Below are 72089 nucleotides of genomic sequence, written 5' to 3'. Positions count from 1 at the left end.
GGAGGTAAACCTTTTAAGAATTATGAGAGTTGGTATAAAAATCATGCTTTCGTTTTCAAGCATAATCCATCTGTCAATCTATATTGGTTTATAAACCTCATTAGTGACTTATTTAATTACTGACATCATATAAAGCTGTACTTCGCCTTGCAGTTTATCTAAGGTTATAAAAGCAGACCTAGAGTGTGGTGCTCAGAAACCCTTGATCTCCATGCACCCCCTTCCATTTAATTTGCTTCTTGCTTCCAATCCAAATTAAAGCTTTTATTCCCATGAAGAAGGAAATTGAGTTCTGTGCTTTTAAATTTGTTGGTTCAGCAGTTTTGTTTATCGGAGGTTGTTAAAATTGTCTCCCCTATCCTGTCAGCTGATTTGTAGACTCCAATTTTCTTGAGCCCATTGCTGGAAAACAGCAAGTCAGCAGTATATATTTTACAATTTATTTTACAATTTAAACACAGGAAGCCAAGGTCACTCTCCTATCACATGAACTGCAGAAGCACCAAATATAAAAGCATATTGAGTTGTAAACTGTGGCCTTATGACAACATCAAGACTCAGGATAAACTAGGTCTCCAATGCTGTTGCATCTACAGCCTGTGGTTCACTGTGGAGGCAGGTTCAATCGAAGAATCCATGAGGAAATTGGATTATTATCTGAAAAGGAAGACTATATGCAGGGCTACAGGGGAAAGGCACTAGGTGAATGGCTCCTTCAGAGAGCCAGCGCGCACACACACACCATAGGCCAAATGGCTTCCTTCTATGCTATAACATAACCATTCTTGTGATACAAAATGACATCAGTAATGCTGCATTCTGAACAATATGAACCACCCTAGTAACTGAAATCCACATAAGCAGGTAGAAATAACATTGACATCACTAAGAGACGGCATTTAATCACCTGGACACTAAAATAATTAATTTTCTTGTGTTTAGATGAATATTTAAGTAGGAAAATTATATTTAGTATTTTACCATTTTAAGTTGTATTAAATGGACTTCAACATAAAAAATGATAAATCAATCAGTGCCATAAAATCTTTGATTATATATGCTTTTACTTAATGTGAGTGCAGCATATGCTGTCATATTATTGCATCATTTATGTTGGGAGTAGGAAAATTTATAAACTACCCAGTAATTGTAACGCTGCAATCCTGATTAGTGTGTGCTCTGCCTTTAACAGTTGCGGGATACTTACCTCTTTCAAAGTGGTTGGAAGGTGGTGCCAAGAACAATATATAATTTTTTAAAAAGCCAGCAGCAGATTCGGAGCCTTGCAGATTTGTTCTCTGTAAACATGTTGGTGACTAACGGACAAAAACTCAACAACCCAGTCCCGAACTGACTTCCCAAACAACAATCAAAAGGAAACTACTGGGAAATACTTAGTAGCAGCTACCGGCTGGTTTTGTTTCAATTCTAACCCAGTGTAATGGTGTAGAGGTTGTGCTGAATCAGCCAAACAGATCAAGAATTTAACAGCTTTAACATATTCCCTAAATTTTCAACTTAAAAGTGGCATCTGCAGAAGATAAATAAATATTTACTATAGAGTCTCCCACCTGAGCAATTATTCATCTTTGTACATGTAGAAAGCATGTTCCCTGTGGAAATTGTGAGGCTTCAAGAACTCGATTGCAAGAGAGGCTTAATTTTACTGAGGAACCGGGCCCCTTACCATAAAATTGAGAGAGTTGACCTGTCTGGGGCACAAGTCTGTGAAGGTAGCAGGATAAGTTGAAAAGGCATACGGGATCCTTGATTTTATTAATGAGAGACATAGAGTACAAAAGAAAGAAAGTTATGTTAAACCATCATAAAATAGTGGTTAGGGCCCAACTGGAGTATTGTATTCAGTTCTGGGCACCACACTTAAGAAAAACTGTCGAGAGAGTATAGAGGAGATTTACTAAACTGGTACTGGAGATGTCAGACTTTGGTTATATGGAGAGGACAAGCTGAGGTTGTTCTCCTAAGAGCAGAGAAGGCTAAAGGCAGGTTTGATAAAGTTGTTCAAAATCTTAGTGATAAAGTAAATAGGGAGAAATTCCCAGGCGACAGAAGGACATAGATTTAAGTGAATTGGTAAAAGAACCAGAGACAACATGAGAAAAATATTATGCACTGAGCTATTGTGACCTACAATGCACTGCCTGGTGGAAGAAACTTCAATAATAACTTTCAAAAGGGAGTTGGATAAATATTTGAGAAGGTAAAATTTGCAGGGAATCTATGGGGAAAGAACAGGAGTGTAGGACTGATTGGATAGCTTTTTCATAGGCACAATGGGCATCAGTTTATGGCAAAAGGAAATAGTCTCAGCCCCATCACTTGACATCTCCGAGACCCATCTCCAGATGACTTCCGCTTATATGTTTTTCACTATTAGGACTGCCACCTCAGCAGGTCATGTCTGGGTTAGCTAGTGCTAACTATACAAATGGTATATGGATATTAGTCCGTGATGCTGACACAACCAAAACAGAAGGTTCTATTACAAAAGGAAGGGTTTTTCCAAATGCATTCTCCTCCTCACCTGAAGGTACTGACATTCTCTGGGGTATGAGCCCAAATGTGCTGCTGCCACCTAGCACCTTGCTCAATAACCATTCCTGATGTGAGAGCCTGGACGCCGGCAGGATATTTGACTGTGTGAGCCATCAAGGTTGAGCCGATCCCTGTTCTCATTCAACCTCTGCACGCATAGTTTCCAGCAGGGTCCCTCACTAATGATCGGAAGCATGAAACCCTGCCTGATATCTCTCTTCTTTAGATGCATACATGGAAGAATTAACAAGAATTGTAACAGATGTCTGTTGAATTTGATTTTGATTCTTGCTCAGCACAGGGAGATTTGGGGAAAGTTGACTTTTTCATAGCTCATGGCTTCAAGTATGTAGTTCAGGCTCAGGCGCCTCCTTTGTCTCTGAGTCAGAAGCTTGTTGGTTCAAGTCCCAACCCAGAGGTTCGAGTACTGAGGGACTGCTGCACTGTTGGAGGTGCTTATCTTTTGGATGAGACTTTATACCAAGGGTCTATCTTCCCTGTAGGTGGATGTAAAAGATCCTACAGCACTATTTCGAAGAAGAGCAGGGGAGTTCTCTTCTGGGTTAATATTTATCCCATAACCACTGTCACTAAAAACAGATGCTCTGATCATTTATTGTTTATCTCCTGTTTGGTAGTGCTGAACCAGAGCTAACATTGCACTAAGACAGTTCTGTTCTCTTTTGCAGTTGGGTTTACATCCAGCCATGTTGGTGTCATGTTCCTGACTGAGGTAGCTTTGGGGAAAGAACATTCAATTTTCCAAGATAACTCCAATCTGAAAGCTGCTCCCAAAGGATTTGACAGTGTTATTGCCCGTGGCACAACCGAACCAGGTATCAACATTCCACCCTCTCACGGACACCCAATCAATACATCTTTTTTTTTCCTTTCTTCCCCATCCTCCCCACACCCAATTTTCTCCCTTCCTCATCTTGTCCTTTGGTTGCATCAGCCTCGGGTCCCCCCAGCTGGTCAGTTTGAGTAGACAGTGAGTATTAGCTGTTCGACTACACCTGAATTGAGCCTGGATGTTGTTTGTCTAGGCTCACAACCAATGTAGCATGATTGGGCGATCAGACCAAACTGATGACCTGTCCTCCATCTCCTTCCTGAATCCAAGGATCAATCTAGGTTGAGGCAGATCATGTCTGGAACCTTCTTGGTCTCCATGACTGAACTCAACATTGTATTTAACCACTGTGCTTTTATGAAGACACAAAGCACAGTATTATGTAAACTGCTTTATGCCCAGTAACATACACGGTGGGGTTGGGGGGTGGGGTGGTCATTTTAACTCTGAATCGCCACACAACAAACAGGACGCTAGCAAATTGGCCATTGATTTTATCCCCACCCCACTGTATTTTCCAAGCTATTTTATAGCTACTCCAATATCAACAACAATTTGCATTTATATAGTGTTTTTAAAGTAAATGTCCTAAGGTACTTCACAGGATCATTATCAAACAACATTTGACAAACTGCATAAGGAGATATTAAGTCAGATGACCAAAAGCTTGGTCAAAGAGGTAACTTTTAAGGAGCCTCTTTACAGAAGCAGAGAGTTTTAGGAATGGAATTCCAAAGCTTAGGGCGTTGGCAGCTGGAGTGATTTAAATTGGGCTGTTCAGGAGGCCAGAATGAGAGGAGCACAGATATCCCTGAGAGCTATGGGGCTGGAGGAGGATACAGAGATGGGGAGGAGAGAGATCATGAAGAGATTTGAAAACAAGAAGGAGAATTTTGAAAAATGAGGTGTTGTTTAACCGGGAGCCAGTGTAGTTCAGTGAATACATGTGATGGGTGAACGGGATTTAGTGTGGGTTTAGACACTGGCAACAGAGTTTTGGATGACCTCAAGTTTGCAGAGGTTAGAATGTGGGAGACCAGCCAGGAGTGTGTTGGAATAGTCAAGTCTAGAGGTAACGACAGCATGAATGAAGCAGCAGATGAACTGAGGCAGGGGTGGGTCAGATTGAAGTGGAAGTAGGCGATTTTAATAGCGTGGATATGTGTCGCAAGCACATCTTGGGTCCAAACATGGCATCAATGTTGTGAATAATCTGTTGAACCTTAATTGCCAGGAGAGGAATGGAGTCGGAAGCATGGGAGTGGAATTTGTGGCAAGGCTGGAGACAATGCCTTGAGTTTTCCCAATATTTAACTGGAGGAAATTTCTGCTCATCCAGCAACAGATGTTGGACAAGCAGCCTGGCAAATCGAGGAATGGAGGAGCTAAGAGAGGTGGTGATGAGGTAGAGCTAGGTGACATCAGCAAATATCTGAAAACTATTTTATGCTCCTTTGGTGTATTTTCAGATGTTGTTGCGAGGGGCAACATACAGATGATAAATAGGAGAAGGTCAAGGATAGATCCTTGGAGGTGTGGGAGCAGGAAGAGGAGCCATTGCAAGTGATTCTCTGGCTATAACTGAACAAATAATAGAACCAGGAGAGTGCAGTCCTACCCAGCAGGATGACAGTGGAGAGGTGTTGGAGGAGGATGGTGTGGTCAACCGTGTCAAAGGCTGCAGGCAGGATGAAAAGGATGAGGAGGGAATGTTTACCTTTGTCACAGTCACATAGGATATCATTTGTGACTTTGATTGGAGCCATTTTAATAGCCGGTACTGTGGCAGGGGCAGAAACCTGAATGCAGCGGTTCAAGCATGGAGTGCTGGGAAAGATGGGAACAGATTTAGGGGGTGATAACAGGAAAGGAGGTTGGAGATGGGCAGTAGTTTGCAAGTTCAGAGGAGTTATGGGGTTTTTTTTTGAAAGATTTGAAAGAGACGGAAACAACGCCTGAAGAGAGAGACCGTTAACAATACGGGGGCCACGTAGTGAAGTTGGGTGCTCAGCAGTTTAGTTGGAATAGTATTAAAGAAACAGACAGTGAGTCTTGCAGACAAGAGAGCTCAGATAGGATATATGGGGAGATGAGAGAGAAACTAGAGAAAGATGCTAATTCAGGGCTAGGTGATGGGGTGCATGAGAGGAAGTTTTGCCCAATGGGCTAGTGGAGGGGAGGGATATAGCGGATGCAACTGATTGGCTGATCTTAATCTTGGCGACAAAGAAATCCATGAGCTCCTCACCAATGTTCCCTCTAAGCTGCCCACCTGGGTGTCTGTGCAGTAGCCTTGAATGTAATACACAGTGCAACAAATAGGCTGCATACAATGAAGAAAAATGAGAGGGAATGTTGCTCTTCAAATTTGTTGTTGGAGGTGAGGGTGGAGAAGGAAAGGGAGAGGAGTTTAACATATGAACTTATGAATTAGGAGAAGGAGTAGGCCATTCGGCCCCTCGCCTGCTCTGTTCTTCAATAAGATCATGACTGATCTGATTATGGCCTCAGCTCCACATTCCCGCCTATTCCCGATAACCTTTAATTCTCTTATTAGTCAAGAATCTATCTACCTCTGCCATAAAAATATTCATTAACCCTGCCTCCACCGCTGTCTGAGGAAGAGAGTTCCAAAGATTGCCAATCCTCTGGGGAAAAAATTTCTTCTTAAATATGTCTTAAATTAAATTTATTTTTAAATTGTGTCCCCTGGTTCTAGTCTCTCCCACAAGGGGAGAACATCCTCTCTGCATCCACCCTGGCATTTCCTGACAAAAAATCAAACCTGGCTACTGTATCCCAACTCCAAAGGGAAAATCAGCCTCTACTGTTTCTGTCTTTTCATCATTTAGAAAGTACCTTGTTCTATCCTTTTTTGGTCCAAATTGGCTGATCTCGTATTTGCCTACATCATTTTTGCCCAATTCACTTAATTTATCAATATGTCTTTGTAATTTATGCTTCCAGCTACACTGCTTACCTATCACCTATCTTTGTGTCAGAAGCAAATGGATTTGTATCTTTCTCTCCCATCATCTAAGTCATTAATAAATACAGTGACTAGTTGAGGCCTCAATGCAGATCCTTGTGGGACATCATTGGTCGCATCCTGCCAATTAGAGTACCTGCCCATTATCCTTACTCTCTGCCTACTTCACTCAGCCAATTTTCTAACCAGGGCAACAATTTGCCTTAAATCCGCACAGTGTAGAAGGTTCAGAAGGGAATTGAAAAAGCAAATGAGAGAATCAAAGAGAGAGTATGAGAAGATACTGGTAGCTAATATAAAAGGGAATCCAAAAATCTCTTATCAGCATATAAATAGTAAAAGGCTGGTAAAAGGAGGAGTAGAACTGAGTAGGGACAAAAAAGGGGATTAACGCATGCCAGCAGAGAGTGTGGCTGAGGTATTAAATCAATACCATCTTTACCAAGTAAGAAGATGCTGCCCAGGTCATGGTGAAAGAGGAGAGTAGTTCAGACACTTTATTGGTCTAAAATTGATAAGGAGGTGCTATTGGATAGGCTGACTGTACTTTAAGTTGATAAGGCACCAGGACTGGGTGAGATAAATCCAAGAATAATAAGGGAAGTGAGAGTGGAAATTGCAGAAGTGCTGGTCATAATTTTTCAATCTGCCTCAGATTCAGGAATGGTGCCAGAGGAATGGAGAATTGCAAATGTTACACCCTTGTTCATAAAAGGGTGTAAAGCTAAGCCCAACAACTACAGTTTAACCTTGATGGTGGGGAAACTTCTAGAAACAATGAGTCGGGACAAAATTAATAGTCACTTGAGAAAATGCAGGTTAACTAAGGAAAACCAGCATGGATTTGTTACGGGCAAATCATGTTTAACTAACTTGCTTGAGTTTTTTATTGAGGTAACAGAGTTAATGGGGGTAATGCTGTTGATGTGATGTACACAGACTTTGAAAAGGCATTTGATACAGTGCTGCACAACAGATTGTGAGAAAAATTATAGCTCATGGAATAAAAGGAACCGTAGCAACATGGATACGAAATTGGCTGAATGACAGGAAACAACGAGTAGTGGTGAATGGTTGTTTTTCGGCTTGGAGGAAGGTTTATAGTGGAGTTAGGACCCCTGCTCTTCATGATAATATATTAATGAACTAGACCTTGGTGCAAGGCTGCAGTTTTTGTGGAATATACAAAACTTGGAAGTATTGTGAACTGAGGAGGATAGTGGTAAACTTCAAAAAGACTTAGACAGGTTGGTGGAATGGGCAGACAAGTGGCAGATGAAATTTAATGCAGAGAAATGTAAAGTGATTTGTTTTGGTAAGAAGAACATGGACAGACAGTATAAAATAAAGGGTTCAATTCTAAAGGGGGCACAAATGCTGAGTGACCTGGGTGTTTATGTAATGTACATAAGTCATCAAAGGTGGCAGGACAGGTTGAGAGTGCAATTAATAAAGCATACGAGATCCTGGGCTTTATATACAGGGGCATAAAGTACAAGAGCAAGGATGCTATGTTAAAACTGTATAAAACACTGTTTCAGCCTCAAGTGGAGTATTGTGTCCAGTTTTGGGCACCACACTTTAGGAAGGATGGGAAAGCATTGGAGAGGGTGCAGAAAAGATTCATGAGAATAGTTCCAGGGACAAGCAACTTCAGTCATGGAGAGGTTAGGATTGTTCTCCCTGGTGAAGAGAAGGTTGTGAGGGGATTTGATAATAAATAATTATTTTATAACAGAATTGAGATATTCAAAATCATGAGTCTGGGCAGAGTAGATAGGGAGAAACTGTTCCCATTGGTGGAAGGATCGAGAACCAGAGGGCATAGATTTGAGGCAATTGGCAAAAGAAGCAATAGTGACATGAGGAGAACCATTTTTTATGCAGCGAATGGTTAGGATCTGGAATGTGGTGGAGGCATGTTCAATCAAGAATTTCAAGGGAATTAGATTGTTTTGTGAAAAAGAGGAATGTGCAGAGTTATGGGGGAAATGGTAGGGGAGTGGCACTAGGTGAGTTGCTCTTGCAGAGAGCCAGCACAGACATGATGGCCCGAATAGCCTTCATCCGTGCTGATGCCATTCTACGATTTGATGATTCAGTTCCATGAGCTTCAATTTTAGTGTTAAAGATATGAAGGGCTGAGACTGCCCAGGTGTGAAGCATTGGGTTGAGGGTCAAGTATTGGAAAAATAAGAGGAGAAAATCCATGCTTTTTCTTTTCTCTGTTTTGTTCTCTTAAGATTGTTCTCAGGACAAGGAGATAACTCTCGAAGGGAAGAAAGTGATGGTTCCCCAAGGGAAGCCAGTGAAGATGAAGCTGCAAAAGCAAAGCTACTTTTCCCAGAGTGAATATGTCATCTACAAAGAGAGCCAGGCCCGCCTTCGCTACCTGCTGCTGGTGAAATACTGAATGGCCTTCACCCACTCTTCCACCGTGAGACTGCACCCTGTGATCTTTCTGCTTCCTTCGGTGTCTCTCTTTTTCCCCCCCACCTTCTCCATGTACCTCAGCCCAACGACCTTCCTTCATGCGTGAGCCTAGACAGTGAGGGTCAGTAGCTTATTAGATAATGGCAGGAGGAATGTTGCAGCTGAGTCCAGTCCTGTTTTCACTTTTCCCCTGCTCAGAAGTTACTGTCTGGGTTAAGAGTCAGGTTCCCCACCCCAGCTCACAACCTTTTAATATCTCCGCTGCTCAGCTCCACAGAGGCAGAGGGCCCACTCTGCACTCTGTTTCATTCTTTTCTCCCCTTGCATTCAGTATCTAACTCTGTGGCACCTCTAAATCAGGTCAGGAGTTCAAGTCCCACAGCAAGACTTGAGCATATAGTGGGGAGACAATAGCATAGCAGTAGTGTCGCTGGACTAGTAATCCAGAGACCCAGGGTAATGCTAATGCTTTGGGGACCTGAGTTCAAATCCCGCCACGGCAGATGGTGGAATTTGATATCAATAAAAATATGGAATTAAAAGTCTAATGATGACCACGAAACCATTGTTAATTGTTGTAATTCACTAATGTCCTTTATGGAAGGAAATCTGCTGTCCTTGTCTGGTCTGGCCTACGTGTGACTCCAGACCCACAGCAATGTGGTTGACTCTTAAATGCCCTCTGAACAAGGGCAATAAATGCTGGCCTAGCCAGTGATGCCCACATCCCATGAATGAATAAAAAAATGTATAATCCAGGCTGACACTCCAGTGCAGTGTTGAGGGAGTGCTGCAATGTCAAAGCTGCCATCTTTTGGATGAAATGTTGAACCTCACCTTGTTGAGAGGTTGTACAAGATCCCACGGTGCCTGTCTCCTGGCTGATATTTATCCTTCAAACAACATGCCTAAAACACATTATCTAGTAATTTCTACATTCTGGGATCTTGCTGTGCACTAATTGCCACATTTCCTACATTACAACAGAGACTAGGCTTCAGAAGTAGTTTATTATGAAGTGCTTTAAAGGCACCGTAGAAATGCAAAGTGCTTTCTCTCCTACCTTAGTGTGAATGTTGCCACCATTGCCATGCGTTGCAGTGGCTGAGCCAAGACTGTGTATGTTGCTGGAAAGCCTGTGTATTTCCTAGTGTGGTGCAGGTTGGTTAGATGGTAATGTTGTGGATGATGTATTTTATAGTGCCAGCTAACGCTGGGATCCCTGTCCCTCCACAGAGGAAACATTCGTCTTGTAGGGAAAATAATCCATTGCTGGAGGGGTGCAGGGGTGAGTCTCCTTGGACTGCTGGGTTCTGCCATGAAGTGAGTCTGAGTGTTCCACTGCATGTGATTCTACTGCACTACATAATCTGACATGAATCACTCTTCCTCAGAGCTGAAAGACAGCTGGTGCAGGAATTCCAAACCTCACTCTTGCGTGGCAGAGGGTGATTTCTGATAGTTCATATAAATCCACACTCAAGCTCTTTAGGACTCGGGTTGTGATTTTACTACAGACTAAAGTGACTCTTCTATTGAGACAAAGCTATTATCTACATTTAAGTAATACTGATGCTGCACCTAGCATTCTCACCTCATCAAAACTCTTTAATAAACGAAACCTGCATATGTTGGGAGACACTTATGGAGTGATTAATGCTTAACCTGCTGAACTAACAGGGACTGTATACAGTTACACCGCGATTAATCCTTACCCTGCTGAACAAACAGGGACTGTATACAGTTACTGAGTGATTGATCCTTATCCTGCTGAACAAACAGGGACTGTACACAGTTACACCGCGATTAATCCTTAACCTGCTGAACAGGGACTGTACACAGTTACTGAGTGATTAATCCTTACCCTGCTGAACAAACAGGGACTGTATACAGTTACTGAGTGATTAATCCTTACCTTGCTGAACAAACAGGGACTGTATAGTTGCACAGTGATTAATCTTTACCCTGGTGAACAGCAATTTCACACAGTTACACAGTGAGTGAACCAAAACTCGTAAGACAATCGTATTCAGTCCAGTAAAGGGTCGAAACAAAACTTGAATCTCTTGGAAAGTTAAACTTCATTCAACAGCCCATCAGGTTGAAGAATTTAGTTCAACCAGCCAGTAGAGGCGCTGAACTTGTACTGATGCTGTTACTGTAGTAGGTGTTCTGGCAGCTCAGATATTGTTTAAGGAGTAGGAGTCAGAGAGAAGGCTCTGAGAGTCTGGATATCAAAACGAACAAACTCTGTCAACCTGGAGACAGACACAATAAACTGCCTGCAGCAGCCCAACAAACTGGTCCTGGGGCTATTACAGATAGCAGCAGAAACACACAAACACTGAATGTGTATTTCAGTCCATTGCAGAGTTTTACTTGGAGTTGGATAACTTGGTTATCGCCTTTGTCCGTTCCGACATGACATGCTTGGCCAGTTCCCTAGGCAGCTGCAGGCGCATGGCGGTCTGGATCTCCCGGGAGCTGATGGTGCTGTGCTTGGTGTAATGCGCCAGGCAGGAAGTTTCACCCATGATGCGCTCGAAAATACCGTTCACAAATGAGCTTATGATGCTCATGGCCTTGGAGGAGATGCTGGTGTCGGGGTGAACCTACATCATCGCTTTGTAGATGGAGTAACTCTCCTTCCTCGACCTTCGCCGCTTCTTCCTGCCCTTTGCTAGGGACCCACATTCCCCAGTGGTTATACACTGAACATGGACGTGCATTCCCTGGGTGATTAATCACTGAACACAGAAACACATTCCCCAGTGATGATACACTGAACACGGACAAACGTTCCCCGGGTGATTATACACTGAACATGGACGCGCATTCCCTGGGTGATTAATCACTGAACACAGAAACACATTCCCCAGTGATTATACACTGAACACGAACCCATATTCCCCAGTGATTATACACTGAACACAGACACACATTCCCCAGGAGATTATACACTGAACACAGAAACACATTCCCCAGGTGATTATACACTGAACAGAGAAACACATTCCCCGGGAGATTATACACTGAACACAGAAACACATTCCCCAGGTGATTATACACTGAACACAGAAACACATTCCCCGGGTGATTATACACTGAACAAAGAAACACATTCCCTGGGTGATTATACACTGAACACAGAAATACATCCCCCAGTGATTATACACTGAACACAGACCCACATTCCCCAGTGATTATACACTGAACATGAACCCACATTCTCCAGTGATTATACACTGACCACAGAAATACATTCCACAGTGATTATACACTGAACACAGAAATACATTCCCCACTGATTATACACTGAACACAGACCCACATTCTCCAGTGATTATACACTGAACACGAACCCATATTCCCCAGTGATTATACACTGAACACAGACACACATTCCCCAGGAGATTATACACTGAACACAGACACACATTCCCCAGTGATTATACACTGAACACGAACCCATATTCCCCAGTGATTATACACTGAACACAGAAACACATTCCCCAGGAGATTATACACTGAACACAGAAACACATTCCCCAGGTGATTATACGCTGAACAGAGAAACACATTCCCCGGGAGATTATACACTGAACACAGAAACACATTCCCCAGGTGATTATACACTGAACACAGAAACACATTCCCCGGGTGATTATACACTGAACAAAGAAACACATTCCCTGGGTGATTATACACTGAACACAGAAATACATCCCCCAGTGATTATACACTGAACACAGACCCACATTCCCCAGTGATTATACACTGAACATGAACCCACATTCTCCAGTGATTATACACTGACCACAGAAATACATTCCACAGTGATTATACACTGAACACAGAAATACATTCCCCACTGATTATACACTGAACACAGACCCACATTCTCCAGTGATTATACACTGAACACAGACCCATATTCCCCAGTGATTATACACTGAACACTGACCCACGTTCCCCAGGTGATTAATCACTGAACACAGACACACATTCCCCAGTGATTATACACTGAACACAGACACACATTCCCCGGGTGATTATACACTGAACACAGAAACACATTCCCCGGGTGATTATACACTGAACACGGACACACATTCCCTGGGTGATTATACACTGAACACAGAAATACATCCCCCAGTGATTATACACTGAACACAGACCCACATTCCCCAGCGATTATACACTGAACATGAACCTACATTCTCCAGTGATAATACACTGACCACAGAAATACATTCCCCAGTGATTATACACTGAACACAGAAATACATTCCCCACTGATTATACACTGAACACAGACCCACATTCTCCAGTGATTATACACTGAACACAGACCCATATTCCCCAGTGATTATACACTGAACACTGACCCACGTTCCCCGGGTGATTAATCACTGATCACAGACACACATTCCCCAGTGATTATACACTGAACACGGATCCATGTTCCCCGGGTGATTAATCACTGAACACAGGCACACATTCCCCGGGTGATTATACACTGAACACGGACACACATTCCCCAGTGATTATACAATGAACATGGACTCACATACCCTAGGTGATTTACACTGAACACAGTCCCACATTCCACAGTGATTATATGCTGAACACTGACCTACATTCCCCAGTGATTATACACTGAACACAGACCCATATTCCCCAGTGATTATACACTGAACACTGACCCACGTTCCCCGGGTGATTAATCCCTGAACACAGACACACATTCCCCAGTGATTATACACTGAACACTGACCCATGTTCCCCGGGTGATTAATCACTGAACACAGACACACATTCCCCGGGTGATTATACACTGAACACAGACACACATTCCCTGGGTGATTAATCACCGAACACAGAAACACATTCCATAGTGATTATACACTGAACACAGACCCACATCCCCTAGGTGATTATACACTGAACACAGACCCACATTCCACAGTGATTATATGCTGAACACTGACCCACATTCCCCAGTGATTATACACTGAACACAGACCTACATTCCCCAGTGATTATACACTGAACACAGACCCACATTCTCCGGGTGATCATACACTGAATTCTCACACTTGTGGACAGTATGCCAGAGAAAGCTGTCTGTCTGGCAGGTTCTTCCACTTGTTTCTAACCTCTCTCTCCATTGAAAATTTCCCTGTTTTTGTCCATTGTCAGGCAGCACTAATACATTTTATGTGTCCCTACTCTTTCCCCTTATTGCTCTCACTTCCACACGTCCCCCTCACTGTGATTTTTATTATTCGTATGGCTGGGGAAGCAGTTATAGTTCAACGTTGAGGTTAACAATCTATTCAACGGCTTCAGCTGACACTGTGTGTATGGTTGTGATGCCGCCGATGTGGTGGAATCACATCTTATTGTTCAATCTCCTACTCTAACTGATTCTTTTTTGTTCTTGATATTTCACAGGGTGTGGGCGTCACTGGCTAGGCCAGCATTTATTGCCCATCCCTAGTTGCCCTTGAGGAGGTGGTGGTGAGCTGCCTTCTTGAACCACTGCAGTCCATGTGATGTAGGTACACCCACAGTGCTGTTAGGGAGGGAGTTCCAGGATTTTGACCCAGCGACAGTGAGGGAACGGTGATATATTTCCCAGTCAGGATGGTGAGTGACTTGGAGGGGGACTTCCAGGCGGTGGTGTTCCCATGTGTCTACTGCCCTTGTCCTTCTAGATGGTAGTGGTCATGGGTTTGGAAGGTGCTGTCTAAGGAGCCTTGGTGAGTTTCTGCAGTGCATCTTGTAGATGGCACACACTGCTGCTACTGTGTGTCGATGGTGGATGGAGTGAATGTTTAAGGCTGTGGATGTGGTGCCAATCAAGCGGGCTGCTTTGTCCTGGATGGTGTCAAGCTTCTTGAGTGTGGTGGGAGCTGCACTCATCCAGGGAAGTGGAGAATATTCCATCACACTCCTGACTTGTGCCTTGTAGATGGTGGACAGGCTTTGGGGAGTCAGAAGGTGAGCTACTCATCACAGAATTCCAGCCTCTGATCTGCTCTTGTAATTACATAATTTATATGACTAGTCCAGTTCAGCTTCTGGTCAATGGTAACCCCCAGGATGTTGATAGTTTGCTCCAGTACAAACTATGGAGCTCTTAACCTCCCTTCTTCCTCCTCCAGGCATTTAAACCCAAGCTTGGTGTGAATCAGTCACTAAGCCGATCTCTCCTTCCCTCTCCAGTATTGCTGGTATCCTGAACCATGAGCCCTCAGCTCAACAGTGACTACATTTCAGAAGTGCTTCAATGAATAGAAAGTGCCCTGGGACATTCTGAGGTAGTGAAAGGCGAGAGAGAAGTACAAGTTTTTCTTTCTTTCTCTATTTCTTTCTTTCTGTAGAATTGATGCCCTGGATCATTTGCCAATAGTAAGTATACGTGTTTCAAAATGTTGTGCATGCCATAATTCATCGTCCCTCAGCTGCGGATAGGCAGCAGGCAGGAACATTTAAAATCAAAATAATGAAGAATATCCCAGCAAGGTTTATAATGAAGTATTCGTATTTTTCAGAAACATTTATACGCAGAGCAGATGATCGATAAAGCATTGCGACAGATGGGTGAAGGAGACTGATTGTGCCAAAACAGACAAAGTTCAGGGTTGCCAGGGTCAAGAGTCACCTTGGTGAAGTGGAGCAGCGATAGGTCAATTCTGTCAGGGCATGTGATTCTCCTCACCAGCTCTTCCTGTGCTATGCCCCTGAGCGCTGTGGGGATTGAGCGAGGGAGTAGGACTGATTGCACTGCTCTGCAGGGAGGCAGCCTGGACTCGATGGGCTGAATGGCCTCCTTCTGTGCCATAAATGATTCTATAATAAATGATTCTATAAATGATTCTAAACACAACGGTCATGAAATCAAAGATTCATCCCGATATACTGAAAGGAAATGCAGTATTACAGCAGGTAAACGCCTCCCCGCAAAGTTTGGTTGAGCGAGGGAGTGACAGTAGCTGGAGCAGCTCACTCTCTCACATCCAGCGTTGTGCACCTGTGGTGGTGTTGAAAAGATAATGTCTTCCTGTACCTGAAAAAGAGAATGGTTCCATTCAAGGATCTGCTGGACAAGGTTTTTCATACATTTAGTTTCAATCGCGGATAATCTGTTTACAGTCTAACTCTAGACATATCTATTCTTTCTTTACTTATTCCATTCCTTTTTACCTTGCACCATCATTCCTTTCATCATTTAACTTCTCCTACCCTCTACCCTATCACAGACCTTCCCCTTTCTTCTTTCCTCCCCTCCCCTCCCCCCTTTCACTGCCTCTGTACTTGCTTAAGGATGACCTACAGGAGGCATCTCAAAGCACTGGAGAAGTATCACCAATGCTGTCTTCATAAGATCTTCCTAATCTGGTGGCAAGAAAAGCAGTTCATCAGCAGTGTTCTCTCCCAAGCTAATTTGTCCAGCATTGAGGCGCTAATCACTCAAAGCCAGCTCCACTGGGCAGGACATGTTGTTCACATGCCTGACACCAGGCTGCTGAAGCATCTGTTCAACTCGCAACTCAGTCGTGGCTAGACATTCCCAGGAGGACAGTGGAAACACTTTAGGGATGTCCTCAAAGCATCCCTGAAGGAATCAAACATCTCCTTCAACTCCTGGGAGTCCCTGGCTTGGGACTGGCTGAAATGGAGGAGATTCACTTGGGGAGACACGGGCACACTGAGGGAATCCAAACAACTCATCTATCCAATGCTTCAATCATCACCTACCCTGCCTGTGGTAGACTCTGCAGATCACACTTTGGACTTATCACCATCTCAGAACCTATCGAACAGGAGTGGAAGGAAGTCATCCTTGATCCCGAGGGACTGCCTAAAAAGAAAACTTACTTAAAACCTGTCAGATCTTGGAACCTTTGAATTGTGATGGAAGGTCATTGACCGGAAACGTTATCTCCACAGATGCTGCCGAAGCTGTTATGTAATTCCAGCATTTTCTGTTTTTATTCCAGATTTTCCGCAAATACAATAATTCCATTTTGTATCCTATTCCGCCCTTTTACTGAGGAAAAAATACCTAGGGGCTTAGATCTTGCTTCATTTTCTTGTTGGGGATCTTGCCACCAGTTCTGCTAGGCTCCAGCCTCGAAATCCTATGCACTCCAGATAGATGGACAATCGGAAACTTTCCAAGCCACCACTGGCCTGCACTGAATACTGAGGGAAGCAAGTACTTATTCATCAAGGCTGCGGCCTCAGCCCCTTGGGGTGGAATCATCCCAGATTTGCACTGTATGGTAGTGGGCGGGAAAACAACGTTTTAACTGCTGGCCGCAATGGTGGCTTCTTGTGTCGGATCGTCCCAATCCCGCTACAATAATTATGCATTCCTGGGAAGCACACCATTTCCATGGCGGGCGGGCTCTCATTCGCCCGCCATACCATCACCTCGCTGCTTCATCACGCCAGGCACCATATTTAAAGTACAGCCGTGCGCACACATCTCAGTGCTTCCAGCCCATGGCTGCTGCAAAGAAGACACGGCCCCGAAAGGCAAGAAGACTGCAGCCTCCCGATTTAATGACACGTCCCTTGAGTGCCTTTTGAACGCAGTGGAGGTCCACCGTGATGTCCCCTACTCCTGTTCTGGCCGCAGGATGGGCAGCAACATTGCCAATCCAGCATAGGAGGCAGTGGCAGCGGTGGTCAGCGGCAATGCCCTGCAAATGAGGACAGCCAGCCAGTGCCAAAAGAGGATAAATGATCTCCTCCATTCTGCCAGGGTAAGCCACTCTTCTCATCACTCTCAACTCTCACACTCACCAGCCTATCACACATCCACAGGGATCTCACGCTTCAAGGGACAACACCTCTTACTCTCACACACACTTTCACATCTCCATCAGGCTCATATCCTCAGGAGCTCGCGTCTTCATCCCGTCCATGGCTCCGCTCACCACACAAACATTCCACGCATTCTTATCATTTGCTGTGGCATACGTCCTGCTCAGACACTCCCCATCTGTTTTCATGCAGGAGAAGTTGGCTCACAACAGGAGGGGGAGGTCCCAGACCGGTGGCAGATTGGCCCACATTAGGCACCTCACTCACTTTGAGGAGCGGCCATTGCGCTGACTGGTGAGGATGTGGACCGTGCCTGTGGCGATGGTGATGTCGGCAGTGAACACCCTCGTGAGGATCCTGCATCACATCATCCCTTTCTCAATGCAACTGTGAGTGCTCTCTCTCCTGCTTTTTGACTCTGCTGCCATGCACTAATTATCTCTACTTTGGTTCACAGGAAGCTCTGACAAGTGACCAACACCCTCAGCCAGCCAGTCCCTCAGCTCCATCCAGGTCCTCACCTCCAGCCAAGAGGACACCTTCTCCATTGAAGAGCCAGAAATAAGCAGCCTGGAAGACCTGTCACAGCGCTTACCCACACCCTCCACCAGAACAGAGACACACACCTTGGTGGAACCTAGATCTAGAGCAGGCTCGGGTTCACAATCTAGTGGCCCCCGCACGGACACATGTCCGCAGCAGGAGGAGGCAAGTTCAGCCGAGCTCCCCGGCACTTGGAGGACGGCTGGGGAATCTCAGGCACCTGTGAGGTCTGAGTCAGATGATGAGCCTCTGGATTTGGCCTCCCAACTCATCCTGGAGAGTCAGCAGAAGGCGGGGGAACATCACACAGAGATGTTGGAAGCCCTCAACAGGGTGGTGTGTGAGTCAGAGGAGTGCGCCTTCCTGCTCTCTGATGAAGTGGTACCCACATGTGCACATTTGGAGGTCTCCATGGGGAGGATGGTGGATGCCATGGAGACCCTGGTCCAGCAGAATGTGGAGGAATGTGAAGACCTGCACTCCATCGCGGTAACCACGGGTGAGTTCCTGCAGTGGCAATGTGAGACTGAAACAGGGCACCTCAACGACCCTCCAGGTGCTCCTTCCCCTCAAGGAATCAGGCCAGGACCCTTGGGCATCCGAAGGGAGGAGGAGCAGCAGCTGGACATCCCTGGGTCATCCACTCAGGAATCTCAGAGGCTGTCCGCTCCCTCTGAGTCCTCTTTGCCTGTGACCCCCTCAACCTTGTCCTCTGTCACCACAGAGGGAGCAGCTGGCACACAGGAGGACAGACAAAGCAAGCCAGGACTCCCAAGGCCCCATACCTCCGGAGAACCCACATTGAAGGCAACAGGGCCAACCATTGCACAAGCTGTCCCCACCCCTGCTGTGGATGTCAGGGCAGCACCTAGAAGTGTTAGGCCTAGAAAAGTTAAGGAATTCTGATCACAGCTGGTTGCAGGAGTGAACACATTTTGTCACTTTACAATCTGGAAATATATTCACTTTCGCTGAACGGTGTTGTAATAGTGTCTTTCAGTTTCATTGACAGGCTTTGCGAGTCCTCCCACCCTCTAGCAGTTCAGCTGCACGCAGCCAGACCACAAGTGATTATGGAGGGAGAAGTGAGTGAGTGAGTGTGTGTGTTTGTGTGGCAGCATCTTTAGGAGCCTTGTGCAAACACAGCCTCACGCACGCGGATCCTTCCCATTTCACGCTCATCTCAATGTCAATGCTGCCTGGTGGGGTTCACTTTCAGTTGTCCATCTGAGCCGACCTGCACCTCCGCCCACCCGCTGAGCACACTCTCATGCAGCACCTGTTCCTGCCCAACACAATTATCCTTTCACTTTTGATTTAGCCAGCATGGTGGTGCTACCGTTTTTCTTTTGCTCCCCTGTCCTTTCCTCTCCTCCAGTCACCCATTTCCTTTCCTCCATCACTGTCGACCCTCCTGGCATCACCTTCCACCTCCCCACTGTCACCTACCAGCCAGAACACTTTTCCTTCGGGGATGTCCAGGTGAATGTGCACATTCCCGTCCTTCCCAAAAATCCCACCCCCATCCACATTCACCTCCCCAACCTCCTCCTTCCCACCTCCAGGGTCCATGACTGTCTCCAAGTCCCGCCAACCACCCTTGCTGTCCCTTCGACCGCTACTGTCGAACCTGCCCTATCACCTCACTCTGCCCTCAGTCATTCTCACCATTCCCTCGTACTATGCACAACCTCAGTTCGTTCCCCAGGAGACAGTCATGGACTCATCAGAGCCTGCCCTTGAACGTTCACCTGGACAATCCTCCCAACCCCACGGACTCCTCCCCCACTTGGAACTCCTTTCCCCCTTGGAACTCCATATCCTTAGTCCTTCCATCCCACCCCAGACACCCCCCGCCCTTAGCCCTTCCCCCTTCCTGACTGCTTCAGACACCCTTACTTCTTCCTCCACCCTTACTCCCCCCCCTCCACCACCCCCCCCAACCCACCCCCACCACCCTGCGCTCCTTCCTCTCCCTGGACTCCCTCTCATCTCCGCACTCCGTGCTCCTTCCCCCCTCTGAACTTCTTCCCTCACACCTTCAACCCCCCCTCACACCTACCTCACCAGTTGCCGTCTTCTCCCTGTTACCCACTCCTCCCCTTCCAACCTCCTGCCCTGACACCTTTATTCCCCCCTCTCAACCTCCCCCCCGACAGCTTTGTTCCCCCCCTCTGAACCTCACCCTCCCGGCACATTTGTTTCCCCCCCAACTTCACTCTCCCTGGCACCTTCATTCCCCCCCCTCCCAACCTCACCCCCTGACGCCTTTTCCTCTCCCAGTCAATCCTAGACCTTCCTCTCCCATCCCCTGGTACATCTTCCTCTCCCAAACACCACTGGACCTTCTTCTCCACCCCTTCGACCATCATCTGTTGTGAGCAGACCTTCAACAGTGACTTTCCAACTTCCGTGAGCTGCTTCGCAGCAGAGCCATGTCCATGAGAATCCACCCAGCATGTCATGGATGTTCCTCCAGTGCTGTTGCTGTTGGACTCCAGCATCTTCTGCTCCTCGGATGTCCACGAAGTGAGCAAGGCCCTGACAGGTAAATCCCAACTTCTGCATGTCAAGACGTGTTCTGTACCAATGTGTTTTCCCGCCGATGTGGGCGGGTGATCCAGCGTGGGGGGTGCAGGGGATGATTCTGGCAGCTGGGCTTATAATGATATGCTGATGTATTCCAATGATTCCCGACATCCGTGGTGGGAACCATAATGGGAAATGCAGCCCGCCATTGACTGGCTGAGTGGACAATTGCAAACCGGTTTCATGACGTCGTGAAACTGATTTTTGGCCTTCTCACCATATTGTTCACTCACGCTGCCAAATACGCCCAATACCAGTGGGCCACGAAAAATTCTGCCCTTGGTGTGGGACAAGGCCTAGTATCCTTATCGCATTAAAAATTTTTAAACTGTGTTCCCTACTTCTAGTCTCCCCCACAAGGGGAAACACCCTCTCAGCATCCACCTTATCATGTCCCCTTAGGATCTCATGTTTCACTAAGATCACCTCTCATTCTTCTGAACTCCAATGGGTATAGGCCCCACCTGCTCAATCCTTCTTCATAAGACAACCCCTTCATCCCACGAATGAGCCAAGTGAACCTTCTCTGAACTGTTCTGAATGCAATTATTTCCTTTCTTAAGTAATGAGACAAAAACTGTACACAGTGCTCCAGACGTGGTCTCACCAAGGCCCTGTACAGCTGCATTAAAACTTCCCTACTTTTATATTTCATGCCCCTTGCAATAAATACCAGCATTCCGTTTGCCTTCCCGCTCACTTGCTGTACCTGCATACTAACTTTTTGTGATTCATGTACCAGGGCACTCAGATCCCTCTGTACAATAGAGCAGAATCATCCCAGATTTGCACTATGTGCAGTAGCAGATGGGAAAAAGAGTGTTTTACCCGCTGGCCGCAATGGCGGGTTTTCACACCGTATCATCCCAATCCCGCCTCATTAATTAGGCATTCCCAGGAGACACGTCATTTCAATGGCGGGTGGGCTCTCATTCGCCCACCAGCCATCACCTCACTGTTTCCTCACACGGGGGCACCATATTTAAATTGCAGTTGTACGCACACCTCTCAGTGCTTCCAGCCCATGGCTGCTGCATAGAAGACATAGCCCTGAAATACAAGAAGACTGCAGCCTCCCGATTTAATGACATGTCTCTCGAGCACCTTTTGGATGCGCATATTGGATGCATTCGCCGGCATGTGATCACCCCCGCTCTGGCCACAGGATGGGCAGCAAATTCACCAATCCGGCTTGGGAGGTGGTGGCAGTGGTGGTCATTGCCAATGCCCTGCAAAAGAGGATAGTCACCCAGTGCCAAAAGAGGGTGAATGATCTCCTCTCTTCTGCCAGGGTAAGTCACTCTTCTCATCACTCTCAACTCTCACACTCACAAACCCAGCACATACCCACAGGGATCTCACTCACTGCCAGTTCAAGGGACATCACCATTCACTCTCTCACACTCACCATCATTGTCCTCATCCTGCCCATGGGACCACTCACCATCCACATATGCCAGGCATACTTATCATCTGGCCTGGCAGGCATCCTGTTTACGCTCTCTCCATTTGTATTCATGCAGGACAAGCTGGCACACAACAGGGAGAGGTCGCAGACCGGTGGAGGAATGCCTGAAATCAAGGTCCTCATGGACTTTTGAAAACAGCCATCCAGCTGGCTGGCGAGAATCTGGACTGTTCCTGTGCTGACGATGAGGCGCTGCTCTACCAAGTGAGGATCCAGTGCAACATCCATCAGACAACCATGCCATGAATGATCTGCCCTGTTTCACAGGTCACTGCCATGTACTAATTATCTCTCCTTGCTTTCGCAGGCACGTTTGGGAAACTGGCAAGAGACTCCACAATCCAGGGCCTCCAATCAAGCCCCAAGGACACCTCAGAGGAAGAATTAGGTGACACCCTCCCTCAAGTCCCATCACAGCGTTCACCCACACCCTCCAACAGCGCAGTGACACACACCTTGGTGGGACCTAGTTCTAGACTAGCATCGGGCTCACAATCTGGTGAGCACAGTGCACTGTCTGATCCACAGCAGGTGGAGGCAGGGACTTCTCGGGTTTCTGGCACTCGGAGCTTGGCTGGAGGCCAGAAACCTGCTGAGTCCAAGGCAGATGAGGAACTGTTGGATTCGGTCACGTCACAGTTGCTGGAGCTGCAAAGGCAAGCTCGGGAACATCAGGAAGGGATGTCCACTGCACTCCTCAGATTGCAAGGTACAATGGGGGAGTCCGTCCGCCTTCAGGCTGAGGTGATAGCGCCAGCATGCCAATGCACCAAGGTCAACACTGGTAGGATGGCAGCCCCAATGGAGACCTTAGTCCAAGATGTTGCTCCTGCACTGCTGCGTGGGCTTAACTCCATCGCTGACATCATAGTTGGCCATATGCGAGAGGGCTGCTGAGCAGCTCGATCTCACTCCAGCTAACCCTTCACCTCAAGGAGTCAGTCAGGGGCCCCGGGTACCCACTGGGAGGAGGATCAGCAGGTACATACCCTGGGACCATCCATCTAAGTGACTCCAGGAGTATCCAGCCCATCTTGAGGCTCCAGCAGATCCAGCTCCACGGGCTGAGGAGGGTGCCACTGCCACACAGCAGGACCCCGAAAGCAGGTTGGGGCCCTCCAGTTCTCGGCCCTCCAGAGGACGCCCGCCAAGGCCATCACAGAAAAGGCGTAGTGGTCAGCAGGCTGTCTCCACCTCTGCTGTGGTTGTCTGGGGAGAACCAAGACGTAGCGGCAGGGTTAGGAAGGTTAAGAAGATGTAGTTGCACAGCCTGGCTACAGGTGTTAATCACTTGTACATAATAGTCACTATTGTAAATAAACTCCCAAGAATGTCTTCCTGTCTATGGCTCCTTGTTCTGATGAGCAGTGTTCGTGTCACTCAGATGTGAAACCTTGGTTCCTGCACAAGATAAAGGCAGGTGTCTCAGTCCAGGACCTCTTCCCTGTGCAGTGTGTAACCTTCAGACCAAAATGATGATCCAGCCTCACACTCACTGGACACATCACTGATGCCTGCACCTCGATGGTGCTTGTCATTGCTGCCAGAAGGTCATGGGCGGGTGTCACAGAGTTCCGTCATTCTCTCTGTGTGTTCTCAGCACCTTTGAGGTGGGGCTGGCCACCTCCATCTCTTCAGCATCTGTGACCAGTGACACTGTGCTCCTGAAGGGGTCAGGTGCTGAAGGCGGACAAGTTTCATGGCTGCGTCTCTGTGATATGACCCAGATTACAGAGCACAAACGAACTGCCCTCAGCCAGACAGGAGTCAGACATTCTCAGAGGCAATGTGAGGATCTATGGAGTATCCTCACTGCATATTGTCATCATCCTCCTGTAATCGAGCAACTATTAGGGCCTCTGCTGCGTCTCTGTGACAGGAGCATTATCACAGAGGGTATGTGCACTGCCATAAGCCAGACTGGAGTCAAATGTTCACAGATGCAATGTGAGGATCTATGGGGTCACCTCACTGCATGTCGTCATCATCCTCCACAAATCTAGCAGCTATGAGGGCCTCCCGAGTGCACCTGCCTCATCTGGCCCATGCGAGGGCCTCACCACTGGCACCCTCCTCACCCTCATCCCCATCGAAGTCCTCCTCATTGGAAGAGACTTCCAGCTCCTCCATCTCCTCCTCAGCCAGCTCCTCTCCCCATTGCAGCACCAGGTTGTAACGGGCACAGCAGATGATGACGACAATGCGCGACACCCTCTGTGGACCGTATTGCAGGGCTCCACCAGACCGGTCCAGGCACCGGAACCTCATCTTCAGCATCCCGATGGCCTACTCCACCAAGTTGTGAGTTGCTGCATGAGCCTCATTGTACCGTTGCTCTGCTGCAGTCTGAAGCCGCCGCATGGGTGCCATCAGCCACGGCCTCTGCGGCTAGCCCTTGTCCCCAAGGAGCCATCTCTGAAGCTTCTGTGGACCCTAGAAGACTGCAGGGACCAGGGACCTGCTAGGCCTGTAGGAGTCATGGACACTCCTTGGGAACCATGCACAGACCTGCAGGATGTGTTTGTGGTGGTTTCACACCAGCTGAGCTTTCAGCGAGTGCAAGCCCTTCTGGCTGACGTAGTTGACTGCTTGTTGCCAGGAGATCTGAGCGCAGCTGATGGCTCCCTGCACCTGTGGGAAACCTGACATTTGGGCAAATCCCAGTGTTCTTGCTTCCTGGCTTTCCTGACCTGAGAAAAATGCACAAAGTTGTGTGCCTTCGCGAAGGTGGCATCCACGACCTCATGGATACATCTGTGGGTGGAGGCTTGTGATATCCCACAGAGGTCACCTGTGGAGCCCTGAAAGGAGCCACTGGCGTAAAAGTTAAGCACTGCGGTAACCTTCACGGCCACGGGCAGTGCATGCCCTCCATGTCCCCGTGGCGCCAAATCCTGCATCAGCTGGCAGATGTGACCGACCAGTTGCCTAGACAACCACAGTCTTCGGCGACACTGATTCTCAGTCATCTGCAGGAATGAAAGACAGCGTCCATAGTCCCTGGATCTAGCTAGGCGCTGACCAGCAATGGGTTGCTGTGATCTTCAGCGGTGTGTCCAGGAGCCCCAGCCTTCTTCCTGAGGGTGCTCCCCACTCCCCCCTTCTGCTCAGCCAGGCGCATCTGTTGCTCGCTTCTCCTTCGTCTCCACTCTCTGTATGCCATAAGCCATATAGTTAGGTCACCAGGCTCCATGGACATGATGTATTCCTCCCGCAGGATGAAAGAGAGATGCATGGGTTAGATCAGGTGTTCTAAGAACCTCTCTTGGTTAAGTCTGAAGGCTCCTTACCGCACCCCGAAGAGTGCTGACCACCGCTTGGAAGGCCAGAGTTTAGTGTACTGCATGGCTGCCCGAAACCTCACCCTCCTCCGCCCCACTCTACCTGACGATTGGCAGCAGCTTTGCCCATTGGACTGCATGCTGTGCTCTCAAGCTCAGGCATTCTCCTAACCCGCGCTGCATGGCTGCACTGTTAGCTTGAACCATGGGGGAGACTGGTCCAAAACAGGATGATGACATTGTAAGGGGCTGTGAGCGCCTCCGCCAGTGACTGCTCCATGGCCAGCTTTAGCAAGGAGATTGTACAATGTGCCCAGTCGTCCAATTGTTCTGCAGGCCACTAAATTGCTCATTAGTTTGCAGTCTGTGCCTATCAAGAAGATATAATAATTCTCATAATGTTATCGGAATTTATTGTAAAATAGCGTAATAGTGGAATGTGTCTGTGTCTATATGTGTCTGTGTGTGTGTGTGAGAGATTTAATTGAATTAGAGGCAGCTCGGCTGGGTGCTTTGATCTAAGAAGAGAGGTTAGGTTTGAAATGTTAATTAGATAAACATGGGGAAGTTTAGAAACATAGGTGTCAAGGGAACATTTGCATTTTTAAATAAACCAGGCTAGATTGTTTTCAAAGGAGGGGTGAAATGTGTCATCTAGACAGGTGAACGTTAGAAACTGTGTGTTTATTTTTCTTAAAGATTACTTGTAAAACTTAGTGCTATCAGGGTGATAAAGTCCAAAAACATAGTGAAACAATGGGAATTTGCATTCAAAGGGGTAAATATGTATAAAGGAGTGAAGGTTGTGTGTGTAAGGGTAGGCATTTTAAGATCTTACAAGTATGAACAGCCTCGAGCTGTTGAGTTCAAAGGACTGAAGTTAAGAAAACTCACTTGGAATTCAACTTGTTCAGGGTATCATGTTTCTTTGTCTGGGTCTTATAAAATCTGTGTGTCTTACTGTTGCCTTAACAAAAGTGTAACTGGGAGTTAGATTGAGCAGATGTATTACAATGAAGCTCCTGATGTGCGGGCGGTGGGAAACACGGCCCGCCATTGATGTGCAGAGTGGATGGTTACAAACTTGTTTCATGACGTCGTGAAACTGATTTTTGGCCTTCCTGCCATGTTATCCGCTCATGCCACCAAGCACGCCAATGGGAGCAGACGATTCTGTCCGTAGAGTTCTGCAATCTCTCCCCATTTAAATAATATGCTGCTTTTCTATTCCTCCTGCCAAAGTGGACAAGTTCGCATTTTCTACATTATACTCCAAATTTCTGCCCTCTCACTTAACCTATCTAAATTCCTTTGTAGACTCCTTATATCCTCTTGGCAACTTACTTTCCTACCTATGTTTGTGTCATCAGCAAAGTTAGCAACCATACATTCGGTCCTTTCTTCCAAGTCACTGATATGGATTGTAAACAGTTGAGGCCCCAGCACTGATACCTGTGGCACTCCACTTATCACATCTTGCCAACCCAAAAATAACCCATTTATGCCTACTCTCTGTTTCTTGTTAGCTAACCAATCCTCTGTCCATGTTCATACGTTACCCCTATACCTTGAACTCTTGTTTTGTGGAGTAACATTTGACGTGATACCTTATCAAATGCCTTTTGGAAATCCAAATACACCACATCTACAGGCTCCCCTTTATCCACTTTGCTTATTACTTCCCCTAAGAACTCTAATAAATTAGTTAAACGCAATTTCCTTTTCACAGAACCATGTTGACTCTGTCTGATTGTATTGTGATTTTCTAAATGTCCTGTTACTACCTCCTTAATAATGGATTCTAGCATTTTCCTTATGACAGATGTTAGGCTAGCTGGCCTATAGTTTCCAGCTTTCTGTCTCCCTCCTCTCTTGAATAGAGATGTTATATTTGCGATTTTCCAATTTGCTGGGACCTTCCCAGAATCTAGGAAATTTTGGAAGATCACAACCAATGTATCCATTATCTCTGCAGCCATGTATTTTAAACCCTAGGATGGAGGCCATCAGGTCCAGGCGACTTATCAGCCTTCAGTGCGTTTTCCCTTTGTGATTGTTTTAAGTTCCTCCCTCCCTCTTACCTCTTGATTTTCAAGAATTCTTGGGATTTTTTTTGTGTCTCCACCATCGAAGGCAGACACAAAATACCTGTTCGATGCTTCCACCATTTCCTTGTTTCCCATGATTAATTCCACAGGACCAATCATCTACAGGACCAATGCTCACTTTAGTTACTCTTCCCTTTTAAATACTTGTAGAAACTCTTTCTGTATATTTATATATTTCTAGCTAGCGTTCTCTCATACTCTAATTTTACCCTCATTACTTTTATAATTATTCTTTGCTGCTTTCTAAAATCTGTCTAATCTTCTGACCTAATCTTCGCAATTTTTATATTGTCTCCTGCCAACGCAAGATGGTCTCCTGCGCATGAGCACTGATTACACCTGCGCGGAAACCCAATTACGCCATTGGCTAGCAAAACCCGTGAGTAAAAAAATTTCTGTGATAAAGGGGAGGGGAATATTATAACAATCAGAGAAACTTTGGCCAGGATTTCACGGCCCCTCCCTGGGCGGTGGGGTTTTACGGTCCCGCTGAACTGAATGGGAATTTAAATGGCTCAACAATTCAACAACTTTAGATCTTGAACTCCCTCTTCCATCCCCACCCCCTTTCCATTTCTTCCCCCTTCCTTTTGTTTTTTCCAATAATTTATATAGATTTTTCTTTTCCCACCTATTTCCATTATTTTTAAATCTATACCTTTTATGCCCTGTTAGTCTTTCCACCCCACCCCCACTAGAGCTGTACCTTGTGTGTCCTGCCATCCATTCTTAATTAGCACATTCGATTAGATAATATCATCACCTTCAACACCTCTTTGTTCTTTTGTCTGTGACATCTTTTGATTATCTGCTCCTATCACTGCTTGCTTGTCCCTACAACCACACCCCCCAATACCCACCCCCCCGCCCCACTTCTCTCCCCCCACCCCCACCCCCCACCTTAAACCAGCTTATATTTCACCCCTCTCCTAATATTACTCAGTTCTATTGAAGGGTCATGAGGACTCGAAACGTCAACTGTTTTCTTCTCCGCCGATGCTGCCAGACCTGCTGAGTTTTTCCAGGTAATTCTGTTTTAATTTAAATGGCTCGCCGCATCCACCAGGGGGAGCAATGCTGCAAACTCCTGGCCTCTGTTTTCCCTTCCCGATTACATGAGCAAAGAGTTAAAAATAACCCTGAATGACACGAGCAGTGGGAATGTGGTACATGTGCCTAGTTTCTGACTCACACCTAACTTCCTGTGTCAATTTTTTTTGGAAAATTATTTCTGTTAAACCAGGTGATTTTTCTTTATTTCGGAAAGTCTTTGGTTTTGATTCTGAGCTCTGTCGCTCGCAATGGCGTCTCAGAGTAAAATGGTACAACTGCGCATGCACCACGTTGGCGGCAAACACAGCCTTTTTTAGGGGCTTATTCTATCAATTTGATACTATCCTTAACTGCCAGCCCCTGCACCCACACGATACCCCATTCTGCTCTCCGCCCTCCCACATCCACACTGTACCCCATCCAACCACCCACCCACTCACATCCACACTGTACCCCAATCAACCCTCTCACATCCACACTGTACCGCATCCAACTCCTTACCCTCTCTCACACAAACTGTACTCCATGAAACTCCCCACATTCTCTCACACACTGTACCCCATCCAAATCCCACCCTCTCTCACACACTGTACCCCGTGCAACCCCCCAACCTCTCTCACACACTGTACCCCATCCCACTCCCCACACTCTCACATACACTGTACCCCATCCAACGCCCCAGCCTCTCACACACACACTTTACGCCATCCAACTCTCCACCCTCTCACACAAACTTTACCCCATCCAACGCTCCAGCCTCTCACACACACACTGTACCCCATCCAACTCCCAACCCTCTCACACACACTGTGCCCCATCCAACTCCCCACTCTCTCACACACACACTGTGCCCCATTCAACTCCCCACCCTCTTTCACTCACTGTACCCCATCCAACTCCACACCCTCTCACACACACTTTATCCCATCCAACTCCCCAACCTCTCACACACACATTGTACCCCATCCAATTCCCCACCCTCTCACATACACTTTACCCCATCCAACTCCCCAGCCTCTCACACACACTTTACCCCATCCAACTCCCCAGCCTCTCACATACACATTGTACCCCATCCAACTCGCCACTCTCTCACACACACAGTGCCCCATCCCACACCCCACTCTCTCAAACACACACTGTGCCCCAACCAACTCCCCAGCCTCTCACACACACATTGTACCCCATCCAACTCCCCAGCCTCTCACACACACTGTACCCCATCCAACTCCCCAGCCTCTCACACACAAAGTACCCCATCCAACATTCCACACTCTCTCACACACACTGTACCCCATCCAACACCCCACCCTCTCACACACACTGTACCCCATCCAACTCCACAGCCTCTCACACACAAAGTACCCCATTCAACTCCCTGTCCTCTCTCACTCAAACACTGTACCCCATCCAACTCCCCACCCACTCACACACACCATACCCCATCCAACCCCCCTCCCTCTCTCAAACACTTGACCTCTTCCAACATCCCACCCTCTCTCATAGACACTGAACCTCATCCAACTCCCCACCCTCACACACCCACAGTTTACCCCATCCAACTCCCCACCCTTCACAAACTGTACCCCATCCCACCCCCACCCTCTCTCACACACACAGTGACCCATCCCACACCCCACTCTCTCAAACACACACTGTACACCATCCAACTCCCCAGCCTCTCACATACACTGTACCCCATCCAACTTCCCAGCCTCTCACACACAAAGTACCCCATCCAACACTCCACACTCTCTCACACACACTGTACCCCGTTCAACACCCCACCCTCTCACACACACTGTACCCCATCCAACTCCACAGCCTCTCACACACAAAGTACCCCATTCAACTCCCTGTCCTCTCTCACTCAAACACTGTACCCCATCCAACTCCCCACCCACTCACACACACCATACCCCATCCAACCCCCCTCCCTCTCTCAAACACTTGACCCCTTCCAACATCCCACCCTCTCTCATAGACACTGAACCCCATCCAACTCTCCACCCTCACACACCCACAGTTTACCCCATCCAACTCCCCACCCTTCACAAACTGTACCCCATCCCACACCCACCCTCTCTCACACACACTGTACCCCATCCAAATCCCCAGCCTCTCACACACACTTTACCCCATCCAAATCCCTAGCCTCTCACACACACTGTACCCCATCCAACACCCTACCCTCTCAAACACACTTTACCCTGTCCGACACCCCACCCTCTCTCACACACACACTGTGCCCCATCCAACTCCCCAGCCCCTCACACACACACTGTGCCCCATCCAACTCCCCAGCCCCTCACACGCATACTGTGTCCCATCCAACTCCCCACTCTCACACACCCACAATTGACCCCATCCAACTACCACCCTTCACAAACTGTAGCCCATCCAACCCCCCACCCTCTCTCACACACGCTGTACCACATCCAAATCCCCAGCCTCACACACACACTGTACCCCATCCAACCCCCCACCCTCTCTCACACACAATGTACCCCATCCAAATCCCCAGCCTCACACACACGCTGTACCACATCCAAATCCCCAGCCTCACACACACACGGTGCCCCATCCAACTCCTCACTCTCTCTCACACACACACTGTGCCCCATCCAACTCCCCAACCTCTCACACACACACACTTTACCCCATCCAACTCCCCAGCCTCTCACACACACAGTGACCCATCCCACTCCCCACTCTCTCAAACACACACTGTGCCCCAACCAACTCCCCAGCCTCTCACACACTGTGCCCCATCTAACTCCCCCACACTCTCTCACACACACACTGTACCCCATCCAACTCCTCACCCTATCACACACACTGTACAACATCCAACCTCCCACCCTCTCTCAGACGCTGTACCCCGTCCGACCCCCCACCCTCTCTCACACACACACGGTGCCCCATCCAACTCCCCACTCTCTCACACACACACTGTGCCCCATCCAACTCCCCACCCTCTTTCACTCACTGTACCCCATCCAACTCCCCAACCTCTCACACACACATTGTACCCCATCCAACTCCCCACCCTCTCACACACACTTTACCCCATCCAACTCCCCAGCCTCTCACACACACAGTGCCCCATCCCACTCCTGACTCTCTCAAACACACACTGTGCCCCAACCAACTCCCCAGCCTCTCACACACTGTGCCCCATCTAACTCCCCCACACTCTCTCACACACACACTGTACCCCATCCAACTCCTCACCCTATCACACACACTGTACAACATCCAACCTCCCACGCTCTCTCAGACGTTGTACCCCTTCCAACTCCCCACCCTCTCTCACACGCTGTACCCCATCCAACACCCCACCCTCTCTCACACGCTGAACCCCGTCCAACACCCCACCCTCTCACGCACAATCTACCTCTTACAACTCCCCACCCTCTCTCACACACTGGACCCCATCCATCTCGCCACCCGCTCTTGCAAACTGTACCTCATCCAACTCCACACCCTCTCTCACACGCTGTATCCCATCCGACTCCCCGCCCTGTCTCACACGCTATACCCCATCCAACTCCCCAACCTTTCACACACACTGTACCCCATCAACCCCCCCAACCGCTCGCACACACATTGTACCCCATCCAACTCCCCACCCTCTCACACACACTGTACCCCATCCAACTCCTCACTCTTTCACACACACATTGTTCCCCATCCAACTCCCTACCCTCTCTCACACACTGTACCCCATCCAACGTCCCACCCTATCTCACACACTGTACCCCATCCAACTCCCCACCCTTTCACACACTGCACCCCATCCAACCACCCACCCTCTCACACAAACTGTACACCATGAAACTCCCAACCTTCACTCACACACTGTACGCCATCCAACTCCTCACCCTATCACACACACTGTACCACATCCAACCTCCCACCCTCTCTCAGACGCTGTACCCCTTCCAACTCCCCACCCTCCCTCACACGCTGTACCCCATCCATCTCGCCACCCGCTCTCCCAAACTGTACTGCATCCAACTCCACACCCTCTCCCACACGTTGTACCCCATCCAACTCCCCGCCCTCTCTTACACGCTATATCCCATCCAACTCCCCAACCTTTCACACACACTGTACCCCATCCAACTCCCCACCCTCTCTCACACACTATACCCCATGCAACCCCCCAACCACTCTCACACACAGTACCCCACCCAACTCCCCACCCTCTCACACACACTTTACCCCATCCAACGCGCCAGCCTCTCACACACACGTTGTACCCCACCAAACTCTCCACCCTCTCACACACACTGTAACCCATCCAAACCTGCACCCTCTCACACACACGGTACCCCATCCAACTCCTCACCCTATCTCATATACCGTACCCCATCCAACACCCCAACCTCTCTCACACACACTGTACCCCATCCAACCTACCAACCTCTCTCACACACTTTACCCCTTACAACGCTCCACCCTCGCACACACACACTGTATCCCATCATACAACCCACCCTCTCACATCCAAACCTTACCCCGTCCAACTCCCCACTCTCTCACATACACTGTGCCCCATCCAACCCCCTGCCCTCTCTCATTCAAACACTGTACCCCATCCAACTCCCCACCCTCCCTCACTCAAACACCATACCCATCCAAACCCCCTCCCTCTCTCACACACATTACCCCTTCCAACATCCCACCATCTCTCATAGACACTGAACCTCATCCTACTCCCCATCCTCACACATCCACAGTTTACCGCATCCAACTCCCCACCCTTCACAAACTGTACCCCATCCAACGCCCCACCCTCTCTCACACACACTGTACTCCATTGAACACCCCACCCTCTCACACACACTTTACCCCATCCGACACACCACCCTCTCTCACACACACACTGTACCCCATCCAACTCCCCAGCCTCTCACACACACTGTACCCCATCCAAACCCCCACACTCTCACACACACGGTACCCCATCCAACTCCCCACCCTGTCTCATACACTGTACACCATCCAACACCCCAACCTCTCACACACACACTGTACCCCATCCAAACTCCCACCCTCTCACACACACTGTACCCCATCCAACCTACCAACCTCTCTCACACACTTTACCCCTTACAACGTTCCACCCTCGCACACACACACTGTATCCCATCATACACCCCACCCTCTCACATCCAAACCGTACCCCATCCAACTCCCCACCCTCTCACACTCAAATACTGTACCCCATCCAACTGCCCACCTACTCACACACACCGTACACCATCCAACCACCCTCCCTCTCTCACACACTTTACCGCTTCCAACACCCCACCATCTCTCATAGACACTGAAACCCATCCAACTCCCCACCCTCACACACCCACAGTTTACGCCATCCAACTCCCCACCCTTCACAAACTGTACCCCATCCAACCTCCGACGCTCCCTCATACACACTGTATCCCATCCAACTCCCAAGACTCTCACACACACTGTACCACATCCAACTCCCCACCCTCTCTCACACACACTGTACACCATCCAACACCCCACCCTCTTACACACACTTTACCCCGTCCGACCCCCCCACCCTCATACACACACTGTACCTCATCCAACTCCCCACCCTCTCACACACACTTTACCCGATCCAACTCCCCAGCCTCTCAAACACACTGTACCCCATCCAAACCCCCACCCTCTCACACACACTGTACCCAATCCAACCTACCACCCTCTCTCACACACTTACCCCGTCCGACCCCCCCCTTTTCTAACACACACACTGTACCCCATCCAACTCCCCACCCTCTCACACACACTGTAGCCCATCCAACTCCCCATCCTTTCTCACACACGCTGTACCCCATCCAAATCCAAACCCTCTCACACACACACCGTACCCCATCCAACTCCCCACCCTCTCTCACACGCTGTACCCCATACAACCCCCACCCTCCCTCACACACACTGTACCCCATCCAGCTCCCCACCTTCTCACACACACAGTACCCCATCCGACCCCCCACCCTCTCACACACTGTGCCTCATCCGTACCGCCACACTCTCTCACACACTGCACCCCATCCAATTCCCCACCCTCTCAAACACACACTGTACCACATCCAACCCCAGGACCTGTCACACACACAGTGCACCCCATCCAACTCCCCACCCTCTTACACACACACCGCACCCCATCCAACTCCACAACCTCTCACACGCACTGTACCCCATCCAACCCACACATCCTCTCTCACGCACACTGTACCCCATCGAAGCCCCCACCCTCTCTCACACACTTTACCCCTTCCAACTCCCCAGCCTCTCTCACACATACTGTACTCGTTCCAACTCCCCACCCTCTCACAAACACACGGTACCCCATCCAAACACCCACCCACTCACACACACTGTACCCCATCCACCCCCCCTCTCAAACACACTGCACCCCATCCAACCTACCACCCTCTCTCATACACTGTACCCCATCCGACTCCCCACCCTCTCACACACACACTTTACCCCATCCAACTCCCCAGCCTCTCACACACACATTGCACCCCTTCCAACTCCGCACCCTCTGACACACACTGTACCCCATCCAACACCCTACACTCTCACACAGACTGTACCCCATCCAACACCCCACACTGTCACACAGACTGTAACCCATCCAACCCCCCACCCTCTCTAACACAGACTGTACCCCATCAAACTCCCCACGCTCTCTCACACGCCATATCACATCCAACCCTCCACTCTCTCAGACACGCACTCTACCCCATCCTACTCCCCAAACTCTCACACACACTATACCCAATCCAACTCCCCACCCTCTCACACATACACTATAGCTCATCCAACTCCCCACCGTCTCACACACACACTGTACCCCATCCAAACACCCACCCTCTCTCACACGCTGCACCCCATCCGACCCCACACCCTCGCTCACACACGCACTGTACCCCATCCAACTCCCCAGTCTCTCAAACACACTGTACCCCATCTAACTCCCCACCCTCTCACAACCACACTTTACCACATCCTAGACCCCACACTCTCACACAAACTGTATCCCATCCAACACCCCAAGCTCTCTCACACACACTGTACCCCTTCCAACTCCCCACCCTCTTACACACGCTGTACACCATCCAACTCCCCATCCTTTCTCACACACACCGTACCCCATCCAACTCCCCACCCTCTCACACACACACTGTACCCCATCCACCCTCACACTCTCTCTCACGTACACACTGTATCCCATCCAACTCCCCAGCCGCTCACACACACTGTATCTCATCCAACTCCCCACGCTCTTACACACACTGTAGCCCATCCAACTCCCCATCCTTTCTCACACTCACTGTACCCCATCCAAATCCAAACCCTCTCACACACACACTGTACCCCATCCAACTCCCTACCCTCTCTCACACACTGTACCCCATACAACCCCCCACCCTCCCTCATACACACTGACCCCCATCCAATTGTCCACCCTCTCACCCACACTTTACCCCATCCAACACCCCACACTCTCACACAGACTGTACCTCATCCAACTCCCCACCCGCTCTAACACACACTGAACCCCATGCAACTCCTCACCCTCTCACACACACTGTACCCCATCCAATTGTCCACCCTCTCACACACACTGTACCCCATCCTACACCCCACCCTCTCTCACACACTGTACCCCATCCTACTCCCCACCCTCTCACACACACAATGTACCCCATCCATCCCCCACCCTCTCTCACACACACTGTACCCCATCCAAACCCTCACCCTCTCACACCCACACTTTACCCCATGCAACAGCCCACTTTCTCACAGACACACTGTACCCCATCCAACTCCCCACCCTCTCACAGCCATACATTACCGTAGCAAACTCCACACCCTCTCACACACTCTGTACCCTGTCCAACTCCCCACCCTCTCACACACTGTAACCCATCCAACTCCGCACCCTCTCTCACGCACACTGCACCCCTTCCAACTCCCTACCCTCTCACACATACACTGTACCCCATGCAATACCCCACCTATTCACATCCATTCTGCACCCCATCCAACTCCCCAGCCTCTCTCACACACACTGTACCCCATCCAACACCCCACTCTCTCACAAGCACTGTACCCCATCCAACACCGCAAACTTTCACACACACACTGTACCCCTTCCAATTCCCCACCCTCTCTCACACGCCGCACCCCATCCAACACCACATGCTCTCACACAAACACTCTAGCCCATCCAACTCCCCAACTTTTCACACACACTATACCCCATCCAACTCCCCAACATCTCACACACACACACTGAACCCCATCCAACTCCCCACCCTCTCACACACACTGTATCCCATCCAACACCCCAAGCTCTCTCACACACACTGTACCCCTTCCAACTCCCCACCCTCCTACACACACTGTACCCCTTCCAACTCCCCACCCTCTCACACACATTATACCCCATCCCAACACCACCCTCTCACACCAACACTTTACACCATCCAACTCCCCACCCTCTCACACACACACTGTACCCCATCCAACACCGCCACCCTCTCACACATACGCTGTACCCCATCCAACTGTCCATCCTCTCACACACACTGGACCCCATCCTACTTCCCACTCTCTCTCACACACTGTACCACATCCAGCTCCCCACCCTTTCACACCCACAATTTACCCCATCCAATTCCCCACCTTCTCACACACACACTGTACCCCATCCAACCCCGCCACCCTCTCACACCCATTCTGCACCCCATCCAACTCCCCACCCTCTCACACACACTGTACACCATCCAAGTTCGCACCCTCTCAAACCCTCACATGCTGTACCCCATCCTACCACCCACCATCTCAAACCCGCATTGTACCCCATCCACCCCCCACCCTCTCACGCACACTGTACCCCATCCAACTGTCCACCCTCTCACACACACTGTAGCCCATCCTACTCCACCCTCTCTCACACATACTTAATCCCATCCAACTCTCCAACCTCTCACATACACGCTGTACCCCATCTAAATGCCCACCCTTTCACATCCATACTTTACCCCATCCAACTCCCCACCTTCGCACACACACACTGTACCCCATCCAACTCCCCAGGGTTTCACACACACTATACCCCATCCAAATCCCCACCCTCTCACACACACACTTTACCCCATCCATCTCCCCACCCTCTCACACACAAACTTTACCCCATCCAACTACCCACACTCTCACACACTGTACCCCATCCAACTCCCCACCCTATCACACCCACACTTTACCCCATCCAACTCACCACCCTCTCACACACTGTACCCCATCCAACTCTCCACCTTCTCACACCCACACTCTACCCCATCCAACTCCCCACCCTCTCACACCCACACTTTACCCCATCCAACAACTCCCACTCTCACACACTGTACCCCATCCAACACCCCACCCTCTCACACCCAAACTTTACCCTAACCAACTTCCACACTCTCACACACTGAACCCCATCCGACCCCCCACCCTCTCACACACACTGTACCCCATCCAAACCCCAACGCACTATCACATACTGTACCCCATTCACGCACCCACTCTCTCACTTACACACTGTACCCCATCCAACTCCCCACAATCTCACACAAACACTGAACCCCATCCAATCCCACACTCTTTCTCACACGCTGTATCCCATCCAACCCCACACCCTCTCAAACACACACTGTACCCCATCCATTCCCCCCACCCTCCCTCACACACACTGTACCCCATCCAACTCCCCAGCCTCTCACACCCACACTTTACCCCATGCAACACCCCACCTTCTCACACATACGCTGTACCCCATCCAACCCCACCACCCTCTCACACCCATTTTGCACCCCATCCAACTCCCCACCCTCTCACACACACTGTACCCTATCCAAGTCCCCAACCTCTCAAACCCTCACACGGTGTACCCCATCCTACCAACCACCCTCTCAGGGCCGCATTGTACCCCATCCACCCCCCACCCTCTCACACACACTGTACCCCATCCAACTGTCCACCCTCTCACACACAATGTACCCCATCCTACTCCCCACCCACTCTCACACACTGTACCCCATCCTACTCCACACCCTCTCACACACACTTTATCCCATCCAACTCCCCAACCTCTCACACACACACTGTACCCCATCCAACTCCCCAGGGTTTCACTCACACTATACTCCATCCAAATCCCCACCCTCTCACACACACTCTTTACCCCATCCAACTCCCCAGCCTCACACACACACTGTACCCCACCCAACTCCCCAACCCCTCTCACACACACTTTACCCCATCCATCTCCCCACCCTCTCACACACAAACTGTACCCCATCCAACTACCCACACTCTCACATACTGTACCCCATCCAACTCCCCACCCTATCACACCCACACTTTACCCCATCCAACTGCCCACCCTCTCACACGCTGTACCCCATCCAACTCTCCACCCTCTCACGCCCACACTCTACCCCATCCAACTCCCCACCCTCTCACACCCACACTTTACCCCATCCAACTACCCACACTCTCAAACACTGTATCCCATCCAACACCCCACCCTCTCACACCCAAACTTTAACCTATCCAACTTCCACACTCTCACACACTGAACCGCATCCGACCCCCCACCCTCTCACACACACTGTACCCCATCCAAACCCCAACGCACTATCACATACTGTATCCCATTCACTCACCCACTCTCTCTCACTTACACACTGTACCCCATCCAGCTCCCCACACTCTCACACACACACTGAACCCTATCCAATCCCACACTCTTTCTCACACGCAATGTACCCCATCCAACCCCCCAGCCTCTCACACCCACACTTTACCGCATCCAACTCCCCACCATCTCTCACACACTGTACCCAATACAACCCCCCACCCTTCCTCACACACACTGTACCCCATCTAACTCCCCAGCCTCTCACACCCACACTTTACCCCAGGCAACACCCCACATTGTCACGCAGACACTGTACCCCATCTGACCCCCCACCCTGTCACATACACACTGTACACCATTCAACTCCCCAGCCTATCATTCGCACTGTGCCCCATCCAACAACCCCACCTCTCTCACACACACACTGTACCCCATCCAACTCCCCACCCTCTCACAGCCACACTTTACCGTATCAAACTGCCCACCCTCTCACACACTCTGTAACCCATCCAACTCCCCACCTTCTCTCACACACAGTGTACCCCATCCAACTCCCCACCCTCTCAGACCCACACTTTACCCCATCCAACTCCCCACCCGCTCTCATCTCCACTTTACCCCATCCAACTCCCCACCCTCTCTCTCACACACTTTACCCAATCCAACTGCCCACCCTCTCACACACACACTTTACACCATACACACCCCATCCCTTTCACACACACTGTACCCCATCCAACTCCCCACCCTCTCACACACTCTCTACCCCATCAAAAATCCCATCCTCTCACACCACACTGTACCCCATCCAAACCCCCTCCCTCTCTCACGCACTTTACCCAATCCAACTCCCCAACCTCTCACATCCACACTTTACCCCACCCATCTCCCCAACTTCTCACACACACAGTACCCCATCCAACTCCCCAGCGTTTCACACACACAATACCCCATCCAAATCCCCACCCGCTCTCATTTCCACTGTATCCAATCCAACTCCCCAACCTCTCACACCCACACTTTACCCCATCCAACTCCCCACCTCTCACACACACTGTACTTCATCCAACTCCCCGCCCTCTCTCACACGCACTTTACCTCATCCATCTCCCCACCCTCTAACACACAAACTGTAGCCCATGCAACTCCCCAGTCTCTCAAACACACTGTACTCCATCCAAAAGCCCTCCCTCTCACACACACACTTCACCCCATCCAACTCCCCAAACTCTCACGCACACTGTACCCCATCCAACTCCCTACCCTCTCACACACACACTGTACCCCATCCAAACCCCCTCCCTCTCTCACGCACTTTACCCAATCCAACTCCCCAACCTCTCACATCCACACTTTACCCCATCCATCTCCCCAACTTCTCACACACACACTTTACCCCATCCAACTACCCACACTCTCACACACTGTATCCCATCCAACTCCCCGCCCTCTCTCACATGCACTTTACCCCATCCATCTCCCTACCCTCTAACACACAAACTGTAGCCCATCCAACACCCCAACCTCTCTCACACACACTGTACCCCATCCAACTCCCCACCCTCTCACACAGACTGTGCCCTATCCAACACCCCAACCTCTCTCACACACACTGTACCCCATCCAACTCCCCACCCTCTCACACAGACTGTGCCCTGTCCAACACCCCAAACTCTCTCACACAAACTGTACCCCATCCAACTCACCACGCTCTCACAGCCACACTTTACCGTATCAAACTGCCCACCCTCTCACACAATCTGTACCCCATCCAACTCCCCACCTTCTCTCACACACAGTGTACCCCATTCAACTCCCCACCCTCTCACACCCACACTGTACCCCATCCAACTCCCCACCCTCTCACACAGACTGTGCCCTATCCAACACCCCAAACTCTCTCACACAAACTGTACCCCATCCAACTCACCAAGCTCTCACAGCCACACTTTACCGTATCAAACTGCCCACCCTCTCACACACTCTGTACCCCATCCAACTCCCCACCTTCTCTCACACACAGTGTACCCCATTCAACTCCCCACCCTCTCACACCCACACTTTACCCCATCCAACTCCCCACCCGCTCTCATCTCCACTGTATCCCATCCAACTCCCCACCCCCTCACACAGACTGCACCCCATCCGCCCCCCACCCTCTCTCACACACTTTAGCCCATCCAACTCCCCACCCTCTCTCTCAAACACTTTACCCAATCCAACCGCCCACCCTCTCACACACACTTTACCCCATACACACCCCATCCCTTTCACACACACTGTACCCCATCCAACTCCCCACCCTCTCACAAACACTCTACCCCATCCAACACCCCATTCTCTCACACCACACTGTACCCCAGCCAAACCCCCTCCCTCTCTCACGCACTTTACCCAATCCAACTCCCCAACCTCTCACACTCACACTTTACCCCATCCATCTCCCCAACTTCTCACACACACACACTGTACCCCATCCAACTCCCCAGCATTTCACACACAGAATACCCCATCCAAATCCCCACCCTATCACACACACACTTTACCCCATCCAACTCCCCGCCTCTCACACACACTGTACCCCATCCAACTCCCCGCCCTCTCTCACACGCACTTTACCCCATCCATCTCCCTACCCTCTAACACACAAACTGTAGCGCATCCAACTCCCCAGACTCTCAAACACACTGTACTCCATCCAAAACCCCTCCCTCTCACACACACACTTCACCCCATCCAACTCAACAACCTCTCACACACACTGTACCCCATCCAACTCCCTACCCTCTCACACACACACTGTACCCCATCCAACTCCCCACCTTCTCACACAGACTGTGCCCTATCCAACACCCCAACCTCTCTCACACACACTGTACCCCATCCAACTCCCCACCCTCTCACACAGACTGTGCCCTATCCAACACCCCAACCTCTCTCACACACACTGTACCCCATCCAACTCCCCACCCTCTCACACAGACTGTGCCCTATCCAACACCCCAATCTCTCTCACACACACTGTACCCCATCCAACTCTCCACCCTCTCACACCTACACTTTACCCCATCCAACTCCCCGCCTCTCACACACACTGTATCCCATCCAACTCCCCGCTCTCTCTCACACGCACTTTACCCCATCCATCTCCCTACCCTCTAACACACAAACTGTAGCCCATCCAACTCCCTAGACTCTCAAAGACACTGTACTCCATCCAAAACCCCTCCCTCTCACACACATATTTCACCCCATCCAACTCAACAACCTCTCAAACACACACTGTACCCAATCCAACTCCCCACCCTCTCACACAGACTGTGCCCTATCCAACACCCCAACCTCTCTCACACACACTGTACCCCAGCCAACTCCCCACCCTCTCACACACACTGTGCCCCATCCAACTCCCCGCCCTCTCTCACACGCACTTTACCCCATCCATCTCCCCACCCTCTAACACACAAACTGTAGCCCATGCAACTCCCCAGTCTCTCAAACACACTGTACTCCATCCAAAAGCCCTCCCTCTCACACACACACTTCACCCCATCCAACTCCCCAAACTCTCACGCACACTGTACCCCATCCAACTCCCTACCCTCTCACACACACACTGTACCCCATCCAAACCCCCTCCCTCTCTCACGCACTTTACCCAATTCAACTCCCCAACCTCTCACATCCACACTTTACCCCATCCATCTCCCCAACTTCTCACACACACACTTTACCCCATCCAACTACCCACACTCTCACACACTGTATCCCATCCAACTCCCCGCCCTCTCTCACATGCACTTTACCCCATCCATCTCCCTACCCTCTAACACACAAACTGTAGCCCATCCAACACCCCAACCTCTCTCACACACACTGTACCCCATCCAACTCCCCACCCTCTCACACAGACTGTGCCCTATCCAACACCCCAACCTCTCTCACACACACTGTACCCCATCCAACTCCCCACCCTCTCACACAGACTGTGCCCTATCCAACACCCCAAACTCTTTCACACAAACTGTACCCCATCCAACTCACCACGCTCTCACAGCCACACTTTACCGTATCAAACTGCCCACCCTCTCACACACTCTGTACCCCATCCAACTCCCCACCTTCTCTCACACACAGTGTACCCCATTCAACTCCCCACCCTCTCACACCCACACTGTACCCCATCCAACTCCCCACCCTCTCACACAGACTGTGCCCTATCCAACACCCCAAACTCTCTCACACAAACTGTACCCCATCCAACTCACCACGCTCTCACAGCCACACTTTACCGTATCAAACTGCCCACCCTCTCACACACTCTGTACCCCATCCAACTCCCCACCTTCTCTCACACACAGTGTACCCCATTCAAATCCCCACCCTCTCACACCCACACTTTACCCCATCCAACTCCCCACCCGCTCTCATCTCCACTGTATCCCATCCAACTCCCCACCCCCTCACACAGACTGCACCCCATCCGCCCCCCACCCTCTCTCACACACTTTAGCCCATCCAACTCCCCACCCTCTCTCTCAAACACTTTACCCAATCCAACCGCCCACCCTCTCACACACACTTTAACCCATACACACCCCATCCCTTTCACACACACTGTACCCCATCCAACTCCCCACCCTCTCACAAACACTCTACCCCATCCAACACCCCATTCTCTCACACCACACTGTACCCCATCCAAACCCCCTCCCTCTCTCACGCACTTTACCCAATCCAACTCCCCAACCTCTCACACCCACACTTTACCCCATCCATCTCCCCAACTTCTCACACACACACACTGTACCCCATCCAACTCCCCAGCATTTCACACCCAGAATACCCCATCCAAATCCCCACCCTATCACACACACACTTTACCCCATCCAACTCCCCGCCTCTCACACACACTGTACCCCATCCAACTCCCCGCCCTCACACGCACTTTACCCCATCCATCTCTCTTCCCTCTAACACACAAACTGTAGCGCATCCAACTCCCCAGACTCTCAAACACACTGTACTCCATCCAAAACCCCTCCCTCTCACACACACACTTCACCCCATCCAACTCAACAACCTCTCACACACACTGTACCCCATCCAACTCCCTACCCTCTCACACACACACTGTACCCCATCCAACTCCCCACCTTCTCTCACAGACTGTGCCCTATCCAACACCCCAACCTCTCTCACACACACTGTACCCCATCCAACTCTCCACCCTCTCACACCTACACTTTACCCCATCCAACTCCCCGCCTCTCACACACACTGTATCCCATCCAACTCCCCGCTCTCTCTCACACGCACTTTACCCCATCCATCTCCCTACCCTCTAACACACAAACTGTAGCCCATCCAACTCCCTAGACTCTCAAAGACACTGTACTCCATCCAAAACCCCTCCCTCTCACACACATATTTCACCCCATCCAACTCAACAACCTCTCAAACACACACTGTACCCAATCCAACTCCCCACCCTCTCACACAGACTGTGCCCTATCCAACACCCCAACCTCTCTCACACACACTGTACCCCAGCCAACTCCCCACCCTCTCACACACACTGTGCCCCATCCAACTCCCCGCCCTCTCTCACACGCACTTTACCCCATCCATCTCCCCACCCTCTAACACACAAACTGTAGCCCATCCAACTCCCCAGTCTCTCAAACACACTGTACTCCATCCAAAAGCCCTCCCTCTCACACACACACTTCACCCCATCCAACTCCCCAAACTCTCACGCACACTGTAGTCCACCCAACTCCCTAGACTCTCAAAGACACTGTACTCCATCCAAAACCCCTCCCTCTCACACACATATTTCACCCCATCCAACTCAACAACCTCTCACACACACTGTACCCAATCCAACTCCCTACACTCTCAAACACACACTGTACCCAATCCAACTCCCCACCCTCTCACACAGACTGTGCCCTATCCAACACCCCAACCTCTCTCACACACACTGTACCCCAGCCAACTCCCCACCCTCTCACACAGACTGTGCCCTATCCAACACCCCAACCTCTCTCACACACACTGTACCCCATCCAACTCCCCACCCTCTCACACAGACTGTGCCCTATCCAACACCCCAACCTTTCTCACACACACTGTACCCCATCCAACTCACCACGCTCTCACAGCCACACTTTACCGTATCAAACTGCCCACCCTCTCACACACTCTGTACCCCATCCAACTCCCCACCTTCTCTCACACACAGTGTACCCCATTCAACTCCCCACCCTCTCACACCCACACTGTACCCCATCCAACTCCCTACCCTCTCACACACACACTGTACCCCATCCAAACCCCCTCCCTCTCTCACGCACTTTACCCAATCCAACTCCACAACCTCTCACATCCACACTTTATCCCATCCATCTCCCCAACTTCTCACACACACACTTTACCCCATCCAACTACCCACACTCTCACACACTGTATCCCATCCAACTCCCCGCCCTCTCTCACATGCACTTTACCCCATCCATCTCCCTACCCTCTAACACACAAACTGTAGCCCATCCAACATCCCAACCTCTCTCACACACACTGTACCCCATCCAACTCCCCACCCTCTCACACAGACTGTGCCCTGTCCAACACCCCAACCTCTCTCACACACACTGTACCCCATCCAACTCCCCACCCTCTCACACAGACTGTGCCCTATCCAACACCCCAACCTCTCTCACACAAACTGTACCCCATCCAACTCACCACGCTCTCACAGCCACACTTTACCGTATCAAACTGCCCACCCTCTCACACACTCTGTACCCCATCCAACTCTCCACCTTCTCTCACACACAGTGTACCTCATTCAACTCCCCACCCTCTCACACCCACACTTTACCCCATCCAACTCCCCACCCGCTCTCATCTCCACTGTATCCCATCCAACTCCCCACCCCCTCACACAGACTGCACCCCATCCGCCCCCCACCCTCTCTCACACACTTTAGCCCATCCAACTCCCCAACCTCTCTCTCACACACTTTACCCAATCCAACCGCCCACCCTCTCACACACACTTTACCCCATACACACCCCATCCCTTTCACACACACTGTACCCCATCCAACTCCCCACCCTCTTACAAACACTCTACCCCATCCAACACCCCATTCTCTCACACCATCCAAACCCCCTCCCTCTCTCACGCACTTTACCCAATCCAACTCCCCAACCTCTCACACCCACACTTTACCCCATCCATCTCCCCAACTTCTCACACACACACACTGTACCCCATCCAACTCCCCAGCATTTCACACACAGAACACCCCATCCAAATCCCCACCCTCTCACACACACACTTTACCCCATCCAACTCCCCGCCTCTCACACACACTGCACCCCATCCAATTCCCCGCCCTCTCTCACACGCACTTTACCCCATCCATTTCCCTACCCTCTAACACACAAACTGTAGCCCATCCAACTCCCCAGACTCTCAAACACACTGTACTCCATTCAAAACCCCTCCCTCTCACACACACACTTCACCCCATCCAACGCAACAACCTCTCACACACACTGTACCCCATCCAACTCTCTACCCTCTCACTGTGCCCTATCCAACACCCCAACCTCTCTCACACACACTGTACCCCATCCAACTCCCCACCCTCTCACACAGACTGTGCCCTATCCAACACCCCAACCTCTCTCACACACACTGTACCCCATCCAACTCTCCACCCTCTCACACCCACACTTTACCCCATCCAACTACCCACACTCTCACACACTGTATCCCATCCAACTCCCCGCCCTCTCTCACACGCACTTTACCCCATCCATCTCCCTATCCTCTAACACACAAACTGTAGCCCATCCAACTCCCTAGACTCTCAAAGACACTGTACTCCATCCAAAACCCCTCCCTCTCACACACATATTTCACCCCATCCAACTCAACAACCTCTCACACACACTGTACCCAATCCAACTCCCTACACTCTCAAACACACACTGTACCCAATCCAACTCCCCACCCTCTCACACAGACTGTGCCCTATCCAACACCCCAACCTCTCTCACACACACTGTACCCCAGCCAACTCCCCACCCTCTCACACAGACTGTGCCCTATCCAACACCCCAACCTCTCTCACACACACTGTACCCCATCCAACTCCCCACCCTCTCACACAGACTGTGCCCTATCCAACACCCCAACCTTTCTCACACACACTGTACCCCATCCAACTCACCACGCTCTCACAGCCACACTGTACCGTATCAAACTGCCCACCCTCTCACACACTCTGTACCCCATCCAACTCCCCACCTTCTCTCACACACAGTGTACCCCATTCAACTCCCCACCCTCTCACACCCACACTTTACCCCATCCAACTCCCCACCCGCTCTCATCTCCACTGTATCCCATCCAACTCCCCGCCCCCTCACACAGACTGCACCCCATCCGCCCCCCACCCTCTCTTACACACTTTAGCCCATCCAACTCCCCACCCTCTCTCTCACACGCTTTACCCAATCCAACCGCCCACCCTCTCACACACACTTTACCCCATACACACCCCATCCCTTTCACACACACTGTACCCCATCCAACTCCCCACCCTCTCACAAACACTCTACCCCATCCAACACCCCATTCTCTCACACCACACTGTACCCCATCCAACTCCCCGCCCTCTCTCACACGCACTTTACCCCATCCATCTCCCCAACTTCTCACACACACACACTGTTCCCCATCCAACTCCCCAGCATTTCACACACAGAATACCCCATCCAAATCCCCACCCTCTCACACACACACTTTACCCCATCCAACTCCCCGCCTCTCACACACACTGTACCCCATCCAACTCCCCGCCCTCTCTCACACGCACTTTACCCCATCCATCTCCCTACCCTCTAACACACAAACTGTAGCCCATCCAACTCCCCAGACTCTCAAACACACTGTACTCCATCCAAAACCCCTCCCTCTCACACACACACTTCACCCCATCCAACTCAACAACCTCTCACACACACTGTACCCCATCCAACTTCCTACCCTCTCACACACACACTGTACCCCATCCAACTCCCCACCCTCTCATACAGACTGTGCCCTATCCAACACCCCAACCTCTCTCACACACACTGTACCCCATCCAACTCTCCACCCTCTTACACAGACTGTGCCCTATCCAACACCCCAACCTCTCTCACACACACTGTACCCCATCCAACTCTCCACCCTCTCACACCCGCACATTACCTCATCCAACTGCCCACCCTCTTACACACACTGTAACACATACAACATCCCACCCTCTCTCACACTGTACCCCATCCGACCCCGCACCCTCTCACACATAATGTACCCCATCCAACACCCCAACCTCTCTCACACACACTGTACCCCATCGAACTCCCCACCCTCTCACTCAGACTGTGCCCTATCCAACACCCCAACCTCCCTCACACACACTGTACCCCATCTAACACCCCACCCTCTCACACACACTATACCCATTCAACACCCCACCTCTCTCACACACACACTGAACCCCATCCAAACCCCCTCCTTCACTCACACACTTTACACCATCCAACTCCCCACCCACTCACACCCAAACTGTACCCCGTACAACTCTCCACCTCTCACACACACTGAACCCCATCCGATACGCAACCCTCTCAAACACACACTGTACAGCATCAAACTCCCCACCCTCTCACACACACACTGTACCCCATCTAGCACCCCATCTGCTCACACACACATTTTACCCCATCCAGCTCCCCATCCTCTCAAACCCACACTTTACCCCATCCAACTCCCCATCCTCTTACACACTGTACCCCATCCAACTCCCCACCCTCTCATACCAACACTTTAACCCATCCAATTCCCTACCCTCTCACACCCACACTTTACCCCATCCGACTCCCCACCTCTCACACACACTGTACCCCATCCAAACCACACCCTCTCACACACATATTGTACCCCACGCAACTCCCCGCCCTCTCACACCAGACTTTACCCCATCCAACGCCCTACCCTCTCACACCCGCACTTTACCTCATGTGACTCCCCACCCTCTCACACACACTGTACCCCATCCAACTCCCCACACTCTCACACCCGCACATTACCTCATCCAACTGCCCACCCTCTCACACACACTGTAACACATACAACACCCCACCCTCTCACACACTGTACCCCATCCAACCCTGCACCCTCTCACACACAATGTACCCCATCCAACACCACAACCTCTCTCACACACACTGTACCCCTTCCAACTCCCCACCCTCTCACACACATTATACCCCATCCTACTCCCCACCCTCTCTCACACACTGTACCCCATCCTATTCCCTACCATCTCACATACACTTTATCCCATCGAACTCCCCACCCTCTCACACCCACACTTTACCACATCCAACTCCCCACCTTCTCACACACACACTGTACCCCATCCAACCCCGCCACCCTCTCACACCCATTCTGCATCCCATCCAACTCCCCACCCTCTTACACATAGGCTGTACCCCATCCAACCCCGCATCCTCTCACACACACTGTACCCCATCCAAGTCCCCATCCTCTCAAACCCTCACACGCTGTACCCCATCCTACCACCCACCCTCTCAAACCTGCATTGTACCCCATCCACCCTCCACCCTCTCACATCCACACTTTACCCCATCCAACTCCCCACCTTCACACACACACACTGTATCCCATCCAACTCCCCAGGGTTTCACACACACTATACCCCATCCTACTCCCCACCCTCTCTCACACCCTCTCTCACACACTGTACCCCATCCTACTCCCCACCCTCTCACACACACTTTATCCCATCCAACTCCGCACCCTCTCTCACGCACACTGCACCCCTTCCAACTCCCCACCCTCTCACACATATACTGTACCCCATCCAACCACCCACCCTCTCAAACCCGCATTGTACCCCATCCACCCCCCAGCCTCTCACACACACTGTACCCCATCCAACCCCCCACTCTCTCTATCATACACTTTAACCCATGCAACCCCACAGCCTGTCACACACACTGTACCCCATTCTCCCCTCCATCGTCTCTAACACACTGTACACCATCCAACTCCCCGCCCTCACTCACACACACTGTACCCCTTCCAACTCCCCACCCTCTCACAGATACTGTACCCCATCCAACTCCCCAACCTGTCTCACACCCAAGCTTTACCCCATCCAACTCCCCACGCTCTCGCACACGCCATACCCCATCTAACCACCCAACCTCTCACACACACTATCGCCCATCCAAACCCCCACCCTCTCACATACACTGTACCCCATCCAACTGCCCACCCTCTCACATACACTGTACCCCATCCAACTGCCCACCCTCTCACACACACTGCACCCCATCCAGCTCCCCACCCTCGCACATACACTGTGCCCCATCCAACTACACCCCCTCTCTCACATACACACTGTACCCCATCCAACTCCCCACCCGCTCTCAGCTCCACTGTATCCCATCCAACTCCCCACCCCCTCACACAGACTGCACTCCATCCGCCCCCCACCCTCTCTCACACACTTTACCCAATCCAACTGCCCACCCTCTCACACACACACTTTACCCCATACACACCCCATCCCTTTCACACACACTGTACCCCATCCAACTCCCCACTCTCTCACACACACTCTACCCCGTCCAACACCCCATCCTCTCACACCACACTGTACCTCATCCAAACCCCCTCCCTCTCTCACGCACTTTACCCCATCCATCTCCCCAACTTCTCACACAAACACTGTACCCCATCCAACGCCCCAGCGTTTCACACACTCAATACCCCATCCAAATCCCCACCCTCTCACACACACACTTTACCCCATCCAACTCCCCACCTCTCACACACGCTGTACCCCATCCAACTCCCCGCCATCTCTCACACGCACTTTACCCCGTCCATCTCCCTACCCTCTAACACACAAACTGTAGCCCATCCAACTCCCCAGACTCTCAAACACACTGTACTCCACACAAAACCCCAACTCTCACACACACACTTCACCCCATCCAACTCCCCAAACTCTCACACACACTGTACCCCTTCCAACTCCCTACCCTCTCACACACACACTGTACCCCATCCAACTCCCCACCCTCTCACACAGACTGTGCCCCATCCAAGACCCCAACCTCTCTCACACACACTGTACCCCATCTAACACCCCAACATCTCACGCACACTATACCCATTCAATCCCCCACCCTCTCTCACACACACACTGAACTCAATCCAAACCCCCTCCTTCACTCATACACTTTACACCATCCAACTCCCCACCCACTCACACCCAAACTGTACCCCATACAACTCCCCACCTCTCACACACACTGAACCCCATCCGATACGCAACCCTCTCAAACACACACTGTACAGCATCAAACTCCCCACCCTCTCTCACACACTGTACCCAATACAACCCCCCACCCTTGCACACACACACTATACCCCATCCTACTCCCCACCCTCTCTCACACCCTCTCTCACACACTGTACCCCATCCTACTCCCCACCCTCTCACACACACAGTGTACTCCATCCAACCACCCACCCTCTCAAACCCGCATTGTACCCCATCCACCCCCCAGCCTCTCACACACACTGTACCCCATCCAACACCCCAAACTTTCACACACACAGTCTACCCCATCCAACTCCCCAACCTCGCACACGCACTATACTCCATCCAACTCCCCAACCTCTCACACACACTGAATCCCATCTAACTCCACACCCTTTTACTGACACACTGTATCCCATCCAACCTCCCACTCTCTCCATCATACACTTTAACCCATGCAACCCCCCAGCCTGTCATACACACTGTACCCCATTCACCCCTCCATTCTCTCTAACACACTGTACACCATCCAACTCCCCGCCCTCACTCACACACACTGTACCCCTTCCAACTCCCCACCTTCTCACAGACACTGTACCCCATCCAACTCCCCAACCTGTCTCACACCCAAGCTTTACCACATCCAACTCCCCACGCTCTCTCACACACCGTACCCCATCTAACCTCCCCACCTCTCACACACACTATACCCCATCCAACCCCCCACCCTCTCACACCAACACTGTACCCCATCCACCCCAGACCCACTCACACAAAGACTGTACCCCACCCAACTCCCCACCCTCTCACACACACACTGTACCCCATCCAACTCCCCACTCTCTTACACACACACTGCACCCCATCCAGCTCCCCACCCTCTCACATACACTGTACCCCATTCAACTCCCCACCCTCTCACACACACACTTCACCCCATCCAACTCCCCAAACTCTCACACACACTGTACCCCATCCAGCTCCCCATCCTCTCAAATGCACACTTTCTCCATTCAACTCCCCACCCTCTCACACACACACTTTACCCCATCCAACTCCCCACCCTCTTACACAGACTGTGCCCCATCCAACACCCCACCCTCTCTCACACACTGTACCCCATCTAACACCCCACCCTCTCACACACACTATACCCATTCAACACCCCACCCTCTCTCACACACACACTGAACCCCATCCAAACCCCCTCCTTCAGTCACACACTTTACACCATTCAACTCCCCACACTCTCACACACACACTTTACCCCATCCAACTCCCCACCCTCTTACACAGACCGTGCCCCATCCAACACCCCACCCTCTCTCACACACTGTACCCCATCTAACACCCCACCCTCTCACACACACTATACCCATTCAACACCCCACCCTCTCTCACACACACACTGAACCCCATCCAAACCCCCTCCTTCAGTCACACACTTTACACCATCCAACTCCCCACGCACTCACACCCAAACTGTACCCCATACAACTCCCCACCTCTCACACACACTGAACCCCATCCGATACGCAACCCTCTCAAACACACACTGTACAGCATCAATCTCCCCAACCTCTCACACACACTGTACCGCATCTAGCACCCCATCATCTCATACACACACTTTACCCCATCCAGCTCCCCATCCTCTCAAACCCACACTTTACCCCATCCAACTCCCTACCCTCTCACACCCGCACATTACCTCATGCAACTCCCCACCCTCTCACACACACTGTACCCCATCCAACTCCCCACCCTCTCACACCCGCACATTACCTCATCCAACTGCCCACCCTCTCACACACACTGTAACACATACAACACCCCACCCTCTCACACACTGTATCCCATCCGACCCCGCACCCTCTCACACACAATGTACCCCATCCAACACCCCAACCTCTCTCACACTGTACTCCATCCTACTCCCCACCCTCTCTCACACTGTACCCCATCCTACTCCCCACCCTCACACCCACACTTTACCCCATCCAACTCCCCACATTCTCACACACACTGTACCCCATCCAACCCCGCCACCCTCTCACACCCATTCTGCACCCCATCCAACTCCCCACCCTCTCACACATAGGCTGTACCCCATCCAAGTCCCCACCCTCTCACACACACTTTATCCCATCCAACTCCCCAACCTCTCACACACACTGTGCCCCATCCAACTGCCCACCCTCTCACACACCCTGTACCCAATCCTACTCCCCACCTCTCTCACACACTGTACCCCATCCTACTCCACACCCTCTCACATCCACACTTTACCCCATCCAACTCCTCACCTTCACACACACACACTGTACCCCATCCAACTCCCCAGGGTTTCACACACACTATACCCCATCCTACTCCACACCCTCTCACATACGCTGTACCCCATCCTACTCCAGACCCTCTCACACACACTTTATCCCATCCAACTCTGCACCCTCTCTCATGCACACTGCACCCCTTCCAACTCCCCACCCTCTCACACATACATTGTACCACATCCAACACCCCACCTATTCACACCCATTCTGCACCCCATCCAACGCCGCACGCTCTCAAACCCTCACAGACTGTACCCCATCCAACTACCCACCCTCTCAAACCCGCATTGTACACCATCCACCCCCCAGCCTCTCACACACACTGTACCCCATCCAACACCCCAAACTTTCACACACACACTCTACCTCATCCAACTCCCCAACCTCTCAACACATAATACCCCATCCAACTCCCCATCCTCTCACACACACACTGAACCCCATCTAACTCCACACCCTTTTACTCACACACTGTACCCGATCCAACCCCCCACCCTCTCTATCATACACGTTAACTTATGCAACCCCCCCACCCTGTCACACACTGTACCCCATTCACTCCTCCATCCTCTCTAACACACTGTACACCATTCAACTCCCCGCCCTCTCTCACACACACTGTACCCCTTCCAACTCCCCACCCTCTCACACACACTGTACCGCATCCAACTCCCCAACCTGTCTCACACCCAAGCTTTAACCCATCCAACTCCCCACGCTCTCTCACACGCCGTACCCCATCCAACCCCCCAACCTCTCACACACACTATACCCCATCCAACCCCCCACCCTCTCACACCCACACTGTACCCCATCCAACACCCCACCCTCTCACACACACACTCTACCCCATCCAACTCCTCAAACTCTCAAACACACTGTACCCCATCCCACCACCACCCTCTCTCACACACTGTACCTCATCCACCCCCCCACTCTCTCTCACACACACCCTGTACCCCATCCAGCACCCCACCCTCTCTCTCACACAATTTAACCCATCCAACACCCCACCCTCTCACACACACTGTACCCCATCCACCCCTCCACCCTCTCTCACACACTGTACACAATCCAACTCCCCGCCCTCTCTCACACACACTATACCCCTTCCAACTCCTTACCTTCTCACACACACTGTATCCCATCCAACACCCCAACCTCTCTCACACACACTGTACCCCTTCCAACCCCTCACCGTCTCACACACGCTGTATCCCATCCAACCCCCCTCCCTCTCTCACACACTTTACTCCATCCAACTCCCCACCCGCTCTCATCTCCACTGTATCCCATCCAAATTCCCACCCCCTCACAAACGCTGCACCCCATCCGCCACCTACCCTCTCTCACACACTTTACCCCATCCAACTCCCCACCCTCTCTCTCACACACTGTACCCCATCCAACTCCCCACCCTCTCATACTGACACTTTAATCCATCCAATTCCCTACCCTCTCACACCCACACTTTACCCCATCCGACTCCCCACCTCTCACACACACTGTACCCCATCCAATTCCCCGCCTTCTCACACCAGACTTTACCCCGTCCAACTCCCTACCCTCTCACACCCGCACTTTACCTCATGCAACTCCCCACCCTCTCACACACACTGTACCCATCCAACTCCCCACCCTCTCACACCCGCACATTACCTCATCCTACTGCCCACCCTCTCACACACACTGTAACACATACAACACCCCACCCTCTCACACACAATGTACCCCATCCAACACCCCAACCTCTCTCACACACACTGTACCCCTTCCAACTCCCCATCCTCTCACACACATTATACCCCATCCAACTCCCCACCCTCTCACACACACTGTACCCCATTAAACACCCCACCCTCTCACACACTGTACCCCATCCGACCCCGCACCCTCTCACACACACTGTACCCCATCCAACGCCCCACTCTATCACACCCAAACTTTACCGCATCCAACTCCCCACCCTCACTCACACACTGTACCCCATACAACCCTCTACCATCTCTCACACACACTGTACCCCATCCAACTTCCCAGCCCTCTCACACCCACACTTTACCCCATGCAACCCTCCACCTTCTTACACACACACTGTACCCCATCCAAACTGCCACCCTCTCACATACACTGTACCCCATCCAACTCCTCACCCTCTCACACACACACTGTACCCCATCCACCCCAGACCCTCTCACACACACACACTGTACCCCACCCAACACCCCACCCTCTCACACACACACTGTACCCCATCCAACTCCCCACCCTCTCACATACACTGTACCCCATCCAACTCCCCACCCTCTCACACACACATTACCCCATCCAACTCCCCACCCTCTCTCACACACACTGTACCCCATTAAACTCCCCACCCTATCTCACATACACTGTACCCCATCCAACTCCCCACCCTCTCACACACACATTACCCCATCCAACTCCCCAGCCTCTCTCACACACACTGTACCCCATTAAACTCCCCACCCTATCTCACACAAACTGTACCCCATCCCACTCCCTACCCTCTCTCACACACACTGTACCCCATCCAACTCGTCACCCTCTCTCTCATGCACTTTACCCCAAACAACTCCCCACCTTCTCACACACACACTGTACCCCATCCAACTCCGCACCCTCTCAAACCCTCACACACTTTACCCCATCCAACCACCCACCCTCTCAAACCCGCATTGTACCCCATCCACCCCCCACCCTCTCACACACACTGTACCCCATCCAACTCCCCACCCTCTCACACACACACTGTACCCCATCCAACTCCGCACCCTCTCACACACACTGTACCCCATCCAACGCCCCACCCTGTCACACCCAAACTTTACCGCATCCAACTCCCCACCCTCTCACACACACTGTACCCCATCCAACTCGTCACCCTCTCTCTCACGCACTTTACCCCATGCAACTCCCCACCTTCTCACACACACACTCTACCCCATCCAACCCCCACCCTCTCACACACACGCTGTACCCCATCCAACTCCGCACCCTCTCAAACCCTCACACACTTTACCCCATCCAACCACCCACCCTCTCAAACCTGCATTCTACCCCATCCACCCCCCACCCTCTCACACACACTGTATCCCATCCAACTCCTCACCCTCTCTCACACGCACTGTCCCCCATCCAACTCCCCACCCTCTCTCACATGCACTGTACCCCATCCAGCTCCCCACCCTTTCACACACAGTCATGTTGCTCAGCATTTTCAGTCTCAAATTTATAAGCATTAATACATTCAATTGTCGAGTGCAAAAAGAACAGAAGACTTACTTGGATCAATCGCACGACCATCAAACTGCTGTGGGAACAAAGAATGGATGATAAAAGATTATTTAGCCCAGCACCACTCACACAAAACAGCATCTCAATATTTTAGCAACAATTTAAATGCTGACTTATCTTTGACCATGTGAAATGGCTTTGCAGCTATCTCCTGAAGAGAGTCTCTCTGGGTTAAGCAGCATTTATGTTCAGCTCACTCACTGAAAAACACACTGATATCACTCTCAGATGTACAGGCCACTCACAAGCATGGCATATTATTGAATATGAACCATGAACTAGGCACAGAGAGACAGGAGGACACATACACACACACATACAGAGATAAAGAGAGAGAGACAGGAACAGGGAGAGGGGGACACATACACACACATACAGAGATAAAGAGAGAGAGACAGGAACAGAGAGAGGGGGACACACACACACATACAGAGATAAAGAGAGAGAGACAGGAACAGAGAGAGGGGGACACATACACACACATACAGAGATAAAGAGAGAGAGGCAGGAACAGAGAGAGGGGTACACATTACACACATGCAGAGATAAAGAGAAAGAGAGGGTGGAACAGAGAGAGGGGGACTCATTACACACACACACACACAGATAAAGAGAAAGAGAGACAGGAACAGAGAGAGGGGAGTGCATACACACACTCACACACACACACACTCAGATAAAGAGAGAGAGACAGGAACAGAGAGAGGGGGACACATTACACGCACACACAGAGAGAAAGAGAGAGAGAGGCAGGAACAGAGAGAGGGGGACACGTACACACACATACAGAGATAAAGAGAGAGAGTGACAGGAACAGAGAGAGGGGGACATAGACACACATACAGAGATAAAGAGAGAGAGAGAGAGACAGGAACAGAGAGAGGGGGACATGTACACACACATACTCATGTTCCTAGGCAGTCCCTGGGGATTGCGGGTGAATTGCTTCCACTCCAGTCGATGGGTTCTGAGATGGCTGATAAGGCCAATGTGTGATCTGTAGACTTTGCTACATGTTGGGCAGGTGGTGCTTGATGGGCTGGATAGATGGGTTGTTTGGAGGTTTGTGCTCTCCCTCACCCTCTCTCTGGTGAAGTCTCTCGGTGTGTTCAGTTCCTTCCCAAATGAACCTTCTCCATTTTGTTCGGTCACAAACCAGGGGCTCTCATGAGTCAGTGCAGATATTTGACCTCTTCAGCGATGCTTTGAGGTCATCCTTAAAGTGTTTCCACTGTCCTCCTGGGAGTGTCCTGCCCTAACTGAGTTCCGAGTAGAACAGTTGCTTCGGGAGTCTAGTGTCAGGAATACGAACCGCATGTCCTGTCCAGTGGAACTGGTTTTGAGTGATTAGCACCTCGATCCTGGCTTGGCTTGGGAGGGGGCGCTGCTGTTGGACCAATTTTCTTGTCACCAAATATGTTGAAACTTGCGCAGGCACTGCTGGTGGTACTTCTCCAGCCCTTTGAAGTGCCTGTTGTAGATTACTGTATACAGTGAGAGAGACAGAGAGGTAGAGAGAGAGAAAATACATACACATGCTTATCATATACAGAGACACAGAAAGAGAAGGACATAGAGTGAGAGGGACAGAGTGAGGGACAGAGAGAGAGAGAGAGAGGGACAGAGAGAGAGAGAGAGAGGGGCACATGCACATGGCATATAGTAAGAGACATACACAGACAGGGACACATACACGCACATACCTCATACAAAGTCAGAGATAGAGTGATAGGGAGAGAGAGAGAGAGAGAGCAAGAGATCAGATTCAGCGAGAGACAGCAGGATTTCAGCGGGACAGAAGTTAAAGTGAAGCAGCTCCTATTCCCATTCCATTCCTTTGATTCCTTATTTAAACATTTTTGGATGGGTTTCCCACCGGAATCCCAGGATAGGAATTTAACATGGCTCCATCATGGTCATCCCATCAGAGAGGCCCTGGAAGCCAAAAAAAAGGGGGGCCACACACACGATATATGTGAATGTGTCTAGATGTGGTAATGTGTGTTTGTGTGAGTGGTAATGTGTGCATGTGTATGTGTGAGAGTATGTGAGACTGTCTGAACACATATATACACATGGCATTCTCACACACACACACTCCTCACAGACACACACACAAACAACAGTCACCCACACACAGACTCACACTCACATAGACACAGACACAGACACACATTCATACAGACTCACACACAGACTCACATACAGACTCACAGGCCCAGATAGACTCACATACAGGCTCACTCATCACACAGATACACAGAGACACAGACACAGAATCACATACACATTCACACACTCATGTTCACACATTCACACTCTGAGGTGAGAGTGGGCCTGCACATCCATTGGCCAGAAAGTTGGGTCAATTCGGCCTCGGCTGGTTATGGAAGCCCCAACCCAATTGTACATGCAGCAGGCAATTTAACTGCCTGCCGTTGGGGTTCCCATCCCTTAAGGGACAAGGTCCCATCATAAGAGCTTCTGGCCAATTGGATAACCAGCAGCACTTCAGCCCCAGCAGTGCCACTGGGAGTGTTGGCTACTGCTGGAACTACAGCAAACCAGAAGCAGCAACGAAGGAGCAAGCGCCAGGTCCCAGGTAAGTGTGTTGGGCCTGCTGGGGTCTGACTGGGGTGTGTGGTGGGGGCGGTGGGGGTTGGGAGGGTGGTGTCAGGCCTGCTGGGGTCTGTCTGACTGGGGAGTGTGGTTGGGTCGATGGGGGTTGGGGTGTTGTAAGGGGAGTGTGTTGGAGAGGTTTGGGTGCTGGGGTTGGTTTGTGAGGGCAGAGTTTCATGCTGCCAAGGAGCTGGCCTCTGTGGGCTGCAGGGTGTCCAATCAGGAGGGCCTTCTTTGAACCCACAAGGAGGCTGCAAAGGATCACTAGGCAGTCTCCCACGTGGTGTTGGCAAGACCCCGCCCCTTCCCCGGGCATCGCTAAAATACCAGCAGTGGTAGGAAGAGGCTTGTAAATGATCCTCAATTGGCCTCAGAGTGTGAGGGTCATCCTCCATCTTCCTTACCTTTGGTAAAACGCCAGCAGTGGTGGGAAGGCATTGAGCACACCACCAGCAGCATCCCACCCAAAATGCCCTCCCCCCACCTCCCAGTGCATTCCCTGAAGCCCCTTTAAATAACCCCAGTCACATTGACACTGGAACAAAAACAAAAATTGCTGGAAAAACTCAGGAGGTCTGATAGCATCTGTGGAGAGAAAGAGTTAATGTTTCGAGTCCATAAAACTCTTCCTCAGAACTAAAGAGAATTAAAAATGTGATGAAATTTATACTGTTGAAGTGGGGTGGGACAGATGAAGCTGAAAAGAAGGCCAGTGATGGGTGGAGGCAAAGGAGAGATTGCAAAAGATGTCATAAACAAAAGGTCGAAGGGGTGTTGATGGTGGTGATTCTGGCTAAAGGAGGTGCTAATGGTGACATTAAGAGTGGAAAGCAGGATGAGCCAGTGACAGATGGCCCTAGCTGGGTTTTGGTGGGGGTTTCAGGGGGCAGCTCCTTTGGTTTATGACATCTTTTGCAATCTTTCCTTTGCCTCCACCTATCACTGGCCTTCTATTCAGCTTCATCTGACCCACCCCCCTTAAACAGTATATATTTTACCTCATTTCTACTTCTTTTTAGTTCTGAAGAAGAGTTATCTGGACTTGAAACGTTAACTCTGTCTTCCTCTCCGCAGATGCTGTCAGACCAGCTGAGTTTTTCTAGCTATTTTTGTTTTTGTTTCAGATTTCCAGCATCTGCAGTATTTTGCTTTTATCTTAGTGTTTAATTGACTGCCACCTCTCTTCCAGGAATGCCTACCTTGAAGAAGTACTGCTCTTCTCTCCGACAGGATTTCCTCTTGTCTCATTTGCCTTGTTCACCTTCATTGCTTTCCATTTCCCTCCTGGTGTTTGACAAGGTGTTTACTAAAACTCGCTTTCACAGCCATATTTCCTTCCTCAGTGACTGTCTCCATCTCCGACTTACCCCATGTGGATTCCAACTGAAGTTCCATCCCTCATGTTTCGAACCCACCCAGGATTACAAACATCTCCGGGACATACAGCGCTCCTTGGACTGCTGTTCTCGTCACATCCTGAGATCCACACTCAGTGCCATGCGCCGCTATATGAACACACTCGACCTCTCCCTCCAGCAGCACCGACTCACCCTATCTCTAAGCTGTCCTTGTCCCCAGTTTCATTTTATTCTTCATTTCATCCGACGTCTTAACAAGAAACTTTGTCTCTTTGTTTGTCTTTTTCAGGTGCTAAGGAAGGCAAGCTCCAACAACTTATCGACACCAATGCCCATCCAGGACCCTCCACCTCTTCCCATCCCTCTGACCCCATCCCGTCTTCCAATCCCAGCCCCGGCCATGTATTCACCATACCCCCTGACCTTCTCCTCTCTGATGCTGAACGTTCAGTACTCAGCAAAGGACTCAGTTTCATACACTTACGCTCTCACCTCAATGAATTCCGGGCTCAGCACGATGCTGAACTCTTCTTCCGCCGCCTTCGTCTCCGTGCTCACTCCTTTGGGCAGGAGTCCTCCCCCCGTTCAACGGATCCTTTCACCTGCCTCCAATATTCTCCCTCCACCAGGACCCCTCCCTCTGGCCTCTTAACTGCCCTTGATCTTTTCATTAAGAACTGTCGGTGTGACATCAGCCATCTCAATTTCTCTGCTCCTCTCACCCACTCTAACCTGTCTCCTTCTGAACTTGCCGCACTCTGTTCTCTCAGGTCCAACCCTTGCTTTGTTATCAAACCTGCTGACAAGGGTGGTGCTGTTGTTGTCTGGCGTACTGACTTCTACCTCACAGAGGCTGAGCGCCAACTCTCAGACACTTCCTCCTACCTCCCCCTGGACCATGACCCCACCACCGAACATCAAGCCATTGTTTCCAGGACTGTCCCTGACCTCATCTCCTCTGGAGATCTTCCATCCACAGCTCCCAATCTCATAGTCTCCCAACCTCGGATAGCCCGCATCTACCTCCTCCCCAAAGTCCACAAACAGAACTGTCCTGGTAGACCGATGGTGTCAGTCTGTTCCTGCCCCAAGGAACTGATTTCTTGCTATCTTGACTCCGTTCTCTCTCCCCTTGTTCAGCCTCATCCCACCTACATCCGCGATTCCTCTGCTGCCCTACATCATATCAACAATTTCCAGTTCCCTGGCTCCAACCGCCTCCTCTTCACCACGGACGTCCAATCCCTTTACACATCCATCCCCCACCAGGATGGTCTTAGGGCTCTCCGTTTCTTCCTTGAACAGAGGCCCGAACAATCCCCATCCACCACCACTCTCCTCCATCTCATTGAACAATTTCTCCTTAAACTCGTCTCACTTCCTCCAAATAAAAGGTGTGGCTATGGGTGCCCGCATGGGCCCCAGTTATGCCTGTCTCTTTATGGGGTAGATGGAACATTCCTTGTTCCAGTCCTACTCACGCCCCCTCCCACCCCTCTTTCTCTGGTACATTGATGACTGTTTCAGTGCTGCTTCATGCTCTCGTCTGGACCTGGAAAAATGTATTAATTTTGCTTCCAATTTCCAATCCTCCATCACTTTCACATGGTCCATCGCTGACACTTCCCTTCCCTTCCTTGACCTCTCTGTCTCAATTTCTGGTGATAGACTGTCCACCAATATTCACTACAAGCCTACCGACTCCCACAGCTACCTCGACTACAACTCTTCACACCCTGCTTTCTGCAAGGGCTCCATCTCATTCTCTCAGTTCCTTCACCTTCGTCGCATCTGTTCTGATGATGCCACTTTCCTAAACAGTGCTTCTGGCATGTCTTCCTTCTTCCTTAACCGAGGTTTCCCACCCACGGTGTTTGACAGGGCCCTCAACCATGTCCGGCCCATCTCCCGTGCCTCTGGCCTTGCACCTTCCTCTCCCTCCCAGAACCATGATAGGGTCCCCCTTGTCCTCACTTATCACCCCACCAGCCTCCGCATTCAAAGGATTGTCCTCCGCCAATTCCGCCAACTCCAGCATGATGCCACCACCAAACACATCTACCCTTCACCCACCCTGTCGGCATTCCATAGGGACCATTCCCTCTGGGACACCCTGGTCCACTCCTCCATCACCCCCTACACCTCAATCCCGTCCCACGGCACCTTCCCATGCAACCGCAGAAGGTGCAACACCTGCCCCTTTACTTCCCCCCTCCTCACCGTCCAAGGGCCCAAACACTTCTTTCAAGTGAAGCAGCATTTCACTTATACTTCTCTCGATTTGGTCTACTGCATTCGCTGCTCCCAATGTGGTTTCCTCTACATTGGAGAGACCAAACGCAGACTGGGTGACCGCTTTGCAGAAAACCTTCGGTCTGTCCACAAGCATGACGCAGACCTGCCTGTCGCTTGCCATTTCAACACACCACCCTGCTCTCATGCCCACATGTACGTCCTTGGCCTGCTGCAATGTTCCAGTGAAGCTCAACACAAACTGGAGGAACAGCACCTCATCTTCCAATTAGGCACTTTACAGCTTTCCGGACTGAATATTGAGTTCAACAAATTCAGACCATGAACTCTCTCCTCCATCCTCACCCCTTTTTGATCCCCCTTTTTTCAAATATTTATTTTAAAATTTTTATCTGTACATTTTTCCCACCTATTTCTATTATTATTTTAAAATTTATTTCCATTCATTGTTTTATCCCCACCTTTTAGCCTATTTTGATCTTTTTGCCCACACTGTCCCCTCCCCCCACCCCACCCCCACTAGGGCCATCTGTCACTTGTTCATCCTGCTTTCTACCCTTAATGTCACCATTAGCACCTCCTTTAGCCAAAATCACCACCATCAACACCCCTTGGACCTTTTGTTTATGACATCTTTTGCAATCCCTCCTTTGCCTCCACCTATCACTGGCCTTCTATCCAGCTTCACCTGTCCCACCCCCCTTAAACAGTATATATTTCACCACATTTCTACTTCCCTTTAGTTCTGAAGAAGCGTCCTATGGACTCGAAACGTTAACTCTGTTTTTCTCTGCACAGATGCTGTTAGACCAGCTGAGTTTTTCCAGCAATTTTTGTTTTTGTTCCAGATTTCCAGCATCTGCAGTATTTTATTTTTACATCGACACTGGACTGGATTTTCTGGAGGTGTCGGGGCTGGGATTTCCCATCCCCACTGTGGTGGGATCCGCCGTGGGAGATTCTGCGGCCCAAATAAAAGTCCATTGACTTTCGGCAACTTTTGGTTGCCCAGCCAGCAGCCAATCTGCCAACTTGTCCACCACTGGCAAAATGACATCTCGGCAGAGAGATGTTGACACCCGCCCCTGCCTTACACCCTTACTACGTTGCGAGCATTCTACCCCTCCCAGCCCAATCCTAGTGGGTTCAGAAATTTCCAGCCACTCAGACACAAACTGACACACACACACAAACACTTTCTCACACGCTCTCATACTCTCACACACACTTACACTCACTTTCTCACACACACATTTACAGTCCCACACACGCTCACACACACACTCACACACACACCCTCATTTACACACACTCTCATTCACACACATCCAGACACACACAAATCACTCATACACATGCACACACACACTCTCATTCACAGACACAGACACACACACACTCTCTCATTCACACACATCCAGACACACAGATCACTCATACACACACACCTGTTCAAATAGCTCCTATATCCCTCTGCTCACCTGGCTGAAGGGGTTTTTTGATGCCAGTTGCTTCTTCTCTTCAGTTTCATTTCCCTTCTGTGATTCAGCTTGAGACAGTGATCTGCATTGAGAAAGAAAAACAGAACTGTTACTGAATGAAAAGATAACAGTCCATGTTCCTAACTCAGTCCTTTGAACTTTTGGCTCAATCTGTAGCTCTTTGAAATGTTTTCCTTGTGAGGACAGCTGAAGATAACTTAAGCAGCAGTGTTCACACTACAATCCCCATGTACTTTCCTCTGACCTCCCTGTTTTTATCATTTCATTTCTTTTCTCCTGCCTGAACTTGTGTTGTCTAGTTAAACTTCAATCTTCTAAAAACCTCTTAATCCCTTTAAACTTCATCACCTACTATTTCAATGTCAACATGCTGTTGAAGCTTTTTGTCTTCTACTCATCAGGACAGATGCAAGAATGTCAAATTTCCAAGGGAACAATAATTTATGCTGCATGAGAAAAGGGCGCTGATTGGTTGGCAAGTCAACTCTGATTGATTGAGGCATTGCCATGATGAACTATTGCCTCCCACTCTTTTGTTTAATTAAAAAAATGTGCAATGCCTGGACATGTTCCTTTTGCCTGCAGAGGACAGGTTTCTTTGAGCCCAAGGGATTATCACCTAGTTCCATTCTCAGGTGAGAGCAGTCCCACGCAGCTGGACAACAGTGCAGTGGTGCTGGAGGTGGATGCTGCATCCAGCCACATAAGGAGATATCAGATCATTTGACCAAGAGCTTGGTCAAAGACATATGTTTAAAGGAATGTCTTAAAGGAGGAAAGAGAGGCAGAGAGACTTAGGAAGGGAATTCTCAAACTTGGGTCCTAGGCAGCTGAAGGCATGGCTGTGAATGGTGGAATGATTAGAACTGGGATGCTCAAGAGTTAGATGAGCACAGATATCTCAGAGAGTTGTGGAGATGGAGGTGATCAGAAGGGTGTGAGACCATGGAGGGATTTAAACACAAGGATGAGAATTTTAAAATCAAGACATTGCTTGACCAGGAACCAATGTAAATCAGCGAATATAGGGGTGATAGGTGAATGGGATTTGGTGTGAAGTAGGGCACAGGCAGTAGAGTTTTGGATGACCTCAAGTTTATGGAGGGTAGATTGTGGAAGACCAGTCAGGAGTGTGTTGGAATAGTCAAATCTAGCTGTAACAAAGGCATGAATGCAGGTTTCAACAGCCGATGAGCTAAGACAGGGGCAAGGTCAGCGATGTTATGAAGATAGAAATAGCGGTCTTAAGTGATTTATATGGTTAGACACTCATCTCAAGGTCAGTCATGTCACCAAGGTTGTGAACGGACTAGTTTAATCTCATCTGCTGCCCGGATGAGGGTGGAGCTGGTAGCTAGGGATCGAAAACAATGGCTCAATCTTCCCAATATTTGGAGGAAATTCCTGGTCATCCAGCACTAGATGTTGGATAAACAGCCTGATAATTTAGCAACAGAGAGGTGGCGGTGAGGTAGAGCTGGGTGTAGTCAGCATAAGTGTGAAAACTAATGCTGTTTTTGAATGATGTCCCTGGGGGGCAGCATGTCGATGAGGCATAAGATGGGGCCAAAGATTGATCCTTTGGGGGACACCCAAGGTAGCGGTGTGGAGATAGGAAGAGAAGCCATTGCAAGTGATAGTCTGGCTACAATCAGATAGAAAAAGGAACAAAAATATTTACATTTATACAGTGATTTTCATGACCACCGACCACCTAAAATCAGCTTTGCAGACAATAAAATATTTTTTGAAATGTAGTCACTGTTATAATGTAAGATTAGATAGGAATGTTAACCAGAACATAAAAAACAGGAGCAGCAGTAGACACACGGCCCACTGAGTTTGCTCCACCATTTAATACCATCATAGCTGATCTTGGCCTTCAACTCCACTTTCCCGCCCACTCCCCATATCCGTTAATTCCCTGAGACACCAAAACAGGAGAGTGCAGTCCCACCCAGCTGGATGACAGTGGAGAGGTGTTGGAGGAGGATGGTGTGGTCAATCGTGTCAAAGGCTGCAGACAGGTTGAGAAGGATGAGGAGGGAAAGTTTACCTTTGTCACAGTCACATAGGCAGTCACTAGCCCGCGTGGCCAAACTTCCTGTAAAGCTCCCCCTGCCCTAGCCATGAACTCTCATCTTCCTCTAGTTTCTCTCCTATCTCCCCTCATGCCCTCTTTGAGCTCATCTTACCCATGAGACCCACCACCTGTTCTCTCGATCCTATTCCCACTAAACTTATCACCCAACTACCCTCCGGCTCCTGTGTTAGCCAAGATTGTAAATGATTCTCTCTCTTCAGATGTTGTTCCTCTCTCCTTCAAATCTGCTGTCATTACCCCTCCAATCAAAAAACCAACCCTTCACTCCTCTGTTCTTGCAAACTACCATCCCTTCTCCAAAGCCCTTTCCTCTCCAAACTCCTTGAATGTGGTGTTGTCTCCCAAATCTATTCCCATCTTTCCCAGAAGTCCGTGTTTGAATCCCTCCAATCAGGCTTCCAGCCCTGCCACAGTGTCCAAACAGCTCTTATCAAAGTCACTAAAGACATCCTGCAACTGTGACAAAGGTCAACATTCCCTCCTCGTCCTTCTTGACCTGTCTGCAGCCTTTGACATGGTTGACCACACCATCCTCCTCCGAAGGCTCTCCACTGTCACCCAACTGGGTGGGACTGAACTCACCTGGGTTTATGTTACCCATTCAGTTGTAATCACCTCCAACGACTTCTCTTCCTGATCCTGCACTGTTCCCTTGGTGTTCCCTATGGATCTATGCTTGGCCCTCTCGTTCGTCACTACATGCTGCCTGTCAATGGCATCACCTGAAAACACTGTCAGGTTCTCCATGTACACTAACAATGCCTTGATCCACCTAACCATCGACTCTCTCAAACCCTCCTTGCCACTAAGTACTCTCACAGCTTGTTTGACATTCAGTCCTAGATGAGCAGAAAGTCCCTCTAATGAAGACTGAAAACATTGGGTGGAATTTTACAGCCCTGTGAGGGTGGGGGTGGGGCCGTAAAATGTGGCGAGCACTTCAGAAGTCCATTGACTTCGGTGGGACCGTAAAATCCCGTCGGGATTTCCCGCGTAAAATGCCATCCTTGTCTCTAGTCCCCAATACAAACTCTGTCCTCTAGCCACCGACACCATTGCTCTCCCTGGCAAACATCTGGGGCTGAGCCAGACTGTTCACTATGTTAATGTCATACTTAAACCTGAGCTGAATTTCCAATCCCATATCCTCTCCCTCATCAAAACCACTTCCTTCTGCCTTCATATCATTGCCTGTTTCCACACCTGTTTCATCCCATCTGCTACTGAAACACTTTGTTATCTTGAGCCAATCCAATGCCCTCCTTGCTGAGCTCCCATCATGCACCCTGTAAACTTGAACTCACCTAAAACTCTGCTGCCCCTATCCTAACTTGCACCGAGTCCTGTTGACCCATCACCCCTGTGCTTGCCAGGGTGATCAGCTCCCAGCCAAAACTCTACAGGTTGGGACACTTTGTAAGAGTGGTGGGGAGGGGCAGGGGGAGGGTGGTGATTGCTGTTGAACTTGTTCAAGTTGCCAGAGTGCAATTTGGAGAACATCGCTCGAACCTTGTAATTGCAGGAAAAACAGCATATTTTTCCAAACCAGGTGTAGACAGCCCAGGATACTGGATAACCACCATGATTACGGAACAATCCCATAAAATCCAAGATGGATGGTCACTCTGGTGCTCGCTGACTGACATTGGTTCCTGGTTAAGCAATGCCTCAATTTTAAAATTCTCATCCCCATTTTCAAGTCCCTCCCCAGCTCTGTGTAATCTCCTCCAGCCTCACAGCCTTCCGATCATTGGTGGCCTTCCATTATCTAGGCCCTAGCCTCTGGAATATCCTCCCTAAACCTCACTGCCTCTTTACCTCTCTCTCCTCCCTTAAGATGTTCCTTCAAACCTGCCTCTTAGACCAAGCTTTTGATCACCTGTTCTGATATCTCCTCATGTGCCTCGTTGTCAAATGTTGCTTGATAATGCTCCTGTAAAGCACCATGGGGTGTTTTGCTAGATTAAAGGTGCTATATAAATGCAAGTTGTTGTTGTTGGATAAGAGTTAGGTGGAGTTACAGAGGTGGGGGTGGGGGAGGTTAAACAACCCCTTGTCATAATTTAAGCAAGTAACTAGCAGAATCCAAGCAAAGAGTGGAAATACCTGTCTTCAGCTGTTTGCCCTGTTTTTCTGAGGTACATGAGACCAGTGGCACCTCTGTGGAATATCAGTGCTTAGATAAGAGGCATTTCCAGAGAGATAGAGAGCAGCTAGTTACATAACATGGTTGTCAACCCACTGCTGGCTAATCAGTGTCACTATGGGACAGGATGGAATCTGCCAGCAACCATTAACTAATGATCAATACAGCAGGGATATTTCATCAACTCTCAATGAGACTGACAAGAGACAGAGATGAGGTAAGCACACAGTCACTAAAGCTTATGTTTACTGATATGTTATTTATCCTGTGAATGTACTTTGATTTCCTACCTGGCCTGCAGCAAGTGCTGAGATATCTCAGTCTGTGGGAAGGCTTGTTTACAATACGGGGTTCTGCAAAGATTCACAGATTAATAACTTGCCAGGAAAGTAAATAAAGGACATAAATATAAAACTCTGATATATTGAGCCTTTCATTCAGTGCAACCCACAGTTCAGCTCTATACTGCAATCTTCTAACTTCTCAGTGGGAATCTGGTCTCTGTCACCTCACTGGCCTCCTTGGAGAATTGGCAAAGGATGGGGCTCACACACAACTAGCAAGCAGCTCAAAAACAAAGGGATTGGGCAGAGGTCCAATAGGCCGCACTGTCAGTGAGGCAGTGCTGAGGGAACGCCGCACTATCAGCGAGGCACCAGTAAGGGAGTGTCATTCTGTCAGTGAGGCAACAGTGAGGGAGCACCACTCTGTCAGCGAGGCAGCGCTGGCTCACTGTCAGCGAGGCAGCGCTGGGGGAGTGCCTCACTATCAGCGAGGCCGCGCTGTGGGAGCACCACATTGTCAGCAAGGCGGTGCTGGGGGAGCGCCTCACTGTCAGCGAGGCCGCTTTGGGGGAGTGCCACACTGTCAGTGAGGCAGCGCTGAGGGAGTGCCGCGCTGTCAGCGAGGCAGCACTGAGAGAGCGCTGCACTGTCAGGGAGGCAGCACTGAGACAGTGCCACACTGTCAGGGAGGCAGCACTGAGACAGTGCCACACTGTCAGGGAGGCAGCACTGAGAGATTGGTGCACTGTGGAAGGGGCTGTACTGAGGGAATGCTATACTGTCGAGTGCAGGATTAAGGACATGTTGCCTTGTTGAAAGGATAGTACTGACGGAATGTTGCAGGAGGATTGGTACTGAGTCAGTGCTGTAAAGGGACTGTATGATTAAGTGCTCCTCTCTAAGAGATAAGGTCCATCGCTAGGGGCATTAGACGAAGGTTCTATCTGTTAAAGAGGGTATTAAAGGCCACATGACTCAATTAGATGGAGAGCTGGGAGCTCTCCCAGTGTCTTCATCAACATTCCCCCCTCAGACAACACCGAGAAACCAGTGTAATGTGGGGCCATCCATTACTTTGTTGTGTGTGGAATTTTCCTTTATACAACAGAGTAAGAATAGAATTATAGAATCATTATTGCACAGAACATTGTTGTCTACATAACAGCTATGATTGCATTTCAAGACATAATCCTTAGGACACAAAGTGCTTTGGGATATTAATAAATGTTAACTTCTGTGGGCCTTGGCCCTTTTCTATAAAATAATGGCCTTCCCCCTCTCCTCCGCCCCCAGCCCAGTGAGTGGAAATTACTTCACCTTGAGAGGCAGTTGCACAACAGTAATGTTAAAGCTACAGCAGCCAATGCTGAGACCAATGTCAGGACGACTACAAACCAGGCCTCAGGCTTCCAGTAATTATCCAGCACAGTCACTATTTTGTTAACCGGGATCCTTGTCTGTACAAAGAGAACAGAAAATACAAACAGCAGTGATTACAAATGGGAGGCCAACTGTATCGCTGGACCGAGATCAGCCAGCTCAGTAGGAGCTGCCAATTAATCCTGGGATCCTCCGGGTCAGTGTGACCCTCAGGGCAACACCAGGCAACGCAACTCCTTATTGGGCCATCGGCCAAATAAATTTAATAGAAGGACACACACTTGGGGACTGCTGTTTATGGAAAAGGAACCAATTGGATCATAACACACAAGAACACAAGAGCAGGATTAGACCTTATGACCCATCAAGCCCACTCAGTCATTCAATATGATCATGGCTGATCTTGGGCTTCAACTCCACTTTCCTGCCCACTCCCTATATCCTTTGATTCCCCTAGAAATCCAAAATCCATCTGTCCCAACCTTAAATGTATTCAACGATGGAGCATCTAGAACCCTCTGGGGTAGAGAATTCCAAAGATTCACAACCTTTTGAGTGAAGAAATTTCTTCACATCTCAGTCCTAAATGATGACCCCTTACCCTGAGTCTGGTGCCCCTGTGTTCTAGATTCCACAGCCTACTCTTTGCTTCCTGTCTATTAACCAATCCTCTATATATTACCTCCAACTCCTTGAGCCATTATCTTGCCTATTAACCTTTTGTATGGCACCTAATCAAAAGCCTTTGGAAATTCAGGTATACCCCATCTAGTGGTTCCCCTTTATTTACCCCTACTGGTTACATCCTCAAAAAACTCTTAAGTATGTCAAACATGATTTCCCTTTCCTAAAACTATGTTGACTTTGTCTGACCATGCTATGATTTTCCAAGTGCCTATCTAATCTAATAACAGATTCTAGCAC

The 72089-nt window shown here is 50.0% G+C and overlaps 1 protein-coding gene and 1 long non-coding RNA gene across 2 annotated transcripts in view; one reads left to right on the top strand and one right to left on the bottom strand.

Moving 5' to 3' along the window:
- Positions 1-10471, top strand: part of parp3 (poly (ADP-ribose) polymerase family, member 3) — a 31330-nt gene extending 20859 nt beyond the window's left edge. The window contains exons 9-10 of the mRNA XM_078543846.1: positions 3246-3392; positions 8642-10471. Coding sequence (XP_078399972.1) covers positions 3246-3392; positions 8642-8811 — 317 coding nt within the window. The 3' untranslated portion in view covers positions 8812-10471. The remainder of the gene's footprint in view (positions 1-3245; positions 3393-8641) is intronic.
- Positions 10472-15214: 4743 nt separating this feature from the next.
- Positions 15215-65322, bottom strand: LOC144681823 (uncharacterized). Its single transcript, XR_013576857.1, has 3 exons — positions 65231-65322; positions 57508-57535; positions 15215-15906 (listed from the first exon to the last, which is right to left on the bottom strand). It is a non-coding gene; the product is annotated as an uncharacterized LOC144681823 (long non-coding RNA).
- Positions 65323-72089: the final 6767 nt, after the last annotated feature.

This window comes from Cetorhinus maximus, chromosome 6 (assembly GCF_964194155.1).
Source record: "Cetorhinus maximus chromosome 6, sCetMax3.hap1.1, whole genome shotgun sequence".
Taxonomy (NCBI): Eukaryota; Metazoa; Chordata; class Chondrichthyes; order Lamniformes; family Cetorhinidae; genus Cetorhinus; species Cetorhinus maximus.
This window is presented reverse-complemented; position numbering and strand designations above follow the sequence as displayed.